Genomic DNA, 70689 nt, shown 5'->3' on the forward strand with positions numbered 1-70689 from the left:
GCAATATGGTGCTTATATTTATTTATATGCTCAATAAATATTTGTTGCCTATTGAATATGTTGTTCTATGAAGAGCAACTGTTAATACAGTCTTAATAACAATAGTGGTAGTGGTTTTTTCTAATCACACCCTCTGGGACTACCACTGCGTCTGTCAGTAGAATTTCCCTCCAAACTCCTAGCAACGAACCACATTTAAGTGCCAGGGAATCTCAGGAACAGAGCCAGTTTCCAAAAAATATAAATCCACATTTAGACCAAGATTAGCTTCTAGTCTAGCAGAATCAATCAACTAATAATAAATTCCTACCTTAGCTGAGAATAGGGTTGGGTCCCTTGGAGGACAAAAGAGAAACATAGTCAAGGCTCTAGCAACTCAACAATTTAAGCCAAAGGGGAATATATTGAGAAGTCCAAGGGTGGTTCCACCTTCAGGCTCCATTTGCTCTTTCCCCTCTCGCTCTAAGACTTGGCTCTGCTTGCTTGTGCTTCTCCTGGAGCAGTGGCCTGACTTTCTCCTTCAGACAAGCTTTTCTCCATGACACAGGAAAGCTGGCCACTGATAGTCCAAGCCAACTTCCCTAGAGCAGATGAGGAGGAGAGAAACCTGCTCTCTTCCAGGTCTGTATAGCAAATCACAGTGAAGAACTGAATGGCTTTGCAAAACCAGCCATCATGGAAGTGGGTGACTGACCAGACCTGGGTGGTGTGCCATCCCTGCAGTGAGGGGCCATGCTGGGCACCAGGAGCCCCTGGGATTGACAGTTTCACCTGAATGACATGGGATGAGGAGGGGCAGTTCCCAAAGGAAAGGGGGTGCAGGGCAGACAAAAACAACAGGTGTCCACTACAATAGCACTTGTTCTCAGGTTGCGTAGAGACATGACTTATCCACCAAAACAATCAGAGAAGGATAAAAACAGTAGTGCATTCACATGCCCAAGCCTTGAGTCAAAGTCCTTCAGGAAAAGGAAGTGATCTGATGGCCTAAAGGAGATTCTTTAGAACAGGAGGAGAAAGACACAAATATTTTGGTCGGCTTCCCTCCCCCTACTTGAGAATTATCATCATAATCACCTTATTCTCCAAATTAAGTTTGGAAACTGTGATTTGATAATTATGCAGACAATTAACCAGAATGTTTGAGATTGGGATCCTTTGGGAAAACCTGGAAGATTTGGTCAACGTAATCATACTCATTGAAAGAATGGGCCTGATGAAGGATTTTTTTCTTTTTCTTACAAATAACTTTTCTTTCTGACTATAAATGGGTGTGTTTATTGCAGAAATTTTGGAAAATACAGGACAGTACACAAATGAAAATAAAAACCACTCTTGTATTTGTTATGACTGGGTGTGACTGCAAGTGAGAGGAACCCCAAGATAACAATGGCTTAAACAGGAGTGAAGTTTATTTTGCTCAAAGCTACACAAAGTCCAAAAGTCCAGGCTGGCATGGGAGTTCTCACGGAGGCCTCAGGATGCCCAGGCTCCTTCCAGCTCACTACTCTGCCATCCCTGCAATGAGGCTTGCATCCTCATAATCTAAGCTAGCAGAGCAGAAAGGCAGTAAGAAGAGAAAAGGATAAAGAGGGCAAGGACCCATGACGGCTATCTCCTAGGGAAGGTTCTCAGAAGTAGCAACACAACACGTCCGTACCATCCCATTGGTAAGAATGTAGTCACATGGCCGCATCTACCTCCTGGGAAGACTGGGAAATGTAGTCTTTTTTCTGCGTGGCTATTTGCCCAGGTAAAACCCTATTACCATAGAACAATGGCTTTTGAGGCAACCAGGGGTCTCTGATAAACCTGTAACCATAACACCCAGAGATAACCACTGTTAACATCTTGGTATACGTCATTTATACACACATACAAAAACACACACACACCTGCATATAGAAAAATAGATATAGGTATATGTAGATATGTAGATAATGATACTTGGTGTATATGTGTGTGTGTGTGTGTGTGTGTGTATATAGGTGTGTGTGTGTGTGTAAGTATATATGTGTGTGTATTTTTATAATTTATATGAATAACATATATAAATATTTTAAATGAAATTGAGATCCCACCGATTATACTATTTTCTCATCCTGCTTTTTTGAAAAATTGCAGACCTTAAATAAATTCTCTTTTATTATCTATTTTAGCACTGAGTCATTTAACAATTACAGTTAGAGTAATGTAATGCTTTACGATTTTCTTTTAAATACATGTTTTTCCTTTATAAATCCTGGTTCATGAAGATTTTGTTTATTTATTTTGAAATCACTGTAGATGCACAGGAGGTTGAAAGCAAGGTACACCAAGGCCCATGCATTCTTCCCCTGCCTCCTCCAATGGTAACATCTTATACAGCAGTGGTACAGTATCAAAACCAAGATATTGACACTGGTACAGTCCATAGAGCTTATTTAGATTTCACTAGTTATACATGGACTCATGTGTAGCCTTACATAACCATCACCACAATCAAGAAACTCAGTTCTACTATCCTTTGTGTCATGCCTTCAGAGCCACACCCATCCCATCCCCCCCTCTCATCCCTAACTCTTGGCAACCATGAATCCATTCTTTATCTCCATAATTATGTTTTATCATTAATGTTACACAAATGGAATTAGGTAGTATGTATACTTTTGAGATTGGCTTTTTCACTCAGTGTAATTGTCTAGAGGTTCATCTAAGTTGTTGCATACACCAATAGTTCCTTTTTACTGCTGAGCTGTATTCCACGGTATGGATGTACGGCAGTTTGTTTAAACATTAACCAATCGGAGAACATTTATTTGGGTAGTTTTCAGTTCGGGGCTATCATGAATAAAGCTGCTATGAACATTCATGTAGAACTTCCTATTTGGACATAAGTGCTCATTTCTCTGGGATAAATGACCAAGAGTGTAAATGCTGGGGTGCATTATAAGTCCATTTTGTTTTGTTTGTTTGTTTTTTTTTTTTTTGCGGTACGCGGGCCTCTCACTGCTGTGGCCTCTCCCGTTGCCGAGGACAGGCTCCGGACGCGCAGGCTCAGCGGCCATGGCTCACGGGCTCAGCCGCTCCGCGGCATGTGGGATCTTCCCGGACCGGGGCACGAACCCGTGTCCCCTGCATTGGCAGGCAGACTCTCAACCACTGCGCCACCAGGGAAGCCCCCATTTTCAGTTTTGAAAGGAACTGCCAAACTATTTCCAGAGTGACTGGAAACTTAACAATATGTTGTCAACAATTCTTATCATTAAGCACTTCCTATGTCATTAAATATTCTTCTAAAACATGATATTCCATTGTATGGCCATACTATAATTTCCAAACAATTTCCTAATTTTGAATTTTAGGAATATTCTTATTTTTGTGTTATAAATAATAAAGTGAAAAATATTGTGGATAAATCTTTGTGCCTATTTCTGATTATTTCCTTAGGATAAATTTTTAGACATAAATATGCTAGTTTAAAGGGTATGAAAAAACATTTTAAAGTCTTTTGCTTTTCTTTTTTTTTTTCAAATTGTCCTATTAAAGGTTTCAACTTACAATCCCACAGCAATATACGAGAATTGGGCAAAGTTTCTAAAAATACTAATATTTCAACATAAATTGCAAACAGTTGGTATCCTTAATATATAAATAGATCTTATAAGTCAAGTAGAAAAAATAAATACCCCAAATCAAGATGCTTTGGGCTGCAAATGACAGAAAATTCCAATTAAAATTATATAAGCAATAGAGAAATTTATCACTTCATATAATAAGAAGTCTAAAGGTAGGGCAACGTCTGAATTTGTCAATTTCACACAACTTTAAAAAAAACGGCACCACGATATACAGACTAATGGTGCAGGCTCTGAAGCTAGATTGTTGGGTTTACATCCCAACCCTTCCATTTACTGAGTGTGTGACACTGAGCAAGTTACTCATCTTATTTATGCCTTAGGTTCCTCTTTTGAAAATGGTTACATTAATAATATCTGTCTCAAAGGATTGTTTTAAGGATGAAGAGTTAATATATGTAAACTATCCATTAAGTACTGACATTATCAAGAGTCTAGGTTCTTTCTGTTTTTCTGTTCTGAAATCCTCAGAACGTTAACATTGTCCTCAGTCTTAAGACCTCATGGTCAGAAGATAGCTGCATTAACTCTAGGAATCTCATCCAAGAAGTCCAGAAATAGAAGAGACTATGTAGTCTTCTCTGTTTCTTTCTTAAGAACAGGGAAATCTTTCCAGGAAGTCCCAAACAGATTTTCCTTACATCTCACTGACTAGAAAATGGGTTATTCTACACCAATCTGTAAAAAAAAAAAAGTAGAATGGAATTACTATGATTGGCTTAGACCAATCAGGATTTATTCATAAGCTAAAACCACCTTCCCTGTGGGTAGAAACAAAACAAAATCAGTTATTTTTAACAAGGAAGAGAAAAATGGATATTGACTGAACAACCAGAATGTCTGCTATACATCATATTAGAAAAATGGGCAAACCACATGCACCAGTAATTCATAAGAGAAGCAATGCAAATGGTAAATAAACATGAAAAAGGCTCATCTTGAGTAATGAGCAAAGGAATGAAAATTAAAAGGAGTTTCTGTATTTTCTCTATCAATTTGGCAATGATGAAAAAGAATGATAATCATCTACAAAAGTGACAAATATATAAGATGCCTAGGAATAAATTTTATACACAAGACATGCAAGACCTAAATGGAGAAAATTATAAAATTTTACTGGACAACATTAAAGAAGACCTAAATAAGAAGAGATATATACCATGTTCATGGATAGTAAGACTCAGTATCTTAAAGATGTCAACTGTCCTCAAATTGAGATAGAGATGTAAAGCAATGTCAATCAAAATCTCAATAGAGTGGATTCTTTTTTGAGAAATAGACAATTTATTTCTAAAATATATATGAAAGAGCAAAGGCCCAAAACTAGTCAGGACACTCTTAAAGAAAGGAATACGGTAAGGGAGTTTTTCTTACCAGAGAGCAAGACTTAAAAAAAAATAAGACAGTAGTAATTAAGATAATGTAATACTGGCTCAGGGATAAGCAAATTTAGCAATGGAACAAAATAGAGGGCCCCAAAACAGACTCACACAATATACAAACTTCACATAGTACAATGGTAGCACTGAAAATCACTGAAGAAAGAATGGAAAAAGAAAATAAAATTGGATCCCAGCTCTTACCCTACATAGAAAGTAATTCAAAATTATGTGTAAAGGCAATTTTTAAAATACAGGAGATTATCTTTATGCCTTTAGATTAGGGAAGGATTTTCTAAATAAAACACAAAAAGCATTAACTATAAAAGACAAGATTGATACATTTAATCACATTAAAATCAAGAACTCTGTTCAAAGACATCTCAAAGTGAGTAAAAAGACAAGCCATAAACTAAGAAAAAAATTAGTATTCAGAATATATAAGGAACTCCTACAAATCTATTAGAAAAAGATTTTTTTTTAATCAAAAGAAAGTAGGTAAAAGACACAAGTAGATATTTCACAAAGGAGAAAAAACACATGGCCAATAAACATATGGAAAAAAAAAGAACAACCTCATTAGTAATCAGGAAAACAAATTAAGATTCCAATGATATATCCTTTTATATCCACCTGATTCCACCCCCACCCCCCCAAAATAGTTGATAATACCAAGTGTTGGTAAGCTAGAACTCTTTAAGCCCTACTGGAGGGAGCATACATTTATTTAACCACTTTGGAATACTAGCACTATTTGTAAAGTTGAATATTCACATAGCCTATGACCCAGCTGTTCCACTTGTAGGTATGCCAAGATATACAAAAGAATATTTATAGTTTATATTCTCTCACCACCCAAAAAGATTGGAAACAACCCAAATATCTGTTGAAGGAAAATGAATACATAAATTGTGGTATAGTCACATGATGGAACATTACACAGCAGTGCAAACAAGAGAACTACAGATACATAAAACAACAGGGATGAATTTTAGCAATGTCATACTAAGTAAAAAAAGCAACTTGTAGAAGATTACATTATAATACCATTTGTAAAAAAACTCCAAATCAAGCAAAATTAATCACTATGTTGTTTAGGGATTGTAAATATAAATTATTTTTTCATAAAGCAAAGGAATATCAATCAAAATTTAGTTTAGTGGTTATCCTTGGGTGTGGTAGAAGGCAGGGAAATGGGTTAGGAGAAGAGCACACACATTGATGTGATGGTCCTGGCAGTATTCTAGGTGTTTTTTTAAAATATCACAAATTATTTATTTTTTAAAATTGTGGTAAAATACACGTAACATAAAATTTACCATTTTAACCCTTAAGTGTGCAGTTCAGTGGCATTAAATGCACTTACATTGTTGTACAATACAAATGCACATCCATCATCAACCATCCATTTCTAGAATTCCTTTCATCTTGTACAACTGAAACTCTGAACATTAAACAATAAATAATCCCTCCCTCGAGCCTCTGACAACCACCATTCTACTTTCTGCTTCTATGAATTTGAGACTTTTAGTTTTCAAGTTGACAGATGGGCCCACCGGTGTTCATTTTGTTGTCAAGTTTCACAACTTGCATATACATACTATATACACATGCACAGATATTCTTTTGTATGTATAAAATAGTACGTACTTTATTTTTTAATGGCTTTATACCTGGAAAAATAATGACAATATCCAAAATTGGCCAGAACATAAGTGCCAGCAAGCATGTAAACTCATAGAATTTTTTGGACATTTTAAACTTAACACACAGTAAAATTGACAAATATTTTATGGCTTTTGGGAGCTACTATGTTTTCAATCTTGGTTTCTGATTATTCATCAATAGTATACAGAAATATGATAAATTTTTGTGTGTTGACCTTGTATCCTTGCTAAATTCATGTAGTAGTTCTAGGAGGCTTTTTCTTATTATTGTTGACTCTTTGGGGATTTCTATGTAGACAATGATGTTTTCTGTTAATAGGGACAGTTTTCTTTCTTTCCAGTCTGTATGTTTTTAAAATTTCTTTTTCTTGCCTAGTTGCACTGGCTAGATCTTTGAGTATAATATTAAATAGGAGTAGTGAGAGTGGGCATCCTTGCCTTGTTTCTGATCTTAGAGAGAAAGCAGTCTTTCACCATAAAGTATGATGTTAGGTATAGGATTTTGTAGATGCCCCTTATCATGCTGAAGAATTTCCTTTCTATTGCTAGTTGTCTGAGAGGTTTTGTGTTTTTTCTAATTCAGTGGTTGTTGATTTTTGTCAAATGCTTCTTGCATCAAGTGATATGATCCTGTGGTTTTACTTTTCAGAATATTAATATGGTTTCTCAAACTGATTTTCGAATATTGAAAAAGCTTTGCATTCCAGGTTTAAATTCTGCTTGATAATTATACATTAATCTTTTATGTATTGATGGATTCGGTTTGCTAATAATTTGTTGCAGATCTTTGCATCTGCATTCATAAGGGACACTGGTCTGTAATTTTCTTTTCTTGTACTATCTTTGTCTGATTTTCGTATTGATATTTTTTTTGGAGGGCAATTTGTCAACTGTAACAACAGTCTTAGAAATGTGTGTGCCCAAGGACTTCACTTCTAAGAATTTATCTTAAGGAAATAATTAGATTCTCATTACACACAGACTTTGGGTTCAGACACACCTGGATTTAAATATAAACGCATCCCCTTACTAACTGCTTAAGTTCTGTGGCTCTGTTTCCTGATCTGTAAAATGAGGATAAGAGGACCTACCTCACAGAGATGCATTAGATGAGACAATTCAGTGTCCAACACCTAGTAAGCTTTAAATGGTAGCTCTTGGTATTATGTTATACTCTTTAGTCTCTGTAGTCTGTCCAGATGGAAGGACATCATCTTTGCTCCCACATTAACTCCCACTTTGAATCTCCTTATTGGTGGGTATTCGATCTCCTCATCCCTGATTCCTCTGTCTTATATTATGCGTGCTAGACGTTTAAAAGGAAAAGGCAAAGGCAAACAAACAAAATATATATATATTGTCCCTGCCTTCAGGGAGCTCAATCTATTAGAGAGACAGAGGCGCAAACGAACCAGTAACACGCAGTGTAACAGCATTATAATGGGGCGTCGGCCCATGGGGTAGCTGACCCTGGACGCACACTCTGTGCGTCTGTGTCTGGAGGCTGCGCCGTCACCGGAGCTGAGGGACCGCGAAGGAGGGCGGCAACTTCTCCAGCGTAGCCTCCGGTAGTGGTGGGGGACGTTCAGACTGGCTGTTTCCACAACAACTGGTCTAGCCACCCCCTCGAGGCCTCACTTGAAAGGTCTTCAGCGTCTGAGTAGGCAGGAAAGGTCACTTCCGGTCCTCCAACCTCGGAGGCGCGCGGGCGCTCGGCCGTAACTGAACAAATCGAGCTCCAAGTCTCTGATTGGCTCTGGCAGGTGGGGGGGGGGCGGGATGTGGCCGCGAGGGGCGTGGCCCTGCCGTCTCCCAAACTGGAGTCTTCCTCGCAGAGCGGAAGTCGACCTCTCCTGCCCCGGAAGTGCAAGCCTGGAGGTCGTGCAGGTGTGGATTCCGCCGGCGAGGCGGCTCCTTTCGAGATGCCGGGGGCTGAGGCCAAGGGCTCGGAGTTGTCCGAGAGGATCGAGAGTTTCGTGGAGGCACTGAAGCGGGGCGGTGGGCGGCACAGCTCCGAGGACATGGCCCGGGAGACCCTGGGGCTGCTGCGCCGGATCATCACGGACCACCGCTGGAGCAATGCAGGTGAGGCAGGCCTAGCTCCATCGCCTTCCTCGCCACTTTCCGTTTCCGATCCCGGGGCGGAAAGTCGCTCAGGCCCCACCGCGCCCTTGCCGCTCTTACCCTCTGTCTTTGGACGACAGGGGAGCTGATGGAATTGATCCGCAGAGAAGGCCGGAGGATGACGGCCGCTCAACCCTCAGAGACCACTGTGGGCAACATGGTGCGGAGAGTGCTCAGGATCATCCGGGAGGAGTATGGCAGGTCAGGCCCACGTCCTGGGCCGGGGGTTGGACCCAGTGACGCTTTTTGCATGGAGCCTTTATTGGAGCTGAGCAGCTGTTGTTACCTTAATGACCGCATCTCTTCCCCACCTCCCTCTTTGGGTTTGTTGCCTCTATAGACTTCACGGACGCAGCGACGAGAGCGATCAGCAGGAGTCCCTGCATAAACTCTTGACATCCGGGGGCCTGAGCGAGGATTTCCGCTCCCATTATGCTCAACTCCAGTCCAACATCATTGAAGCAATTAATGAGCTGCTTGTGGAACTGGGTGAGTCCTGATGCCTAGGTGGACAGGACAGGTGGCAGGCAGATGAGGGAACAGAAGACCCTGGAAGTTGTTCATCAGCAGAGATGGGAGATAACCAGTTCTCTGGTTCTCGGAAGTTTGCCCTCATCCTGATTAGGGAGGGTTGGAATAGGTGGCAGACTAAGATAACGCTCTTTACATTTCCTTACAGACTAACCCCTTATCGACTGCAGATCCACTGTGGCGGAGACTCTATTTGGGAAGAGCTTTATTTTTATTTTAAAGAAGATGAACCCCCGAAAACCACAGTTGATAGACCCTCCTTCACTAAACTTCCTCTTGAATTTTTATACAGACACACATACACATACACATATACATACACATACACATACACACAGGCCACCTCCATCCCCCTTGTCTATGTGACCTGGGATAACTGCAGATACTTATTGCAATCAGCGTTCCCAGGGGAGGAAGAAGCTGGGTCTGTCTGTGCACTGAGCTGCTGCTTCCAAATTCCCCCCCCAATTTTTCTACCGTGGCCTCCCTGTCAGGTGGAGGTGTTGTGGCCACCTTTTGGAGGAGGAGTTCTTTTAGGGGGAAGCTCTGTTTACCCCACGCTTAGCACTTTAGAATTTCCCAAATTGGACCATTTCTTGCCTAAATTCATTGTCTTCAAAGTCAATTGTAAAGAGCTGGTGTTGGGACCCGGCAGGGGCGAGGGGAGTAAGTTGATGAATAGGGGTGCTGCTGGGCAAGAGGGTAGGCTGAGAACTTGGGAGGTGGAAGATCATGGAGGAGCAAGGCTTTTAAGGAAAGGTGACATTCCACATTAAGTCCATTGACCACGTGTTACCAGGGTCTGCTAGGTGGGCAGTCTAGAGAAGGGCGCACATCCCTTTCTGTCTTGTGTAGTGTCTGTCTGTGTTGTAGCATGGCAGTGTCATATTTTCCTTGAAAAACTGGCTTCTTGCAGAAGGGACAACGGAGAACATCGCAGCCCAGGCTCTGGAGCACATCCACTCCAATGAGGTGATCATGACCATTGGCTTCTCCCGAACAGTGGAGGCCTTCCTCAAAGAGGCTGCCCGAAAGAGGAAATTCCATGTCATCGTGGCAGAGTGTGCGCCTTTCTGTCAGGTATGGGGACTGCTGGAGTTGCTAAGAAAAATTTAAAATGAGGAGAGAATAAAGGAGGGGTAGGTGGGCTCCATGCCATCTTTGAATTGATAAGCAAGGCACAGTGAGAAGACAAAGCAAAACACTAACGGAATTTTCAAGTTCATCCTGTTAACATTCTTAAACATTGGTTTAGGAAAGTTGGGTGACATATTTTTCTTACCATATAAAGAATGAAACCTTTGTTTTTAACCTTCAAGACCCAGTTTAGATATCATCTCCTCTGGAAAACTGTTTTTCATGGCTATTCTTCTCCCCCTTCTCCCCAACCCTTCCAATAGAAAATGAATCAATTCTAGCTCTATACTACTTCCTACTTCAGTACCTCTATTATTATATCTATTACTGCATGTTAGAGTTTTATATATATATATATATATATATATATATATATATGCCTCTCCTAAAAACTCCTTGAGAGAGTCAGCGGTATTCACTTCTGTAAAATAAAGGCTCAATAAATGTTTTCATAGAACTGGGTAAAAAAAGAAAAAAAAATAAGAAAGTTGGGTGAGCTGCTAGGTCCAAGAAAAGATAAATATTGGTTGTTTTAGGAAACAAAATAGGGTAAATTACCTTTGAGGATGCTTGGTCTGATGCTTGGTCTAACCTCACTCAATCTTTAGATAAATAATAGGTCTCAAAAAAAGGAAATATGTAAGGATGCAAGGATGTTGTAAAATAATGAGCTAGGATCTGTCTTGTCAGCTCTGCTGGATTATGCAGGCAAGTCATATTTCCAGTTTTGTGGCTGTCCTAGTGCTGCTGGGGAGTAACAAACATTTATTAGAGTCCCCTGGGCTTCCTCCCGCTTCCCAGAGAATACCTACCAGATGAGTTAGTTATCTGTTGGAAATTGCACGTTGGATATGCCCAGTATCACAGAATCCCCCAGAGCTCTTTCATTCTCTCTCACTCTTCCTCCCAGCATCAGCCTTTCTCTCCTACTGCAGGGTCATGAGATGGCAGTCAATTTGTCCAAAACAGGTATTGAGACAACTGTCATGACGGATGCTGCCATTTTTGCTGTTATGTCAAGAGTCAACAAGGTGGGTGTATTTGGGTTATAGTATGTCGAATTCATGAAGATTATACTTCTAAAATGTTGGTTCTCCACCCCCACCCCACCCCCAATATCCATGAGAAGGGAGGAAAGTTTCTAGCACCTTTTAAAAATACATGGGCCTTTTTAATCTATTAACTGATTTTGTTTCCCCCTTTATCTGAATCATTGTTCCTCACTTGGAGGAGCCTCATTTTGGTTAAAGCATTGAAAAGAATTAAGTGGGACTAAGGTAAGTGTGTCAGCGGCTAGGGATTTGGTAAAGGGCTGCTCACTTCTGCTCAGAGAGCTTGGCGGTGGTGGATGGTGGAAGAAAGGCTCCCCGCTTCTCAGGAGGTATGACAGATAGATTTCCAGGAAAGACAGGGCTAAGAACAGTAGATATTGCAGTTTCCTGTCCTGTACTGTGTTCATTCTTCCCTTGCGAACCCACTTTTATGCTAGAACTTGTGGTCTGAGCCTAGACTCCCTTTCCCTTGGGTGCACCAGTGTGTGACCCCCCCCCAGTTTACCAAGACTGAGGCTGAGCATTCAGGCTCTTGTGCCCAATGGCCTGTTTAGGGCTCTGTTCCCAGGATGGCTCACATTTTCTTTCCTGTCCCAAAGGTGATCATTGGTACAAAGACCATCCTGGCCAACGGTGCCCTGAGAGCTGTGACAGGCACTCATACTCTAGCACTGGCAGCAAAACACCATTCCACCCCACTCATCGTCTGTGCACCTATGTTCAAGCTTTCCCCACAGGTATGTCTGTCTGTCTCCAGCTGGTCTCTCATCTGTCTTTAGCCAACAGAAGGAAGTCAAGGTGTAGGTCTGAACTCTGGGCCTTCAACCTTCTCACTCTGGGGCTTCTCTTTGTCTGCATTTACTCAATGGATTAGACCCAGTGGAGGCTGGAAAAAGCCACAGAAGTCTTGATCCAGGAAAAGCCATTGATAGTTACAACCTGTCAGCTTCAGGAAGTCAAAATTGTAAGGTCAGGACAATATGCAGTTGGGGAAGGCCCTTTGTTTACATTGCCACCACTCGCTGACACCATTTCTGAAAATGCCAAGTAAGTTGAAACTAGAAACATAGAATTGGTTTTATTTGTTCCAGGGACTGTCCTCTGTAGCCTGAATACAAGAAGTTACTAAGTGAAGAGCACTTTCACCAGTGATAGAAACTACTTGCTTTGAACATATCAGTCTATCTATAGGTGTCTACTTTTTTAAAAATTGAGGTGAAATTCACATAACATACAATTAACCATTTAAAATTGTATACTTCAGTGGCATTTACTACATTCACAGCATTGTGCAACTACCACTCTCTAGTTTCAAAACTTTTGCATCATCCCAGAAAAACACTCTGTACCTATTGAGTAATCACTCCCTATTCCTCCTTCTCCCCATCTCCTAGTAATTGCTAATCTGCTTTCTGTCTCTATGGATTTGCTTATTTTTGATATTTCACATAAAAGGAGTCATACAATATGGACCCTTTTGTTTCTGATTTCTTTCACTTAGCATAATGTTTTGGGGCTTCATCCAAGTTGTAGCACAGTACTTTTTTCCTTTTTGTGGCTGAATAGTATTCCATTGCATGGATATACCACAATTTACTTATCCATTCATCTGTTGATAAGCATCTGAGTTATTTCTACCTTTTGGCTTTTGTGAATAATGCTGCTGTAAGCCTTTGTAATCAAATGTCTGTGGATGTATGTTTTTTATTTCTCTTGGGTGTATACCTAAAAGTGGAAGTGTCAGATCTCTCTCTCTCTCTTTTTTCTTTTTCCCTAATTCTTTTCCAGTTCCCCAATGAAGAAGATTCATTTCACAAGTTTGTGGCTCCTGAAGAAGTCCTGCCTTTCACAGAAGGTACAGAAGTTGCTTGAATGTATGTGGCACACGCGCTTGTGAGTTTTGGGTTTTTGTGTATGTGTGTTTCGGTCTTTTGGTTTTGGTGGCCAATGGGATTGAATGCCGTCAGGTTGTGCTTTTTTTATCATACTTCTCGTGGGGACTGTTCTCTAGCAGCTTAGAGTGCTTGGGGTCCTGATCTAATCCATATTCATTTTCTTCTAAAACTAATATATTTTAGCTGAGTTATTGGGGCCATGGTGGGTTGGATCACCCAGCACTGACTGGGTTTGGCCTTGAAAGTTGTTTGAGACACAGGCGACAACCCAATGATAAAATGTTCTTGTTTTCGGCTGCTTCAGGGAGTCATTTTGGTAACGTGACTGCCAAAGAAAGCAGGCTCTGAAATGTTACTTCTGAAACTCTCCTGTAGCCTGGACACCTTTGTGTGTTGGGGTCCATTTCTCTCACATATTCTGAAGGCAGCTTTGCTCAGTGAGCCTGCTGCCTCATCAACAGTTCGCATGGGCTTTAACACCCTCTTGGAGCAAAGCATAGTACTCGGGGTGCTGATTCTTCTTGGAAATTGAATAACTTCACCATTTATCCAAACATTCATTCTTTCAAGAAATATTTATGACTATTGAGTACCCACTGTGTATCCAACACTATTTCAGGCACTAGGGATATAACAGTGAATAACATAGATAGGCCCTGCTCCCCCAGAGTTTACATTACGTTGCAAAAGACAGACAGGAATATGTCAGGTCATGGGATGTTTTAGGAAGAAAACAAATACGAAGGATGAGATGGAAAGTGACGAGGGGACTACCTTAGTCTGGGGAAGGGACTTAATGAGATGGCATGTCAGCTGAGTCCTGAAGGAATACAGCCTGCTATGTGAAGATGAAGGAAAGAGTTTTCCAGGTGTTGGTGCAAAGAGCCTGAGTTAGGTACATGCTTAGCCAGTTGGAAAAAGATGGCCATGTGGCTAGAGAGTAATGAGCAAGAGAGAGAGTAATATGAACTATAATTAGTGTAGTACGGTGGCGAGAGGCCAGATCTTGAAGGTTGCAATCCCAAATTTGAATATTATTCTAAGGGTTATCTATGGAAAGGCATTAGAGAGTTATAAGCATAGGGTGTATCATGATCTGAAGTCATCTCTTCTGGTTTGCATGTTGCTGCAGTTTCCCTTCCTTGGGGTGGCGAGTATACTTGCATTACTGAGCCTAGAATCTATAAGATACTTAATTATTAGAACAGGAACCTTGGTTTGGTTTTATCTTTCGCTCGTGTGATTACCTTTCAGGGGACATCTTGGAGAAGGTCAGTGTTCATTGCCCTGTGTTTGACTACGTCCCCCCAGAGCTCATTACCCTCTTTATCTCCAACATTGGTGGGAATGCACCTTCCTACATCTACCGCCTGATGAGTGAACTCTACCACCCTGATGATCATGTCCTATGACCACCACTCGTCCTAAGCAGAAGCTGCTTAGGCAAACACAGAATGGAGTGGAGACTTCAGTGCCACGGCTGAAACACGTCTTCCTTGTAATGGGGGAGTGATCTGGAGTCAGGCTGAGAAAACTTGATACTGATACTGTTCCCTGCCGTTTCAGTCATCCTATAACCAGGACGCCCATCCAGGACTATTTTTTGCCTTTCAGGTCTCAACAGAGCAGCAGGGCTTGACCTATTGATTTTGGAGCCTCTTAGTGACTTGGGGAGTCTGTTTCAGGAACTTAAATTTTCTGGTTCAGTGGTGTGTTAAAACACACCACTGAAGACCTTGCTGGGCTACAGGTTTTTGCTCAGAAATGACTACCATGCCTTTTCTGAGGCTGTGCCAATAAAAGCTGCTCGAAGGTTCCTGAGTCAGTTTATTTATTGTCCTGCTCTGACTGAAGTGCCTGCAATAGCAGCAGCAGAGCCCTTTGGTGTTTTCATAGAGGGCAATAATCAGAGGTAACAGCCTAAAACAGAAATGCAGATGAAAGTATTTATGATTCCTTTATAACTGACTGGAATTCATCCCAAACAACTTGTTAATAATCCAAGACAATGGTTCCAAAATCACTGATCATCAGAATCATCTGGGAGTTTAAGAAAATATACAATCCCAGACCTACTGCATCTGATCTCTGGGATGGCACGTGGGAATCTGCTTAGAGTGCCCCAGAAAAGGACCCCCTCATGTACTGTTAATAGGACTGTAAATTGGTACAACCTTTTCCAGGGCAATTTTGAGTCTTCTAGAATTATTTTTACAAGCACACAAAGACACAGACAAGAATGTCCATTGTAGCAGCTGTAATGTCACAGCCTAAGTGTCCAGCAATATAGCATTTTGTATTCTGTCAGTTAAAAAGAAGACAGGTTTTAAAATAAGTATGATGTACCATGGAACATTATGTATACACTGCAACAGAGGTTTCCAAGGGTGGCTTGAGATCAGTGTCTGGATTAGACATTTTGGCTGGTTCATCTAGTATTTAATTTGAATTATTTACCAGTATTTTAAAATCTGGAGGTTACACATTAAACAAATTCAGATTTCTTGCTTCTCCTGAAGATTTGGCAACTCTGGGCCCACATTCCCAAATGGCAGCATTTGGCTATAGTTGGGTAGCTTCTAATTCCATTAAATGGAAAACCCCCAGTTTTCTGCAGTTCCAAGCCCACTAAACTCATTTATGTTGTCTGCCGAACCCTTGTAGGCATCTGAGTGGTGACCCTTGTGTTAATGAACGGGAAAGATTTGTAAGCAAGTCTATTTTATATTCTGTATAAAACCAAAATCAAGCTGGGAAAACAAGCTGCAGAGCAATCTACATGATATGACCCTAACTAACTTCCTTAAAACAAAATATATGCATGCATAGGATAAAAGTCTGGACGAATAACACCAAATGGCAAGAAGGAGGACAGCTTCTAATTTTATTTAGTGTGTTTGTATATTGTTTCTATTTTTTATGTGTACTACTTTAGTAATTATGTTTTCAAAAAGTCTCCCCAGGTTATCCAGATAATCTGGATGCCATGTTTGGGAAGTTTGGTCCAAAACAGGGGTCCACGGTCCACTGAGTATGCAGGGGGAACCCCCTGGGATGCTTTTCCCAAAGCCGGCCTCCTGCCTGTTGCAGCAGTGTCTATGAGGTACCGGAGGAAGTTCTAGGAATCTGCATGTTTAACAAGCAACCCAAGGGATTTTAACAGGGCATTTGATAACCTTGTTTTGATAAACACTGGCCAGAGGTAGACGATGAGGGAAAGGCCTCTACTGTCTGTTAGCTACTTGACATGGGCAGATCTTTTCCTTAGGACTCTTATCTTCCCTGAGACAGGGAAAAAGCAAGACTGAAGAGGGTCAGTCTAAAGGACTGACCTAAAAGCTCTCTGACACAGAAGAGCCTGGCTCACTTAGGTCTCTGTCAATTATTTCTTAAAGCATCTAAGACCCCTCGCTCTCAGTGAAGTGGCTCATAGCTACCAATTTCGAGCAATTGTCTCCTCTGAAGGCACCAGTTCTTAACGGCAGCTCACTTGGGTACGACCATGTGCTCTGGCGTAAGAGCAGCAGTGAGTCAAGGAACTTAAATCTGCTTCTGGCTCCAAAAGTGCTTTATGATACTTGTCCTTTGTGCATCTTGGTCTCTGGGTCTAAAATTAGCACCAACATCCTGCCCAGGCAGAACTGAGATGGACGAAGTTTACCAGGGTAGAGGCTGTCTCTTTGGTCAACACTTAACAGTGCCTAGAACAGAACTGCACAAATGCGTACTCTTTAGAACCTCAGTCAATTAAATCCCACAAAGCTGTTTATATGCCTAATTTTTCTATTTCTCTCTCTCCCTTTTCCCAGTTGAGGAAGAGTAAATATTGGAAAGGGAGAACCTGATCTGAACAGGGAGAAGCTAAGGCGTTTGTGTCAGCTTCCTACCTTATCAGCCTTTGTTTGGGCTTGCCTCCCACCCCTGCTTTTGCAGCAGAATCCAGAAGCTCATTTAAAAACTGTTGTAGCTTGGAGAATTAATAGAGGATTCCATGGACGTGGAAGTCTTCCTGAATGTGCTAAGTAAACCAAGTTAGATCACTTACTCAATACAGTTGTAAAGACGCTTTTTCCCACGGTTTATGTCTTCCAATTTGGACGGAGGGCAGGAAAGGCACAATTCCTGGAACTCACATAAGGAATAGAAATTCCCAACATAGCCTCTTAAGAGAAGTCTCTGAAAAATACTCTACCAAGAAAAACTGAAGTGTAAAGTGATACCTCAAAGAAAAAAATGCCGGTACTCGTAAGATCGTAAGTTTCACAGATGTGCTTCAAAACCATTTCTCAAAGTAATCTGTTGCAGCAGTCTTTGGGTTTTTGAAGGCTGCCAGGCTCACAGTTCCACCATTGAGCTCCATGACTCTGTAATACCACATATGTAGAACTCAGTACATCAGAATGCTTTGCCATAAAGATAGTACCAGATGGTGATGTAATTATTGTAAAGGCCCTACACTCTCCACCTGTCCTTGCAAAAACTCCCTCTGCAGACATGCATCTAGTTGACACAAAGGAGCTATTTTGAAATGTGGTTTGGAAGTGTTTTTTTATCTCGTCTACTTTGCTTTGGATTATCCTTTCATTCACCAAACAGTTGTTCCAGGATGTTGTGCAATGGCTAAGCGATTACAACCAATAAAGAGCTATAGTCTAAGCTTTCAGTCTTCACAACACACAGCAGAGGGCTGCCTTCAAGCCTAACCACACTTGAAATGACGATCGCCTAATGTTTAAATTAGATATTGTGCTGACGAGAAGGGGCCTTTCAGTAGTGTTTTTGCAGGCATGTTAAGTTACATTATTTATTTATTTTATAAATTTATTTATCTATTATTTTTGGCTGCGTTGGGTCTTCGTTGCTGTGCGTGGGCTTTCTCTAGTTGTGGTGAGCGGGGGCTACTCTTCGTTGTTGTGCACGGGCTTCTCATTGTGGTGGCTTCTCTTGTGGAGCACAGGCTCTAGGCGCGCAGGCTCAGTAGTTGTGGCACACGGGCTTAGTTGCTCCGCGTCATGTGGGATCTTCCCGGACCAGGGCTTGAACCCATGTCCCCTGCATTGGCAGGCAGATTCTTAACCACTGCACCACCAGGGAAGTCCCTAGTTAACATTTAGAATTAAGACCTGCCTAGAGAAGAAGGAAGCTACTTAAAAACTTGACAAGATTCCAAAGATTCATAATTTATATGTAAAATTCTGCAGTTAACTACTATAAAAGAGAGGTCATGAAATACTTAAGTAATGATAAAGTAATAGCAGTAGCTAACTCCAAAGTACCTTTTTTTTTTTTTTTTTTTTTTTTTGATCATGATTGGATGCTCCTTAGAGTAAGTTGTTTAGTCAGGCAAGTTGTACAGGGAAAGTCTGGCCAAATCCAGCTTCTTCACACCGCTACTTGAGTCATGCTAGCTTGCTGGCTCGATAGATTGCAATATGTAAGACACTCAGATTCCCACAGGCTTTGATCAGGTGGCCTGAACTTTATCAGATGTTTCTGGATAAGATTGAGTGCTCTGTGACAAATGGGCATGGGTTAAAAGTGATTCAAGGGCTTGAAAAATCCTAAACCATAAGATAACTTCTTTTTTCTTTATCTCTTCCACAATTTCTGCCTCAATACATTTAGGAGGGACTCACTAAATGTTACTGAATGATAAATAAATGAATAAATGGAGAGATAGAAGGAAGGAAGGGTTTATTTCGTGAAGATTATCCAGATTTTTGGTTTCCCAGGCTTTCTTTTCCTCTCTTCTGAGCCCACCTTTTTGCCATCTCACTGTTGATGGGCAACTTCAGCTGAGAAGGGGTGAAAATTGGCACGATATACAGTGGCAAACATACCAGTCGGTTCTCATTGTTAGCCTGCTTTTGTGAAGGGTTTTGATGGAAGGAGGTGCACTTCAGTGGAAAACAGGTAGGGAGAGGCTGGTTCTTTGTGCCAGAAACTGCTCTTCCCTTCCTTCAGATACGCCGGTACTGGCCCCCACCTGAAGCTCCTGCTGAGCCTGGTTGTCAGTGCCGTCTAGGGACCGATGGGCTGCATCTGTTCTTGCTTGGCATGGCTTCCTCAGCCCCCTGCACATCTCTAGAACTTGGCCTTGGGCCCCTTCCTGCTCTGACCTGTTTTGGTTGCCTTGTTCTTTTTACTATCTGTTAGGCTCAGATCCCAGCTGCTCATTTGTGTCTGACCTTTTGCCTTGCTCTGACGTCTGATTGCTAGACCCTCTCCGTTCTCAACTACTCATGGAGTTCCAGATCCCCAGCTGGGTTCTGGACTTTGCCCTAGCCCCCTCCCCAGACTCTCCTTTTCCTTCTAGCCTACACTCTAAGCTTTGCCTTAAGCTTTTCTGATACTAGCTCCTATTGCCATCTATGTAACCTTAATTCTGACGGTAGAATTGTTAATTTCCATTTATTTCAATAATAAAGACACAGCTGTAACTCAGGGTGAGCCCTACACTTAGAGGGAGTTACCTAGTCTATCATTAGTTTCCTTGTCTCTCTCCCTGACTGAAGCTAAGCTTCTTGAAGGTACGCACCTTTATTTCTCAATACAATTCTGATGAGTGTTACTGACAAAGGAACTCCTTAAGAATGGCTTCCTCACACATCTCATCTCTCAAGGTTTACTCTCAAGTTAACAAAGCCTCCGCTAACCAGAATCAAGTACAGTTAAACCACTAAGTTTAAAAACTGATAAATCCCTAATAAATTAAAAAGATATAGGGCAGTGTGGGTAATAATGGGAATGTGTGCAGGGTGAAGTCCTACAGACGTGGGCTGGAATTCTCCCTCTCAGCAAACCGGTTAACATCTCTGAGGTTTAGTAGTCTCACGGCAAGAGAGAGATACTAGTTTCCTAAGTGGACCGTTGTAAGGATTAGAGATCATGTGTACAAAGCATTTGGTATATAGTGAGCCCTCAGTAAATGGAAGCTAGTATCGGGACTTCCCTGGTGGTCCAGTGGTTAAGAATCCACCTTCCAATGCAGGGGACGCAGGTTCGATCCCTGGTCAGGAAACTAAGATCCCACATGCCGCGGGGCAACTGAGCCCGTGTGCCGTGACCACTGAACCTGCACGTTCTGGAGCCCACATACCACAGCTAGAGGAGCCCGTGACGAAGAGCCCGTGTGCCACAACTGGGACCCGACACAGCCAAATAAATAAACATTAAAAATAAAATAGGGCTTCCCTGGTGGCGCAGTGATTGAGAGTCCGCCTGCCAATGCAGGGGACACGGGTTCGTGCCCCGGGCCGGGAAGATCCGAGCGGCTGGGCCCGTGAGCCATGGCCGCTGAGCCTGCGCGTCCGGAGCCTGTGCTCCGCAACGGGAGAGGCCACAGCGGTGAGAGGCCCGCGTACCACAAAAAAAAATAATAATAATAAAAAAAATAAAATAAAATCTTAAAAAAAAATGGTAGCTAGTATTCTTGTTCTTGGAGCCAGAAAACTTGGATACCACTCTCCGCTTTACTTACTAGCTACGTGATCTTAGAGAATATTTTTCAGACTTACTTTCCCACTCTGTAAAATGGGGAGAATAATACCACCTTATCTCATGGGTTGCCAAGAAATTCAAATAAGTTATGCAAATATTATTTGTAAACCTTAAAACACCATCTAGCTATTAATGATTACCGTCATGTGTTTGAAGATTAAATGTATCTCTGCTCTTATGGCACCTGAGTTAAAAAACAAAACAGAATGAAACAGAACCCTAACAGGCAATAAAAGTAATGTTAGATAATTTTGGCTAATTGGTTGGTTTTATGCTGATACATGCTACTGAGTTCATAAATTATTAAGATAGGATAATTATCTCTTGCATTGCTAGAGTCAGGCTGGGCAGGATGATTGGTTACATGATTTTTGGAGAACTTCTTTTTCTAGTCCTCTGCTCTTCTCAAGAACACAGGGGTTTGAGATTATTAGCAAGACCTTGTGAAATCGCACCCCATCACCCTAATATAAGAGGTATCGTAACGCTTTTTAAAAATCTTACAGATTGGTCTGACCTAAAAAGATTTTTAAAACTCCCAGGACAGCTGACCTCCATGTAGCTCTGGAGAGGGGAGACAGAGGTCCAGAGGCCATGGCACCCCACCGGGCCTGGAGGCTGAGCCCCTGAAAATACCCTCCTTTCTAAGGCTAGACCTCCCAGTCTATGAAACCACTTATACGTATTTAGAAGAATAAAGGCCAGTGGTGCCTATTCTTCAGGGTTCCAATTACATAATTCCACAAGGATCTACGAGGATCCCCTTGAAAACCAGTGAAGGCTTTCCCTAAATCTTCTGTGAATGCACTACTTCATCACTCCCGTAAGATTCACTGCAGGGCTGCTGGCAAACGAATTTTTCTCCCATAAGCACAAATTTGTTTCCTGTATTAAAAAACGAAGAAAATCATTCCATTTGCTACAAAGACCAGTGGGAGCAGGCTGGTCAGGAAATACAAAAGTAGATATTCTCATTGCAACATCTTTCTCATTGTATGGCATCCCAGATGCAAAAAACATTACCAGCTGTTTGTTTGCTTTTTCTTTTTTTCTTTTATAGGACTTTAGTCTTTTGAGTCTTATTAACCAGAAATCAAGTCATCTAAAAAGGTAGGGGGAGGGCTTCCCTGGTGGCGCAGTGGTTGAGAGTCCGCCTGCCGATGCAGGGGACACGGGTTCGTGCCTCGGTGCGGGAAGATCCCACATGCCGTGGAGCGGCTGGGCCCGTGAGCCATGGCCGCTGAGCCTGTGCGTCCGGAGCCTGTGCTCTGCAACGGCAGAGGCCACAACAGCGAGAGGCCCGTGTACCGCAAAAAAAAAAAAAAAAAAAAAAAAAAGGTAGGGGGAGTACGGATTAAGAGTGGCATAACAAGCATCTGCAGAAAGATCAGTCCCGGTCCCAAATGAAATTACGAGGCCATTAGTTAGGCACACTGTAATGAAACCAAGATACAATTGGAAAGGGACCAAAGTAACATTTATCTCCTGAAAAAGCGTAGAGAATATATCTGGCTAGGTTGAAAGAATAAATGCTGCATTTTTTTTTAAAGTAACTGAACCCGTGTCCCCTGCATTAGCAGGCAGATTCTCAACCACTGCGCCACCAGGGAAGCCCCAATGCTGCATTTTTGATATGAAGATTGCTTTCACATAGAGATACTTAAGTACAAAAAAATGTTTTCTAAAACAAGTGCATAGTACTTTCACCATTTTACTGGTTTGGGATATGAACAATATCAGTCTCTGAAAGGGGGTTTATTTATTTTTTTGTCTTACATTCTTTTATTTTTTATATATATGCAAATATGTTTTATGTACAATAATTGGTTCTATCAAATGATCAGACCAAGACATTCTATTGGTAATCTTCCCCAAAATAGATTCAGGTGAAATCAGATGTTTGTGCACTTCGTGGACTACCAGAACTTGAGACTTCATTATTGATTTCAGTTTTGAGATCAGATACATAATTCAAAATATACATGAACTGGGTTAAGGTGATAAATGTGGGTTGAAAGAAACCACAGGATTCAGAACAATTAAACTGTGTATTTTGCTGGCATTTGAGCCACACTGTGAACAGCACATGTGTGTATCCCATAGCTCTTTTACTGTGGGAGAGGGGAAGCAAACAGCTGATACGACCTGGCAGAGGCTTCTTCGCCAAGGGCTCCTTTCTTCTCCACCTCTGCCCACTTGGGTTCTGGTTTCCCTGTGTCATCCGCCAGGGCGGCCTGGGCTGCACCTTCAGCCAGCAGGGAACAACAGTGCAGCCACAGGAGGAAGGAGAGTTCCTTGGCTATGCCCGTGGTTTTTTTTTTTTTTTTTTTTAATTAATTAATTAATCTTATTTATTTATTTTTGGCTGTGTTGGGTCTTCGTTGCTGCGCCCGGGCTTTCTCTAGTTGCGGCGAGTGGGGGCTACTCTTTGTTGCGGTGCGCGGGCTTCTCATTAAGGTGGCTTCTCTTGTTGCGGAGCACGGGCTCTAGGCGCACAGGCTTCAGCAGTTGTGGCTCGCGGGCTCTAGAGCGCAGGCTCAGTAGTTGTGGCGCACGGGCTTAGTTGCTCCGCGGCATGTGGGATCTTCCTGGACCAGGGCTTGAACCCGTGTCCCCTGCATTGGCAGGTGGATTCTCAACCACTGCGCCACCAGGGAAGTCCCTATGTCCGTGTTTTGATGGTCGTCTTCCTCCGCCGGTTCCCTTTTACCCATGGGGTGGCTCACCGACTGGAGGCAATCGGAACCACAGCCAAATCTTAAACCTGGCGTCCACGGTCGTCCCCTTTTCATCCACTTGAATCTGGAATTTCATTACGTCACCACGTGTACAGCCCCCACAAATCCAGTCCCAACACGTTTAGATGTCTTTTCAAGGGACCTGTTTCTAGAATTTTCATATGATCAACAAGCTTGTGACAGAGCCGGGCTGGAGCTGACAGCTCCCCACGTGGGCAGGCGGAGGCTCCGGAGCTGTGGGCCGGAGCTGTGGGCCGCCTGGGGCGCCAGCTCCAGCCACCGCCCCTTGTGGTCTTGCGCCTGCCTGAAGGGTTTTTGTTTAACATCTTTATTAGAGTATAATTGCTTTACAATGGTGTGTTAGTTTCTGCTTTATAATAAAGTGCATCAGGTATACATATACATATGTTCCCATATTTTTTTTCCTTAGATTCCATATATATGTGTTAGCATACGATATTTTTTTGGTCCTCTTGACTTACTTCACTCTGTATGACAGACTCCAGTTCTATCCACCTCATTACAAATAACTCCGTTTCATTTCTTTTTGTGGCTGAGTAATATTCCATCGTATATATGTGCCACATCTTCTTTATCCATTCATCTGTTGATGGACACTTAACATGCTTCCATGTCCTGGCTATCGTAAATAGAGCTGCAATGAACATTTTGGTACATGACTCTTTTTGAATTATGGTTTTCTCAGGGTATATGCCAGGTAGTGGGATTGCGGGTTCGTATGGTAGTTCTATTTGTAGTTTTTTAGGGAAACTCCATAGTGTTCTCCATTGTGGCTGTATCAATTGACATTCCCAGCAGCAGTGCAAGAGTGTTCCCTTTTCTGCACACCCTCTACAGCATTTATTGTTTCTAGAGTTTTTGATGATGGCCATTCTGACCGGTGTGAGATGATACCTCATTGTAGTTTGGGTTGGCATTTCTCTAATGATTAATGATGTTGAGCATTTCTCTCATGTGTTTGTTGGCAATCTGTGTCTCTTCTTTGGAGATATGTCTATTTAGTTCTGCTGGCCATTTTTGGATTGGGTTGTCTGTTTTTTGGTATTGAGCTGCATGTGTGGCTTCTAAATTTTGGATATGAATCCTTTGTCAGTTGCTTCATTTGCAAATATTTTCTCTCGTTCTGAGGGTTGTCTTTTGGTCTTGTTTATGGTATCCTTTGCTGTGCAAAAGCTTTTAAGTTTCATTAGGTCCCATTTGTTTTTTTTTGTTTTTATTTGCATTTCTCTAGGAGATGGGTCCAAAAGGATCCTGCTGTGATTTATGCCATAGAGTGTTCTGCCTATGTTTTCCTCTAAGAGTTTGATAGTGTCTGGCCTTACATTTAGGTCTTTAACCCATTTTGAGTTTATTCTTGTGTGTGGTGTTAGGGATTGTTCTAATTTCATACTTTTACATGTAGCTGTCCAGTTTTCCCAGCACCACTTATTGAAGAGGCTGTCTTTTCTCCACTGTATATCCTTCCCTCCTTTATCAAAGATAAGGTGACCATATGTGTGTGGGTTTATCTCTGGGCTTTCTATCCTGTTCCATTGATCTATATTTCTGTTTTTGTGCCAGTACCATACTGTCTTGATTACTGTAGGTTTGTAGTATAGTCTGAAGTCAGGGAGCCTGATTCCTCCAGCTCCATTTTTCGTTCTCAAGATTGCTTTGGCTATTCGGGGTCTTTTGTGTTTCCATACAAATTGTGAAATTTTTTGTTCTAGTTCTGTGAAAAATGCCAGTGGTAGTTTAATAGGGATTGCATTGAACCTGTACATTGCTTTCCAAAGCTGAAGGGTTTTAAGGAGGCAATAAAACAAAGAACGAGGAGCAGTGCTTTACAGTTGCTCTAGTCCATCCTGGTCCTTGCTTCTTCTCTTTATCAGTCGTTTTTATCCTTAAAATAATCCAACTATAGGCCTGGTGGAAGACTACCCAGCACGTTTTTAATGAGCATGGAGAAACTCTTTAAGGCTGAGATACAGAATGTAAAGCAGCAGCAGAGGGAAGTGGAGGAGGCTGGGGGGGAAGGAGGGGCTGAGGGAGCAGGCTCTGGGAGGTCTAGGGAAGGCAGGCTTGACCCCTGGGAGTTCAGCATCAGGTAGATCACATCAGCGCAAACTATGAGGCTGGAAAAAAATTGCAAAACAAAACCAAAAACCCCCATCCCACCACTCAAAAATCCCACAAACAACCAGACAATCAGACAATTAATCATTAGATTTTATCCCCAAATAAATTACAAAAAGTAGATATTATAGGGCAACCTCCAGTGTCCATGGATGCCAATGAATGAACTGTCTTTAGGCTTGATTCCACCTGGCTACTTAACTGGAGGGATCATCTGCTCAGGGAAGATGGAGATGCTGATTGGTGCCCGGGGCCCATTCAGTCAAGACCTTGCCAGTGCTTGCTGCTCACACTCTCTGCCCAGAGGCCTACAGTCAGCATCCCTCTGGTTCCTTCGAGACAATAATTCTGTTCTCATGGCAGCTCACAAGGAGGCGCAGATGCCTGCAGGCTTTGCCCTGGATCACATCCTTCTGCTTTTCCAAAGAGATGCCAGGCCTGAGCCATTCTGCGAAGTTTAGCAAGATTGGGTTTAATCTATGGGAAGAAAGAGAATAACTCCAATTAGCTGTATGAAAAGCCAAGGAGCATATAAGTATTTCCTAATTATGGCTACTCAAATCAGTTTTGATTTCTAATTTCTGGATTCGGAAAAGATTATAGATTTCCTTAGGATAAGTGGGACTGAAAACTCAGTCTAGAGGCACATCTGTTCGGGAATGGATACAAAACTTTTTTCATTTTTTTCACTGTTGTATGAAACAAAAAGTTCTTAATGGAGTAAAATGTACTAGATGAGTCAGAAAACATTAGTACTTGAAAACTCCATGCAAGAAAAGACGTTATAGCCCTTGACAGGAAGGGTAAGCAAAATAAAAGATTTTGGAAGGCGGCAACATAGACATTCCTATTATGCTCTCACGTTCTGTTTCATTTAAGATTATAACAAGGACAGAAAATGCTCTTTAGTTTAAACCACTCGGTGCCTTTCTTGCATTATCCACATCATTGTTCCTGGACTGCTGAGAATCAGGGCCAAAGCATAATGTGAAAATGTCCTAAGCTTGGTTTCCTGCCTGAAGGTCCTCAAATCATTACTCTAGAGATCCCTGGAGATGGCTACCATTTCCAGTAAGTACTATCAAGCAACTGGCTGTTTTGGCTACATTTGCCAGCAGTGAACTTGCTGTGTTTCTACCAACCTTCTGTGGCCCCAGAGAGAATTTCTGCATCTTATCAAACCTAGAGCCCGTAGACAACAAATGTTCAGGATACATCAGTCTGTACATGTGGTAAACTTAAAAAATACAAAGGCATCATATGTATAATGAGATAGTTCAGCCTAAACTCCATTTTGAATTTGAGCTAGAAGATGAAATGGTGAGACTTCCAAGAAAACTTCCAATGCATATTTTTCAAAACTCTCGTAATTGGGAAAGGATTAAGACAGATTCCATTTGGTTAATAGGAACTAGTCTCCTGTTAGTCATTGCTCTACCTGTTTTTCCTGCTCCAAGTGGTCAATGTCAGCTAACGGCAGCATGGAGGGCCTGCCATGAGCACACTGGAAAGGCAGCTGGCACCAGGACAGAGCTTCAATAAGGCGACAGCTCTCCTCTAGGCTCAGGTCGTCATTAAACTTAATGGCCCCTAAACAAAAGACAGAAACAAGAGGATATGGTGTGTATGGTGGGAAACCGGTGTTGGCCCTGGGTCAGAGCCAAATATCTGGGAAGAGCAACGTGGTTCTGAGGCTCCTTTCATGTGACTTTAATACTGCTTGAAATTGGCTTCAGGACTGACCTGCGCTCAGCTTTTCCTTATGGAGTCACTGTCTGTCTAATCCCTGTAGCAGGCATCCCTTAACGTGTTAGGATTTTGCCTTCCGAGTTTTTTCAAAGAGGCAAGAGCAATGTTTTTGTCTACTCCTTAGGTTTGTGAAATCAAGGTCATCTTTCATCCAGAGCCAATCTATCACCAAGATTTCTAATTGTAGGGCTTCCCTGGTGGCACAGTGGTTGAGAATCCGCCTGCTGATGCAGGGGACACGGGTTCATGCCCCGGTCCGGGAAGATCCCACATGCCACGGAGCGGCTGGGCCCGTGAGCCATGGCCGCTGAGCCTGCGCCTCCGGAGCCTGAGCTCCGCAACGGGAGAGGCCGCAACAGTGAGAGGCCCGCGTACCGCAAAAAAAAAAAAAAAAAAAGATTTCTAACTGTTTCCCTACAGTGTCCATTTTATTTGCTGCTTTTTTCTATTTCTAGCATAATCTTCTTACTCTAAACTCTCATATTGTCAGAAACTGCCTTTATGCATACATTAATTCACTCAGTCAACAAATATTTATTAAGTATATACTCTGTGTTGGAGCTATGCCAGGCAGTGAATGAGATAGATGCCCTCCACCCTCATGATGCTTACAATCTAATAGGTGAGACAAACATTAAACAAATAGTTACACAGTAGTTTAAATTATAAGTACTATAAAATATAGAATATCAAAGAATATATAACCGGAAGACCAAACCCAGTTTAGGAGGGTCAGGGAAGGCTTTCTTGACAAAATGGTATTTAATCTGAGATCTTAGGTTAAGAAAAACATGGCTAATTGAAGAATGAGCAGAAGGGCATTTCAGACAGAGGAGAAAGGCAAGCGCAGAATTTAGCACACAAGACCAAGACCAAGGAAGCAGGCTGGAATGTGAAGGGCAAGGTGGAGAGTGATGTGAGAAGAAACTGGAGAGTCAGGCAGAGGCTGGACCATGAAGACCCCTGCAGGCCATGGTAAAGAATAAAATGTTCATCCTAAGAGCAATGGGTAGTCATTGTCAGGTTTTTGGTAGAAGAATGACATGCTCAGAGGAATGTTTCAAAAAGAAAGATTCCTCTGGGTGTTGAGGGAAGAATGGCTTGAAGGGCAGCCAGAATAGATGTGGGGAGACTAAGTCAGAGGACTCAACAGTGGCAAGAACTAGGGAGGCGGCAGTAGAAACCGATCACATCGGAGACATTTAAGATACACTTTGAAGGCAGAGATGATGAAATTGGGGATGGAGTAATACGAGGAGTAAAGATAGGATAAAGGGGGGAAGGAGTTTGTGATATTTACAGGAGACAAACTAATGAGGGACTGAGGTTACAAAGCCAGAAAAGACAGGAAGTGAAGAGAGGAGAAGGTGGATGGGGAGAGATCAGATGGAGGGAGGGTGTCTGGAGTGGACACCCCACCATGGTCAAATGATAGTTGCAGGGGATTCTGTGGCTGTCATGATCCCTACAGTAAGTTCCTCCAATACCGTTTTCTATATTTTATCATATTGCGCTACTCAAGAACCCTCAATGATTCTTGCCCTCTGTATAAAGTTTAAAGGTTTTGCTGTGACCTTCTAGGTTTCTATGCTTCCTCACCAGCTTAATTTCCTGATATTCTTTGCTGCTCCTCATATAACTAATTTGTTTCTGCCTTTGGATCTCTGCACAGGCTATTTCCTCCCCTGTAGTAAACTCTCCCTTCCTCTGAATCCATGTCCCTCAGCTCATTCAAAACTTGACTCAAAATGCAGTTACTCCTCCACTCATATAAGTCAGTCTGCATTATGGTCCAATATATATGGTGGTATTTTGCTTTGTAAAAGGAATTTTTTAGGGTTCATTTTTAGCGTATTGCTTCCTGATCTAAACTGAACCCTCCAAGAGGCAGGTGATAATCGTGTCTTCTACTTCTTTCATAACTGCTGAACCCCGCCAGCGCGCAGCATGCAAAGGCGCTCAATAGCTAGTGTGTCAAGAGTCTTACCATGGCAGGCTTGGGATGCCAACACCTTCTGGACAGTCAGTGGCAAAGTCCCTTGGATGCCTCCTGTGGTCTGGAGTAGCTAATGCATAAACACATCCTTTGTTAATGGAAAAGCAAATGGGACAATGGAGCTTTCTGTGTGCGGTGTCTCTGTGTGAAACCCCAAAATAAGAGAAAAGCTTACCTCCACTTGTTCTTGAATAAATTCCTACAAGGAGAAAAAGGAAAGCAGGCCTTAATCGATTGCTATGTTATAATTGCCCTTTGATAATTTACAAAATATTCCAATTTTCTTCTTTAAAATATGCCTCTTGAAGAAAAGAGTTCCAGCAATATAGCACTTAGGTGCAAATAATTTATTTGTTGTAAGGCACTTTGAATACGAAATACCAAGACAACTGAAAGAACTCTTACTGAATGGAGAATGTATTTAGCTACTGAAGCTTTCTCCAGAGATAGCTCATCAACTCATGAGGTTATATAACTGGTAGCCTAATGACTCAACTGAATATCAGGGAGGTTTCTCGCTAAGAGGCTGTCTGTTTGCATTTATAATCTTAGCTAGAACATGTTTAATACTGCACATAAACAGAATAAATACACAAGAATCGTCAATACAACTATGCACTCAGTATAACACTTGTTTAAATATCATAAAAATAAGTAGTCACTTAGTTCTCACAGGCATTTTTTGAGTGTGACAATTCCCTTCAGGTCAAAGAGCTTACTCTCCGAGGCATTTTGTTGAGAAACTTCTCCTCCTTTGCATATCTCTGTCCCTAGGGTAGCCTTTTCAATAGCAACATCCCTGCAGATGTTAATATTTACAAAAGGACTAAAGAAATTTAAAGCAGACACTATTTCATCCTACTAATTTGTTTACCCTCTGGAGGTTAAAAACTGTTTTGAGATATGGCACATTTAATAATTTCTTTATAAGAAAACACAGGGTTTCTTTACTCCTAGAAATGGCTATGGATAAATTAGCTTCCTGGGAATTCCCTCGTGGTCCAGTGGTTAGGACTCAGAGCTTTCACTGCTGGGACCCGGGTTCAATCCCTGGTTGGGGAACTAAGATCCCACAAACCAAGCGGTGCGGCAATAAAAAAAAAAAAAAATTAGCTTCCTAAGATTACAACATGATAGACTTCTTTTTAAACCAGACTCAGAAAGTTCTCTTCCCGAAAACTTAGGAAAAACACTCTAACATAAACCACAGCAAGATCTCTTTTGACCCACCTCCTAGAGTGATGAAAATAAAAACAAAAATAAACAAATGAGACCTAATTAAACGTAAAAGCTTTTGTACAGCAAAGGAAACCACGAACAAGATGAAAAGACAACCCTCAGAATGGGAGAAAATATTTGCAAATGAAGCAACACACAAAGGAATAATCTCCAAAATACACAGACAGCTCATGGAGCTCAATATCAAAAAAACAACCCAATCAAAAAATGGGCAGAAGACCTAAATAGACATGTCACCAAAGAAGACATACAGATGGCCAAGAGGCACATGAAAAGCTGCTCAACATCACTAATCATTAGAGAAATGCAAATCAAAACTACAATGAGGGACTTCCCCGGTGGCACAGTGGTTAAGAATCCACCTGCCAATGCAGGGGACACGGGTTGGAGCCCTGGTCTGGGAAGAGCCCACATGCCGTGGAGCAACTGAGCCCGTGCGCCACAACTACTGAGCCTGTGCTCTAGCGCCCACAAGCCACAACTACTGAAGCCCGCATGCCTAGAGCCCGTGCTCCACAACTAAAGAAGCCACTGCAATGAGAAGCCTGCACACCGCAACGAAGAGTATCCCCTGCTCGCTGCAATTAGAGGAGGCCTGCACACAGCAACAAAGACCCAACGCGGCCAAAAATTAATAAATAAAAGTAAATTTAAAAAACTACAATGAGGTATCACTTCACACCAGTCAGAATGGCCATCATCAAAAAATCTACAAACAATAAATGCTGGAGAGGGTGTGGAGAAAAGGGAATCCTCTTGCACTGTTGGTGGGAATGTAAATTGATACAGCCACTATGGAGAACACTATGGAGGTTCCTTAAAAAACTAAAAATAGAGCTACCATATGACCCAGCAATCCCACTGCTGGGCATGTACCCTGAGAAACATGATTCAAAATGGGCAGGGTGGGATAGGGAGGGTGGGAGGGAGGCTCAAGAGGGAGGAGTTATGAAGATATGGGGATATATGTATACATACAGCTGATTCACTTTGTTATTCAGCAGAAACTAACACAACATTGTAAAGCTATTATACTCCAATAAAGATGTTTAAAAAAAAAAAAAAAAAAGGACACATGTACCCCGAAGTTCATTGCAGCACTATTTACCGTAGCCAGGACATGGAAACAACCAGAATGTCCAACAACAGATGAATGGATAAGGAAGATGTGGTATATATATACAATGGAATATTACTCAGGCATAGAAAGGAACGAAACTGGGTGATTTGTAGAGATGTGGATGGACCTAAAGTCTGTCATACAGAGTGAAGTAAGCCAGAAAGAGAAAAACAAATATCGTATATTAACACATATATGTGGAATCTAGAAAAATGGTACAGATGAATCTATCTGCAGGGCAGGAATCGAGACACAGATGTAGAGAACGGACATATGGACACGGGGGGTGGGAAGGGGAGGGTGGGACAAACTGGGAGATTAGGATTGACATATATACACTGCCATGCGTAAAACAGATAGCTAGTGGGAACATGCTATAAAGCACAGGAAGCTCAGCTTGGTGCTCTGTGACGACCTAGATGGGGGAGGGGAGTGGGAGGGAGGTCCGAGAGGGAGGGGATATAGGTATATATATATATAGCTGATTCATTTCATTGTACAGCAGAATACAACACTGTAAAGCAGTTATACTCCAATAAAAGAAATAAAAAATAAAAAGAATTTAAAAGTTTAAAACTTCAAAAAAAAAAAGAAAATTCTCTTCCCTGCCTCATTTACAGACTAGTCCACCATACTTATAAATGAGCACAGTTACCAAGAGCTAGTTGGTAGATACTATCTGTGTATTTTTTAAAAGCCACATATTTTCCCAAACAAACCTAAATAGAAAGATGTCTCATAATACCTGACCACTAACAAAGTTTAGTGTGGATACAGATCAAACCTAACTTCTTTGCTATTCTCTCTTGTGCTTATATATCTGGGACTTGTAAAACATCAGTCTGTAAGCATGGAGAAGGGGAAACGGATCTTATTCTCTATTCGTTTCATATTTCAAATGTTCAATTTCAAATTGAACATTAATGCTAGATAATTTAATATTTAAAAGGCTCATTCATTAGGCTAGAGGATAGAACTTTATAGAAAGATGTCTTAGTGATCTTTCAACTGCTAGATCCAAGTAACTACCTCTTCTTCAAGATACCAGAACTGTTCCAGCTTCTTTCAGAATCAACAAAATCTCTCCTGATCAGCCTGACTTAACATAATCAAGACTTGCTGAAACCATAAGCCTTGTTTCAGTTTGAGGTAAACTTTCTGCCAGTACTCTTTGAAGTCACTTTAGGAAAAGTTTTCATTATAATTTTCTCGTTAAATACTTAAGGATTGAATTACTATAAAAGATTCTAACAGATCCTATCTCTTGGATTTAAGACAATTTGGAAGAGAAGCCTTGGAGAAAATAAGCTCTGTTGGGAGAAAAGAGCACTGCTGAAAGCCAAACAGAGGTGGTCTGATCAAAGGGCAGTTCTGGGAAGGGTAAAGTCAAGATGATCCCAAAGCTGGCATGTTAGCTGCCTCTTCCTCTCAAATGTCTTCTCACACTTAGACTACAAACATGCTCAAGTCTCTCCCATCTGAAAGGAAACAAAAACCCTTCCTTCACCTGTGTCCTGCCCCATACTTCCTGACACCCTTAACCTTTAGCTGTCGCCCCCATCTCTTCGGTATGTAGCCGAGGTCCTGGAAAGAGAGGGCTCCTTAGCTCCCCTTTCTCCCTTCCCTCACTCCTGACCCCCTGCCCACCCCTAGGAACAGATTCCACAAGGCAGGCAGTGTCCCCTGACAGCCAAATCCAACTCCTCAGGCTTTAGTACTCTCCGGCCACTGTTGACCATTCCCTTCTTGCTTAAAACTTCCCTTGGCTGTGGCAATATTACTTTTCCCTGGTTTTCCTCCTCCTTCTCTGACCAAATATTTTCAATCATCCTTTATAGTCTCTTCTTTTCAGCAGTAGCTTTCCAGACCTTTGCCAAAACATATACACACTGAATGCTGGTGTTCCACAGCCTCCATGCTTGGCTCTCTTTTTTTCTTCATGTTCTCCCTGAACAAACGCACGTCTGTTAGACCCTTCTCCAGCTTCTGGTATTATCAAAATATATACAGTTGACCCTTGAACAACACAGGAGTTAGGGGCACCAACCCTCTGTGCGGTAGAAAATCCTTGTATAACCTTACAGTCAGCCCTCCGTAGACGCAGTTCCACATCTGGGAATTCAACCAACTGCAGATCCTGTAGTAGTGTAGTGTGTACTTTGTGAAAAAAATTCGAGTATGAGTGGACCCGCACAGTTCAAACCCATGTTGTTCAAGGGCCAACTGTATACTGTTAACCCCCAAATACATACTCCAGCCCTGACTTCTTTCCCAAGTGCTAGATCTCAAAGTCTGTCCATCCACTGGACATCTCCATTTGAAGGCACATTCAATGTGTCTAAACTAAGGCTCATAATCTAACTCCCTAGCCAGGTGTACTTCTCCTCCTCTGTTTCCTTTTTCTGTCAACGGCACCATCCCTCTAGTCGTCTGAGTGAGAACCCTCAGAATCATTACTTATCTCTTCTCCTTTATCTCTTTTATATTCTCTTGCTCACCAGGTCCTCTTGATTCTACCTTTCAAATATGTCCCTCCTCTCCATTCCCATTGCTACTGACTTAGTCAAATTTTCATCCTGTCTTACTTGCACCAGTGCACTAGCCTCTCAACTGCTCTCTACCTCAAATCTTTCCTATATCCATGTATCCCACACTTTATCCACTAAATCTATCTTCTACTTTTTATTTTTAAATATTACTAAAGTAATTCAGATTTCTGGAAAAAATGATAGACTGAGTTGATGTGGATTTTCCCATGCTCCAAACAGAAAGAGCTAAAGAAGGAGTTAAGAAACCACAATGAATAAAAAAGGACACCATGAAAAAAGAAAAGATAGATCTGAGAAAGAGCCAAATAAAACTTCTGGAAAAAAATAATAGTCACTGAAATAAAAAACCCAGTGGACAAGTTAAACATCTAATTAAATAGTAGATGAAGAGTGAACTTAGTTTACTGGAAGATAAATGAGGAAATTTCCCAGAATACATCACAGAGAGGTAAAAACATGGGAAATATGAAAGAGAAGGCAAAAGACATGGAGAATAGAATGATAAGGTCCAGTAGACATCTGATAGCATTTCTAGGAGGCAAGAGAGAGAAGAGGGGAAGAAGCAATGTTTGAAGTGATAATAACTATATTTTCCAAATTGAATATGTAAGATGAATCTCAAGAAGGACATCAAAATAAATCCACACAAAGATATGTCATAGGGAAATGGCAGAACACCAAAGACAGAGAAATCTTAAAAGCAACCAGAGACAAAATCAGGTTACCTACAAAGTAATGATAATAAAATTGACAATGGACTTCAGTAGCAAAAATAGAATGTCAGAAGTAACAGAATATTTTTGAAATGCTTGAGGGATAAATAAGAATATGGAATTCTATTTTTAGCTAGACAATCATGCAAATGTGAAGGTGGAATAAAGATGTTTTCAAAAATATTTTATTCCTGGACTCTTAACAAAAGAACTTTTAAGAGATTTACTTCAGTGAAAAGAAAACTGAACACAAAGAATAAGTAGGATGCAAGAAGCAATAGTGAACAAAGAATGGAAAACATTTTGGTTAAGCTAAATAAACATTTACTCTAAAATTAAGGTCTACCAGGGGGATTAAAGACAAGGTGGAATTAAAATAGGCAACAAAATGGAAGATGGGAGAAAAGTGGTACAAGAGAAAGGTTGGTAAGGTTTGTGTACAGTTTATGAAGAGAACAGAAGAACAAATTACCTTTAAACTGTGTTATATATGCAAGCTAAAATTCCCCTTCTAAACCAGTAGAGGGGAAAAAAAGAGAAATAAAGAAAACTCTAATAGAAAACAGGAAAGGAGGAAAGAAAAGACAACAAATACAAAATAAATTGTTTTAAAAAAAACGAAACACGTAAGTATTTAAAATGCAGTGTTAAAGTGTATTTTGCTCTTCTTCATTGGCTGCCTACATGATGAAATGCAAACTATTCAGCTGAATATGCTAAATCCCTTTATGAGCTGGCCTTGACAACCCATCTAGCCTCATCTAGGCCCACCACTACCTTGTGTGTATCTTAATTTGAGCCATGTGTATTGGTAGTTCCCTAAGCACGGGATCTGCTTCAAGTCTCTGATATCTGTTATTCTGTCTAGAATGACCTTATCCCCTCTTCTGTACTTGGCAGGCTCCTACTGTTCTACAAGACTTTTCCTGAAACAAACAAACAAAAAACCAAATGCTTTTCTGTGATAGTTTCCTTGACCTCCACCCTCCTGGGCACAGTAAATATTCTGTATTTCCATAGCACTTTTGAACACACCTCTGCTGGCCAAATTTCATTATAGTATAATTATTTAAATGTCCTTCTCCCTCACCGTGAGCTAATTCATCTTTGAATCTCTGGCACCTGGCACACAGCAGGTTATTTCATAAATGCTTGTTGAATAAAAGATGAATATAGAGAATTTCTAAACAAAGTAGGAGGTTATTAGCACTCAGCAGTTTTCTCGGTTTTTGCAGCTGTGTCTTACCTCCACAATGCTCTTGGTCACAGTAGATCTCCCTCTTCGAAGTTCACTGGCTTCTCTTTCCACAAAACAGAGTGGTACTTTTCCTACAAGGACCAGAGAATCACTAGTGTCTGGAAATATAATTTCAAGGCCCAGATCTTCCAGATTTTTGTGGTAACACCTAAAGAGATAACCTCAAATGTAAAAGGATGACTTCATTCACATTTCAGTATCAGTTCCAAATGCTTGATAGTTTCTCAAAAGCTGCCACAAGCTTTAAAACTTACACTATTTTTCTCACACTTATGGTTGTTTATTTAGATTTTATTATCAAATTTCCTTTTTGAATTACAGTAACCTTTTTTTTTTTTTTCCCTCTTTTCCATTGAGAGAATCAATTTGTTTCTATGTCTTGTTCCTAGATTTTTTATTCTTCACTGAGGAATTGCTAACTTCTCCTTGCTGGCACTTAAAGAAGTTTGGCACAAATAAAAGGGCTAAGAATGTTTTGAATCAGCATTAAAAGCAGGGAGATAATTAACAGCCGGATGAACTGAGAAGTCCTGATTAACGGGATGTAAATAAATGGATCTGCCTCTACTATAAATTATACCCCAGGGAAAAAGATTTATTGGCAGTGGCATATTTCCAAACCTCACATGAATTTAGAGACAATTCTCTCTTCTTTATTTCCGATAATTTGTGCCACCCCGAAGTAGGAAAATGTCCTATCTTGTGACTCATTATATGATTTGTCCCCTCTTTGCGGCCCAGTGTTTTACTTTCTTCCCAGTATGATTATGGTAACAAAAACCAAGAATCTAGAATGTACCAAGGCAAAGCAGAATGGAAGCAATTACTGCAGTAACTTCACTTTCAGAAACAGCACAGCATAAATATTGACCATTCCAAGAAATGGTAAGAGGACTCTAAGCCAACTGCTGGAAAAAATTATCAGGGAAACTCTATCCTATACTCAATAGCTGTGATATAGTGGAAAGAACAGCATTTGGAGTCAGGCGACCTGCATCTGAGCGCCTGCTCCACCACTTAAAACTTGTTACGACCTTGAACAAGTCATGTAACCTCTCTTGGTCTCAGTGCCTCAACTGAGATAAGGAACAATAGTTATGCTTATACCCTGGCCAGAGAATGCACATTAGCAACATCGCAACCTCATGGTGGTACTAACGATAAGAGTCGCCTTTGTTCCTCTGTCACTGTTATCTCTAGTGGAGGACTTATAGTGGAAGACAGCAATTTTTTTCGACCAGAGCCTTGTGGCTGTTGCTTCTCATAGGAACCTATTGAGAGAAAGATGAATGGGTTAAGAGCAGGAAGTGAAGTCTTCCAGATTCAGATAAAAATGAAGACACAGTCATGGAATTATTATAATGCTTAGCAGCATGTTCAATGTTCGGTTTTAGGCTTTGAATTTCCATTATTAAAGTCAAACTAGTAAATATCTAGTTTGTTTATTCACTTTAGCAGTATTTTCTTAAATAAGAAATATAAGACTTAATCTTACATTCAAATGAACAATGCTATGTTCCTGTAGATAGTCAACAAATGTGGTTTCAGTAACAGAGGCTGACTAATACGGATTACTGGGGAGATAAAAGGGGTTTCCTTCACAACCCAGTGGCTCAAGAAGGCTCCCTCATTCTTCCAGAAGGATTTCCCAGGCTCTGAAGAGAATCAGTCAGTACTATTCTCAAATGGTCCAGGGCCTAGAGCAAGAAAGTTTTTCTAACACTTTTTCTTATATCTTTCCCAACTCTTAGGTCTTCATTTTATAAGGAAAAGTGAACGTGGAAGTAACATCACTGCCATTCTAGTCCATGAAATACCTCCCTAGGTCCTCACCTGACTCTACAACATTTGGGTTTTTTATCACTTGACCACAGGAGTAAAGATTTTCCTGGTATTTTACACCTTGGGGAACAGACTGCCTCATATGAGAAAAATGGGTAGCAAAGATTAAAAAGCACATATTGACTTTGGAAGAATCCATAACAAATTAGTGATACACGTTGCCTCTGGGGAGAGAAACGAGGTTGGATGAAGGGCAAGGGTAGAAAAGAGACCTTATTTTATTCCCTTTTGTACCTTTCAGACTTGAGCCTATTGGATTATACTACCTATTCAAAAACAAATTAGATTTAAAAATAAAAACAATATATTGGGCCTTCTGAGCCACTTGGTAGTCTCTGCCTGATGAACTGTGAAGGTAAACCAAGATCACATGGGCTTGTGGAGGGGCATATCTTTGTGCTGAAAGTTGTAATAAAGGAGCCTAATCTTTAGGGTTGATGATAAGGATACAGCAAATATGCCTTTGACCATGTGTTAAGACCCACATGTTTGAATTAGTAAAGTGAGCTACTATATTCTTTCAATTGTAAGAGAAGCCATACCAGCAGGCTTCAGCTTCATTTTTTTTTTAATAGTTTTTTTTTTTTCAGCTTCATTTTTTAAAACGTACAGTTCATCTTTTTTCACAACAGTCACAGTTAGAAAAAGTCTTTCAGGTACATTAATTCTGCTGGGGAGTCTCGAATCTTTCCTAGTCCTCAGCAGATCCTTACCAACGGTCAGCTGCTCCAGTCGGATGCGCTCGTGGGCAGCGTGCTGGTCCACCAAGACTAGCAGGTTTCCACCTAGAAGACCAGCAAGCACCACGGGGTTTCAGATTCTCAGGTCAAGATTAAAATAATCATGTTGTGTTGAGGGAGAAAAAGCTTAATTCAAACTATTTAACAACATGAGCATAAGAGAAGCATACAAACTGAGCAGTAACAACTGTATCTTTTATTTCCTAAAAAGTTAAAGTTATGGGAAAAACTACAACAAATGTATCCCTGATGAAAAACTCTTTAGTTCATTAGTATTTCATTTCTAAAACACGGTGGAAGCCCTACATTCTTAATGTTTAAATACTGATTTTGCTTTATTAATTCAAATTTGATACAGTGAAGGAGCATTAAACCACACATTTTATAATCAGCTGACCTTGATTCGCAAGCTGCCCCAGAACCCATGAAGCATTCTACTACACTTTAGATCAGAGGTCAGCAATATTTTTCTGTGAAAGGCCGGACAGTAAATAGTTTAGGCTTTTGGGACACATGGTTTCTGTCACAACTACTCAAATATTCATTCTGAACCAAAGCCGCCATAGACATGTGAATATTGTAGCTATGTTCCAATAAACTTTTTACAGACACTGAAATATTAATTTCATATAATTTTAATGTGTCGAAAAATAGAACTCTTCCTTTGCTTTTTTTTTTACTATTTAAAAATGTAGTATACCTGAAACTAATGTAACACGGTAAATTAACTACACGTCAATTAAAAAAAAAAGTAAAAACCATTCTTATCTCCCTAGCTGTACAAAAACAGGTTATGGCTGGATCTGGCCCCCAGGCCACAGTTTGCCTTGCTTTAGACTCGGGCTTTGCAAACTTTGAACAGCAGACAAATCACCTGGGGATAGTATTAAGATGCAGATTCTGATTCAGTAGGTTAGGGGTGGGACACAAGATTGTGCAAGTCTAACAAACTCCCAGGTGATGTTATTTACAGACCTTGCTTTTGAGTAGCAAGGCTTTACACTCTCAGGTGCAAGAGAGAAGCAGAATGTCCTGACCCCAAAGCCAAACCTACAGGGAAATAAATCCCTTTCTTACTGACAGGAGGACTGATTCTCAATTACATTAGTCCATCTTTTTAGCTTGTAATTTTATTACTTTTGGCCAAAGGGTTGAGGTTTATTGTTACTGATTATATTGAAATAAAAAGTTCTCCTCTTGAGTTTGATCAAACTAGATAATGCCTGTTTTTCCTATTTCTACTAAAGGTTAAAAAAAATTGTTTGTATGACACCATCAAATTCATGGCGTAAGAGCTACTGACTTGAAAAATAAAAAGATTCTAATTTTTTTGACAGCATGTTCAACCACATAAAAGGCCCCAAAATGTTGAATTTTAAACTCCTTTGAGGATAGGAGGAGTTGCAGCTGGTTGTGATGAATACTGAACATCCTGTATTGGGCAGAACAATGGAATAAATAATAAATTATGAGGGAGTAACCTCAAGCTCAAAACCTGAGCCAATGTGAATTACCAAGAGTCAGGGACCCTACGAAATCAATCCTGCACTTGACTCTGGAGGAATGATTTATAGTTTACAAAATGTTCATGACATTTTCCATTCCTTGAATGAAGCAGAATATATGAAGGTAATTTACTCATGTCAGAGCTGTATTTTTGATATTCCAAAATAACAGAATAGAAGCTTCATCAGGGCAAGGATTTTTGTCTGTTATATTCCTGGCATGTATAAGAGCACCAGGCACATAACAAGCACTCAATAAATATTTACAGAATAAATGAATGAATCATTATTCTTTAGAGGATCATAACTGAAAAACTGAATTTTATTATAGGTGGAAACATGCAATAAAAAATGCCATTATATGGCATTAATTTCACAATAATATATTTATCCAGTAAAAAATATGTGCAAATATTAAAATAAAAGTCAGTCAATTATAGGAATAGGTTGCTTTTGGTATTTGTGAGCAACAATAAAAATACTTATATTTTGATTTAGAAAAATTTTTTATATAAAAGTACTCCTTGGTGGCAGCTAACCAATATAGTGACAATCCAAAATCTCAAGAGAAATTTAAATATCTGGAGATTTTGTGGCTACACCCATCTCAGGTGCCATTAGTAGAGATTTTGGTATTAAACAACAAAGAATTCCAGGCAATCAAAACTTTAGAAAACAACCTATTCACTTTCTAGAAGTAGTAAGACTACTAGAATTTGACCTTCGCTAATTCTATATTTATGATATAATTACAACAAAACTTTTGGTTACTGTACCTTTGATCTGTGATGACATTTACTAAATAAATGTATACTGTAAACAAGATAAAAAAGAATATTTTGAAATACAAAGAGAATGAACTGCTTTCAAACTTTAGAAGCTCTCGCCTGCAGGTCTACCCATCGGGAGCCAACTCCTCCAGTGGTGCTCAGGACTCAGCCACTCAGGCCTTTTCCAGAACCTGACAGGATCAAGCATTCCTTGTAAATGGCTGGAAAAGATTTTGGAGTCTCTCCTGTCCTATGTCTTCTCTGAAACAGCTCTCATTTGAAGTCCCTGACCTCCACACTCTGGAAATCTAACAGATATTTTTGGTCCTCATCTTAACCTCCCGGCAGCACTTAGTACAAAGTCTTGGCTTTGCAACACAACCTTTGCTTGTTTTCTTCCTATTTCTGTTCTTTCATAATCTCTCTTGCTGGTTCACCCTTTTCTACCCAGCTATTAAATGGCGGAATTACTCTAGATTCAGAATCTCTCTTCTGCTCCTCACTCTTCACTCTTCTTCTAGGTGATAAAATTTAGACACATGACTTCAGCGACCGACTTTATGCTGACAACTCAGATTCAGATCTCCATGTCAGAATGCTTCTCGCATCCTAGACCTGTAATATTCCTGACACATTCTTGAACATTTCAAAGGGATTTCAGACTGAACTCATGGTTTTCACCCTTCTTGCCTGCTTCTTCTCCAACCTCGTCCTGCAACATCATCCACTCAGTCACATAGGTCAGAAAACCAGGAGTCATCTTTGATATACCTTCCCCATATCCAATCCATCACCAAGTCCTGCTGACTTTATCTCCTAAATATCTTTCTCTCTAGGTCACCCTGATCCCAGCTAACCATCATTTCTGAGATATTGCAACATCCTCCTAACAGTCTCTCTGCAGTTACTGGGACTCCATCTCCACACCCGCTCCAGGCTCCACACTGAAGCCAGAGCAGTATTTTCAAAATGCAAATGTGATGTGACATGTGCCGCTGCGAAAACAAACAATAAAAAAGAAAACAAAAAGCCTTCAGTAGTTTCCAATTGGTGTTGGGATGAAGACAAAGCTTGTAATTGGTCTTTAAGATCTGGCTGCAACCCACTTGTCTAGTCTGTCTCCTGCTCTCACACAAGGAAGGGCTTGCCCTGCTTCCTAACACTGAAGGAGAGGAAAGCACAGATTGCCTATTATTCCCTCGGCCCAGAATACTCCTCCCTCCTTTCCTTACCTAGTTAACTTACACTTCAGATCTCACTTTACCCACAAAACCTTCCCTGACTTCCCTACTAAATCGAATCTCCCAATACAGATTCTTACAGCATCTTGTTTCTCTCCTCCATAACACCAGAGTTAAAATTTTAATTGTTTGTGTAACTATCTGTTTCTCTTGCATGTATATTTTCTCCCACCATTGTATCCCTAGCACAGTCCCTGGCATGCAACAGGCACTCCATCAATATTTGTTGAATGAGTTAATGTTATTATTTACAAATTGTTGTTGTTTTATTAAAGCAGGTCACCAAGAGATTATATGTAACTCTTGATAAATCGATCAGAGTTCATCATATAAACTTTCTATTATTATAAAGGGAACACATTAAAACATTATGAAAAAGTCAAAGACTATAAAATATTTTAAAGAGTAGATGAAATTTCCCCTCTGCCCATTTCCATTCTCACTCCCAAGGTAACCACTCTTAATAGTTTAACATGTATATACATGTCTATGTGTATGTATATAAAACTAAATGTACTTTAAAACTGTTGTTTCATAATATTAATTTAGATTGGTTTTCCCTAATCTGTCCAAATCATTGAAACTGTATCGTATATAAAAAAAAATAACCTTAAAAGGAGGCTGTCAGAAGACCAGCTGGGGCTTCCCTGGTGGCGCAGTGGTTAAGAACCTGCCTGCCAATGCAAGGAACACGGGTTCGAGCCCTGGCCTGGGAAGATCCCACATGCCGCGGAGCAACTAAGCCCGTGCGCCACAACTACTGAGCCTGCGCTCAAGAGACCGCAAGCCACAACTATTGAGCCCACGTGCCACAACTACTGAAGTCCGTGCGCCTAAAGCCTGTGCTCCACTACAAGGGAAGCCACCACAATGAGAAGCCCACGCACCACAACGAAGAGTAGCACCTGCTCACCACAACTAGAGAAAGCCCGTGCACAGCAACGAAGACCCAATGCAGCCAAAAATTTAAAAAGCAAACAAATAGGGCTTCCCTGGTGGCGCAGTGGTTGAGAGTCCGCCTGCCGATGCAGGGGACGCGGGTTCGTGCCCCGGTCCGGGAAGATCCCACATGCCGCGGAGCGGCTGGGCCCGTGAGCCGTGGCCGCTGAGCCTGCGTGTCCGGAGCCTGTGCTCCGCAACGGGAGAGGCCACGGTAGTGGGAGGCCCACGTACCGCAAAAAACAAACAAACAAATTAATTAATTAAAAAAAAAAAAAGAAGACCAGCTGGTTACTGAGGCTAAACCTCATTCTTACCTGCCTCACCATCCTCTTCGGTCTTAGTGCTCATTACACAGGCAATAAACTTGTTATCCACTTGCTGGAGAACCTGCCATACATGCAAATAAGTGTTACAATACTAAATAAAGATTAACAAAGGCTTATCTGCATAGAGAGAGACAAAACTGTACTTAATTTAAAGTTGTTTGCATTATAACATTCATATCTAAGACTGAGGACAGGTGCTGATGAACCTGAGGGAGTCATTAGGAAGGAAAAAAGAATAGGCAAGTAGAGTGATCAGAAGACAAAAGGAGAGACTACAAGGAAACAGACTGAGGCATCTAAGAGGGTTATGCTAATAAAACTTCAGAGTAGACTTGAAATGTTCCCAACAGAATGGCTCTTATTAACGGGTGATATGACCAGAGATTTATTAACATGACCAGAGACTGCTAACAGATAGGTCTGAAAAAAATTTGGAAAATGTATGCAAAAGCAAGGAAACCCATCTTGTAGGAGCTAGTCCATTAAAGCAGTAAGTTAAAAGCCACCGGTGGCTTCAGACCTTGGTGGCTCTGCTCTGCCTAGATCGGTCTAACCTCCTAATTTGTTTCCATACTGAAAATAAGGAGATGAAGACAGCCTGAGTGGTGTAGAGAGAGGGCAAACTAGAAAAGCGGATGAGAGAAGGGGTTCCTTCTGTTAACGAACTCCTCAATCTGGGGTCTCCTAAGCCATATCATTTGTAGCCTCATACAATAGAGGGTCATCTGAAAAGGGGCATTGTTGCACAGTTAAGGACAATGTCTTTACATGACTTAGTTGATTTACAAATTACTGTCAATATAGAAAGTCAATATGTAATCCTTGAAACTGTGAGCCTGAATCCATAATTCACTCCTCCAAACCTGCTCACACTACAAAGGACACTTTTGTCTTTGTAATTATAATTACTCCTTCGCTTTTTCTTCTGATGATAAAAGTTTCAGTAAGATTAAAAAGAACACATGTGCCTTGACCAGGATGGTCTATATCATCAAATAAATCCAATTTCACAAGAGTTAGTCTAGCTTAGGTCTTATATATATATTTTTTTTTTTTTTTTTTTTTTAATGAGATTTTAAAGTCAATCTTTTACCTGCATCGAGTGAATCATTTCTTTGGTGAAACGATAAGGATACAAGATGTTGTGAATTTTAACTGCTAGGCTCTCAGCCTGGCCGCTGCTAACGTCAACAGCAACCTAGAAAGACCCAGAACAAATGTCATTTACATTGTAATCTTTTATGTCTGCAGAACTGTTTTACCAAAGATCTCAAAGTGCTTTATAAACATTCATTTTCATAGAACCTATTAGAGGTGGGTTGAATTCAGGGAACTTATAAAAATTCAAAAGGCTTTATGAATTATTACTCTTAAATAATAATTTTTGTTTATACACAAAATTACTGACAAGCACCAATACTTTCAGAATAACAATTTGCCTGTGCTTCAAGACATCTGAACTGATGAATCAGTAACAAATGCTCATATACTCTACACCCGTATTACAACACACAAAGCACATCGTGCCATAACCCACTGAGGAGAGGACGCACACTCAGGTCCAATGGTGAACGGTTCCTCTAGCAGAAGATTCACTGCTGTATCTAATGATAACAGTTTTTATTACCACCACCCTAAATACCTGCCAAAGCTGCAAGTCAGGGTTTCTGAGAGTGGTAAACACATTCACCACTCACACAGTGGTTACACATGTCTAATCCAAAATGTCCGAGCTTCCAAACTGCTACGAATTCTGATTCCTCCTCTCTACAGTAAATATTAATTTCCAAATAAATTATTTGGAAACATGCTCACTTGCCATTCATAATTACAAATGAATACAGTCATTCATGCCCATACCCAATTTAAATGAAATTCTAATTTTTAAATAACAAGCAAAGAAAAATTGCCGCAGACCTACCTCTGGATAACGGGCAAATACTGGGTTGTCCCATTCTGAGAACAAAGACTGAAGCGATTCGGGACCAACAGCACCATCCCCAGTAGCTACAGCAAAAGGGGACAAGTAAAGTTGGCATCAAGAGCCTCAGGGAAGAGGGTGAATGGTGAATGGTGTCTCATGCTTGGTGTGGTGCAGCCTCAAGACCAAAGATCAGACACATTGTTCCCACATTCCGCAAATGCACAGTGTTTGCTGTATCTCTAAATTGTTTTGATCTGTTACTTTTTAAACTAAACTTGATGACTGTATCTTCTGGCATTATAGCTTTTTCTCCAAACTATTTTCACCAGATATTTCAGAATACAAGTCCAGAAGAAACACCAGTTCAAATTAGTAGCCTCACTTCTTTTAGGTAAAAATATACCTTCTCTATTTTTAGAAATGAAGAAAAGAAAAATGATAAATGTCTGTAGCTGTTTTTGCAGATAAGAATTTTGCTTATATAAAACTAATGCAATATGGACTCAGCTCCAATCTTTGAAAATAAGAAACATTTTCTCAATCACAAGACACCACAGACTGCATGATCACACAGTATTGACCTCGTCTGGAAAAGTAATTTCTGATCTAAATGCATGCACTGAATTATTTAGTTCTGCTGTTAAATAGGACCATGGGGAATTCCTGGTTCCAGGAAGGCACAGCTGGCACTGATCAAGCTCAATAACACAACCCTGCTTTGTTTTCTTTAAGCTAGGTGGCACAGTATGTACTAGGTGTTCTGGCAATCTCTGTTAATGCCCCTACCTCTGTTATTCTGTCTCATCACAGTCCTCTCTTCACGAGCTCTAGGAAGGAAAGGAAGAACAAGGTCGCTTCTAAAAGGATGACACCTGTACTGAGATCCTAAATATAAAAAAGAAAAATCTAGACATTTGAACTAAAAAAATAAACTATTAAAAAATTATGTTACGTAAAATCTCTTTCTGCACAAACTGAATTAAGACATAAGGCAGACTACTAAACAACAGATTGAGTCAGAAGTTCTTTAATGAAATTATTCTGCTAACTTAGGAATCTGCATTAATGCTTAGTCCTATTAGCCATCTGTATCAGACAGAATGAGGAAGAATAGATCCCCAATTTACATGCCTCTTACTCCCAATATGTGTCTCTCTATATGTGTGTGTGCCCCGTATGTGTCTAACGTTTATCTCATCATATTATAATTGTTTAGATGGCTGTCCTCCCTAATAGACTGTGGACTCTTGAAAGCAAAGCCAGTTAATCTGCAATGTGGCAGCTCCAAGCACAGTGTGAATGACCAGCAAATGAGTGAATAAATGAATAGATGAATGAATGAAAGGTTCTTAACTTAAATTCCAAAGTCCAGTAAGATCTGGCCCAAATTCTACCCTCCTCTCTGAAGGATGATAAGATTTGAGTTTTAGGAACAATGCTGAATTTGACAGTTTTGAACAGGGGCAAAACATGATGAAACTATTATTTCAAAAAGATAAATCTGTTGGACAAAAACTGGAGAGAGAGAAATTCAGAATGATAAAAGTAAAGTGTGAGGCGAAATAAGGTTGTGTCACTATTAACAGAAAGGACAGTGTTAAAGACATTTTAAAGAAAAAAACTACAGGGTTTGGAGACTTGACACTGTTCCTTAAAATTACCTTTATAGATCCTCTCTTCTGTGCAATTAAATTTACCTCTTAACAGTTCATCTCATGTGATGTTTTGTGTGTGGTTCAGCAAGTCCTACTGTTCTGCTACGCACCAGCCATTCCCAGAAAGGTAACCCTCCCTGTGAATGGAGGGTGCTCAGAAGCCATCTTTTCTTCAAACTAGTTTCTAGACCCTAACTACTTAATTCTTCATTATGAATCTCTGACTTAACATGACTCTCAAAAGTTCACCACAAGACTTGCTAATGCAGACGTTAAGCAGGTTGAAGTGTTTTACACATCTAGATTTGTTTAACAGGAGTAGATGTTTAGGTTGAGTATGGCAGCCAAGTTGCCCCCCTTTGTTTTAGCAGCAACCATCTCAGTTTAATGTGATCCAGTTATTTTTTGTCACCATATCAGAAGCAGTTGCGTTTCAGGAAGATGAGGTGCCAGTGCCTTAGATTTACCTCTGATAAGCATTCACTATAAATCAGGACACAAAACTACATACGTTGAAAAACACGTGTGTCTTTACGAGCCGCCTGCTAGTCTCAGGAGCAGTACTGAAGAAAACGGTATTCTTCTATTTGATACTTTGAAAGTTACTACAGTGATTATTTTTTTCACAAGGAAAAAAACTGGAAACCATTGAAAAATAAAAGTCTTATTTAACCTTAAATAAATCAGAGCCTCCTGTTAGAGATACTTATCCTAGGGAGAAATTATAAGTTAATTTGCAATTACCTTCATACTATTTATATTCTTTTGCAACATTCAAGACTTTTAATACAGATGAACATTTAATGCTTATCAGCCTGATGCAAAACCAAGATTATTGCCAGATGGAAATCAGTTTTGCCATCACCCAACATCTGGCTCTCAACACACTGCCAAAACAATGTCACTTTTAATGCTGACTGAGACCTGGAAACTCAGAGTCCTAGCCTAGGCTCCAATGTGGCCTTGTGGTCTCATCTAAAAGCCACATTATTGTCTTTCTGAATAACAGCCACTTATACAGATCAAGATTATTAGCATATGTATTATAATAAAGTACATTTGAAAAGTATGGTTATAAAAATACATACTTAAACTATATTCCCCAAAATTTATGGTCAAGTTTTTTTCTTAAAAAAAAAAAAGTTTATAAATATACTACTGTACTGAGCCATAGATTTTCCTGGGAAACCTAGGATGATTACAGGATCATTCTGGCCCTTTACCTGGGAGCTGCAGAGAGCAACTTCCAGAAAAATACCACGCTGGCATTGCAGGTGCCTTTAAAGACAAATTTCTGGGGCTTCCCTGGTGGCGCAGTGGTTGCGCGTCCGCCTGCCGATGCAGGGGAACCGGGTTCGCGCCCCGGTATGGGAGGATCCAACATGCCGCGGAGCGGCTGGGCCCGTGAGCCATGGCCGCTGAGCCTGCGCGTCCGGAGCCTGTGCTCCGCAACGGGAGAGGCCACAGCAGAGGAAGGCCCGCATACCACAAAAAAAAAAAAAAAAAAAAAAAAAAGACAAATTTCTTAGAGGGTTGTGTGTTTGGGAGAGAGGGGAAAGAGGGGTAGGGAAACCCTGTAGATCTTCTCAACTATCAATAGCACCATTTTCATTAAAAACTGTCTCACCCTCTTGCACATACCTACACCCATAGACACACATACATACACTTCCATTCTGTTTCATTCTTTCACTGTATTTTTATGTTTAAATAATAATGGACCCGGAGAATTTTCACATACATTTTATAATTAAGCTTCAAAATGTTCTATCTGCTGAGATAATCTCTTTGAACATGATTATCTTACTCCTCGGCCATTAGTCCCACCTTCCAAAGCATTCATGCCAGTGAACACCATATACTTACCATTCTCAAGTAGAACATCCACAGCCATAGTTGTCAGGTCTTTAGTACAAGCAGCCCGAACGTCCTCAGTAGGAGCAGTGAATGTGCTAAGTCCTGTTAGCTTGTTGATGTAAACCATTCTTCCCAGGGCTACATCAAAATGCTGCTGCCAATCCAAAGAACATGTGTTGGACTCTTCATTATCAGAACAAGTTCTTGCTATAGATTCCTCACTCTGACAACAAGGTCCATTTTGGCCAGCTGTGGAATCTTCTCCGTGACTCACTAACATTCTACTTGGAGAGTCAGGACTTCCAATCTGTTGTTCTGAAGCTATAAGAACATCTGAATCCTTACCGATAACTGTAGAATGATCACAGGGCAGTACTAAAGGAGTTTCTGACATCACAGAGTTCTCAGTTGTATTGTTGTTAGAATATGTTTCACTGTCTTTATTGAAGAGGTTACCCTGTGTGATAGAGTCCGACATTGGGATGTTGCCACTTTCTGGTTTTTTATGCTCATTTTTAAATAACTTACAAGAATCTAGGGTTAACCCATTGGACAAGTCACCATCTTTCCTACTGGAATCTGATTGTGGAAGTTCATTAAAATGACTCGTCATCTCCATTGTTTGAGTCTCTCTTTTGGAGCCTTTGAATCTGGATAATTTAGAGGCTAGTGATTCAGGTGACTTCTCAACATCCAAAGGCTTTCTGTTAAAATGAGATAATTCCTGTAGAGTTATAGGGCTTTCTCTTAAGCAAGGCATCTGTTCTTCCAAACAACTGTCTTCCTTGGAGAATGGTAACTTTTCTGAATAAAACATGTGACTTACTGGTTGACAACTACTATTTGAATCATCATGTTTCAGAGTAGTGATTTTACAAATACCAGAGTTGTCTAAGTGGTTTTTGTCTTTCCACAGAATGTCAGGTTCAACCTGAGGACTGAGATTGGTAGTGATTTCTAAAGTGATATTTTCCTCCACTTCTGTATTCAGAGGATTTTTAACCTTCCCATATTGCCTCTTAAACTTCTCTAAAGATCCTAGTTGTGAACTTAAGCTTAGCTTCTTATGAGCTATGGGTCTGGCAGAACAAATCAACTTACCTGTTTTCTCACTACCATTTGAAACATGTCTACCCCAAGAGAAAGAGGATGCGTCAGGTAGTAAGCAACCTGTGTGTGATTTTTTACTACTTTCCTGAAAAACAGCAAAATTTTTATAAGTTGCTATAGGTTTGTTCTCTGGCCCATAACTTATATTTGTTCTGCACAATCTTTTGTTGGGCAGTTGAGCAAATTCTTTACTTAAAGTGGTGGTTAAATCTTTGGTGTTTGGAGTCTCAAATGAATGGCGTGTTCTATTTCCAAATGTTTCTTTGGCACTCACAGGACCAGGTTGAACATAATTTTTAAATAAATGTTCTGTTTCAGTTGATTTAGTTTGCTCATTTTGTACCACATGAGTTATGAAGCCAGTGGAACATAATTTAACTTGCCCATAACTAAAAACATTTATTCTTCCACAATTACTAGGTTCATTTTTTCTTTTCTCTTCTTCTCTCTGAGCACCATGTGCTCCTGATAATGTTGTCTCAACAGGCAGAGGTTGGCATCCCATTTCAGTAGCATCTTTAAATCTCTCTGGTTGATTCTGAATTCTATTATTTTTCAGGATGTTGGCAGCCGTGCCATTAGCAGTAGTACTTACTTTCTGTATTTCTAGACCTTCTCTACTCCCCTCAAAGTGATAAAGTGTCTGAAAAGGGCTTGCAAACATTTCTGAACTGGTTCCACATGGATTTTCTGAAGAGTTAAGTTCCAAGCAAGATTTTTTATGTTTCTCATTTGCTCCTGATTCTGATGCTTCAGCTGTCTCTTGTTCTAAGATCCTTGACTCTGAGCAAGCGCTATCTTCGTTTTGTAAAGATGACTCCATTTTACTATGGGCTGGCCCATCGGATTTGTAAGTGTACAAAAATGAATCATCTGTCTTTTTTCCGATAGCTTCCGAATCCCTAGAATTCTGTGTGTTTATGTTTTCTACAGGAGCTTTTCTTTTCACAGCTTTTGATTGCAAATTAAACATTTCACAGGAATCCAAAATATCATTACATGCTTCTTGGAAATTGCCCTGGTCACACTTCTCATCAGAGGACACTTGCTTCTGAAGAGTGGCACTAAACAAACTAAAATCATTTTCTTCACTAAATTCCTTAAGGTCTTCACTTGATAATTCCACAAATAATTTTTCTTTCTTTAAAAACATTTTTACTCCTTCCTGAATGCAAACCAAAACAGTATCCCAGTTCTGAAACTCAATCAGAGTTTTTGCTGGCTCCAGGCACACGTCATACTCACAGAAGTGGCACCGCACGTTGATTACATATATACCATGGAGTTCTGGGTTAGACCGATGCCGAGGACTTGAATTCGTTTGCCTACTGGCAGAGCCGTTCTTTGGCTTGCATATAATGCTTTCTTTCCTTAATAAAAAGTCAATGAGTTTATGCAACTTTGTCCTTAAAACTAGCCTCTTGTTCACAAACAAAAACTGCATATTCTTATTATAATGTGCTTCAGAGCTGATATAGCCACTAAGCTCAAACTCCTTATATTTAAAATCTATTTCTCTTAACTTTTGGGACTTACCCAGTCCATAAATTTGACAAAATCGGGAACATATGTCTTTGGTTTTAGGGAGCTGAAGAACCATGGAACCAGAAACATCATTTCTCAAAGAGAAAGAAATGGAAGGGTGCATGAGTGAGAGAGCTTCTATCCTCTGCCTAACCTTCTCAAACTCCAGTCTAGGATCCATGCATTTCCTCCTTACAGGTAACTGATAAAATAGGTTATATACGGTGACTGTTGTCCCAGCACTTGGTCGAGTCAGGTCAGCTTCACAAGCTTTCAGGACTTTTCCATTCTGAAACAACTTCACAAAAGTTTTCATTGACTTGTTTTTCTTGGATAAAATTTCCACAGCACTGGCCATGTCAGCTATACTGGCCAAGGCCTCCCCTCGGAAACCATAAAACCTTGGATTCTCCAAGTCCTGTAGAGAGTCGCATTTACTAGTGAAATAACGATTTCCCACCTTGTCTACATCATCACTCCCCATCCCAAATCCATTGTCTATCACCTGAATTTGGAAGGTTTCCATGTTTACCCTGACAGCCACACATTTTGCTTCAGCATCAATACTATTGAGGGCAAGCTCCTCAGCACATTGGCCTAAGGAGCATATAGCCAAACCAGAACGCAACCTGGCTTGTACTTCAACTGACAAGCACTTGATCATGGCAGGTCGAAAGCTGGTGAGAAAGCCAGGCACTGGTTCCCTTTTCTGACTGGAAATAATCGCCTATGGGAGGAAAAACAAAACAAGACACACACACACACATTTAAAGCTTCGGAGTTACACGGCATCAACCATTTCTCTCAAGCTTTATAAAGAAATATTTGAGGTAAATGAAATCTCTTACTAAACCACATTGTAAAACAAAACAAAACAAATTATAGCTCTGATCTCTAGGCAGATCACACAGCTCTTGTTTGGTGCAGTGGATTTAACATCCAAAACAGCATTCATAATTTCATAATTTTTACTGCTCCTCTCTAAATCCCATATGCCCTAAAGTGAAATCATAATCACACTTGAAGTTGACCTGCAAAGACATGTTCAAAATGCTAATCACTTCACCAAAAACAGATGCCTAAATTCCGCTAAGAAACATTAGCTAGAAATTATTCATGAAAAAAAAGTCCAAGCTAGTTTCATAACATTTATACATTACACAATAACCATGACTTTTAGAAAAAACTTATAATGAAGTGTTAAGACACTGTAATAACTAGGGTGAAGGAACAAGAGGAAATTAAATCAAATTATGTCAAGAAGAGATTAAGATTAATAATAATTATTATTATTATTGGCTAAATGTAGTTATCTCAGGGGAAACAGACTAAGAATGGGAAAGGATAGAGCAGGAAAATTCCTTGTCATCATAAGCTGTTCTGTATTTGATTTTTAAATCTCGTTCATGTATTACTTTGATAAGTTTTCAGAAGGCCCTTACTATTATTTTGTATTTTGGTCTTTACAAATGGCTTCAAACTACCTTGGCAATAATCATGATGGCAAAGGGCTGTTTAAACTTGATTTTAGGTTTTCTGGCAGGTTAAAAAATAATAAGATTATAGTGCAATTAAAGGTCCCCTCCCTTCACAGCTGAGAGCAGCATTGGGGGGACCTCTCGCAAGTGGTAGGGCTAGTTTTTCAAACCCGGTAAAATCAGAGCGATAATTGCAGATCTGATGATTTCTAACATCATGAACTTTGCAGCCGGCAAAAAATGAGAGGTAAACGTTTAATAAGTATTCCGACTGCTACCCAACTCAACGATTTCCTGATTATATCCCCGTCCTTTCAGGGCTCCTGGGACAAATGGGACGACTCCATCCGGGTTCTGAGCTAATGAGAAAGCTTCGGGGAGCAGGGCGGAGGCCGCCTACCCCGCCAGACCCAAGCTCCACCCCCATCCCCTCCCCCAGCTGGCAACCAGAAACCCCAGCCTGCCCAGGCTCGCGGCGCCCCGCTGAAGGCAGGCCAGGGGGCCTCCCGGAGCCCCTGCGCAGCGGGTCCGTAAAGCTGGCCCGCAGCGGTCGCCAGGGCCCTTCTAGTGGTAGAAGAGCTCCCGGAATCATCCTTTCGTCGCGTGCTTTTCCCCAAGTCACCTCGTATCGCGCCTCAGCAACTCCCTGACACCAACCGCCTCGGATGCCGGACGCGCGCACGTTGGCTTGCAAGGCTCGTGCACGCGAGGCTCATGCATGCGCGAGCCCGCGAGCATGCGCTTCTCAGCTGCCCCGCCGAGAACACCCTCTCGTCCCTGACACCCCAATGCGCATGCGCACCAGGTGTTCCCGGCTTCGGTACTCGTGTGTCCCAATGTCTCTTCTCACTAGTACCCCGAATTCGCAATCCTTATCCCGTTTTAGCATGGCGTGAAAAGCTGTTTCTAGCAATTTTTACTTGTTTTTTCTTCTTTCCCCTTCTCTCATCTCTCCTTTGCACGTACTACCATTTAATTGAATATATATTTTATTTGCTTATCGTTTATCTTCTCTCACTAGAATGTAAGCTATATGAAGGTATGGATTTTGTCTATTTTTGTTTGCTGCTGTATGCCCATGGCAAGAACAGTGCCTGGCTTATGTTAGGTACTCAATTAATTAATAAATCCAAAGCCTTCCATCTTAGAGATCTATAGTATTATTTCAGAGCTGGAAAAGACCGAGAAACTATATAGCTCTATTCTTAATTTACAGATGAGGACAACAGACTCCCTTCAATGACTTTTTTGGTATCTTCCCAATACCACCGCAGCTTTCTTTTCTAATGGAATGAGAGTGGAACTCTAAGGGCATTGTGAGAATAGGTGTTTGGGGACTCGTTAACCAACCTTCAGTTTTTGCTTTGTCCTGTTTTCATTGAAACCTTGTATTTAAAAAAATTGGAATTTATGACAAACTTGTCAAACCCAATAAGCATTTGACATATACTTTTTTAAATGGCTGACTAAACCAAATCAGGAGATTATCTAAGTCTGATGAAGCAAAATGCTTATTGCCTGTATTAGTTTGCTAAGGCTGCCACATCAAAGTACCAAACTGGGTGGCTTAAACAACAGAAATTTATTTTGTCACAGTTCTGGAGGCTAGAAATCTGAGATCAAAGTGTTGAAATGATTTCTTCTGGGGCCTCTTTCCTTGGCTGGTAAAATTGCTGTCTTCTCCCTCTGTCTTCACATGTTCTTTCCTCTGTGCACACAGGGCTATGTCCAAATTTCCTCTTCTTATAAGAACACTGAGGCATACTGGATTAGGGCCCACCCTAATGACCTCATTTAACCTTAATTACCTCTATAAAAGCCCTGTCTCCAAGTGTAGTCCCATACTGAGGTATCCAGAGTTAGGACTCAACATATGAATTTGGGGGGGGGGATAATTTAGCCCATAACATCAATTTATGTGAATTCCTTACGCAGAGGACAGGAATGACAGCAGAAACTCCAGAAAATGAAAACATTTCGTCCAAAATATCATTTGAACAGCTAACAAATTGAACTTGTGGTATTTGTTCTTATTAGGTGCAATTTCCTGAAGAAAAGTTCATGGAAACTATTAAAAAGAAATGATTACAAGTAACTGCTTTTTCTTTCAAACTTCTTTAAATTACCTCAAAATTCTCTTCCCAAAGATGTTTATTAAGTAAATACCTCTTATTTTGCCCAAATGAAGTTTACCAAAAAGAAAATAAGTATCCTACACAGAAGGTTCTGTGTTTTTATTGATTAGAATTGTGTACAGTTGTAATCCTTCCATCATACACATAATATACAGTAACCATCAAATATCTGATACTAAAATAACTTACTGACAAATTCTAATATTGAACACAGAATAATTCTATCACTATTAAAAATAAAAAAACAAAACCACTGAGTATCTTGGAAAATTTAAATTCAGACCGTTATTTCACAATTTGGAAATCTGAGTAATCCAACTTTAAGATGACTTTCTCATTGTTGAAGCTTGCTTTGTCAATGTGTGATTTGGGACTTCCTCTTGTCTCAAGCCATTCCTGCATATGACGTACTTTGGAGGTGGGACCTTGCAATTGTCCTTGCACTGTGCCCTGGTCAGTGTTCTGGACCCAGCCTACTAATCCGAGCTTTTTACCCTCAGCCTAAGGGAGAGAAAAAGGCAAGAGGGAGAAATCCAGTGAGATTGAACAAAACAAAATTAGACTACAATCTCTTGCCAGAATCTTGGCCTAGAATCAAGCCACTGAAACTAATTTGATATTGTCCAGAACAGTCAAAACAGAACTACAGCAAGGAGAATCTCATTGCTGATCTTAACATGCAGTGTTGACCACTTGACTCCATTTCCTTCTTCCACCCTATAAAACCAGGCACCAGAATTTTTCACTATGTCGTCAATTTGGTTAAGTACTAAAGATTTAAGATCAAATCAGATGCTTTCAAAATGATTCCCTTAGGCTGATTGTTGTTAGGATACTGGAATATATCTTGTCTCCTAATCAAGAATCTACTGGGTATATTAACTAGAAAAAGCATGAAGCTATTTGATCCTTCTTTTTTTCTTTAACCAAGACCACACCTAAACAAATCCAGATGATTAAGTGTCCAATATCTCTTTAAAGATCATTAGAGAGTATTTTACAATTTCCTGGGCAATGCAATCCATTGTTCTCACTGTAAAGAAACTGTCTAACCCAAGGTCTTTATGTTGCATCCAAAGCCCACTTTCTCTCATCCTCCTAGAGAAGGAAAAAGCAGCTGATGATCAGCCTCTAAACACCAAAGTTTCATGAGACTACATTAACTATTGTTTTCACTTGACTTTCTTCTGTCTAAATAATCACAATGTCTTTAATGTTGCATAAGCTTACAAAAATCATCTAATCACTGTAGTTGCTCTTTTCTTAGACTTTCCAATGCTCTTTCCTTTAAATCATTAACTGTGGAATGACTGAAAATTGGGGAAAGGTAGCAATGCTTTAGAGGCAATTTTATTTTTGTAAATTTTCCAATTAAGGATATTATAAAAGTTATTGATTGTTACATTCTATCTAAATAGAAGGGGTTAGATTACAATCGAAAACGGGAGTTAACTTGATTCCACGTCCAAATGACAGACTAGAGACCTAGTAAATATGGGAAATTACTGGAGTTGGCCAAAGAAAATGTTATGCATAGCAAAACTATGTTTGATGAGGAACTGAAGTAGTCATCAAATCAGTTATGTTCAAAGCAAAGACATGTTTGCATAATGAACAAAAGAGACTTTGGTCAAATAAATAACAGTTTAAAGGATACAGAGGAAATTAAGGAATGAAGAAAAATAAGAGATACCTACAGCATGATTGAGTGTTGTAGACTGTGGCATTAAAAAAGAATGCAGAGAATGGATTTGAATAAGACTCCACATCCAGCTGACTTTGTGTAACAACTGCACTCTTCTACTTCATATTAACCTAGGGGAATGGGCTATCCCTAGTTCTTAGTTATCTTATATGGTAATTAGCTATAGGAATGATTGTGTTGAGTTTTGAGCAGGAGGTTATAATAGTACTGCTCAAAACATTTATTTAAATTTTAAATTGCAATATGATTTATCTGAACTCTGAGAGTGAACAAAACACTCCCAACTTTGACTGGTGTTGAGAATGGGGATTTCCTATGGGTTTTATTTGTGCACTCGATTCTGTTATTATATATATATATATATATACACACACACATGCACATATATATATATATATATATGTATATTTATTTATTTATTTATTTGGTTGCGCCGGGTCTTAGTTGCGGCAGGTGGGCTCCTTAGTTGTAGCTCACCAGCTCCTTAGTTGTGGCATGTGAACTCTTAGTTGTAGCATTAATGTGGGATCTAGTTTCCTGACCAGGGATCGAACCCAGGCCCCTTGTATTGGGAGCACGGAGTCTTTTCCACTGTGCCATCAGGAAGTCCCTGTTTTTATTTTTAAATGATAACATAATGTTGCTGAGTCATGTTCAGTTTTGAATATATATCTAAACAAGTAAGCAGTGTTTTCTGCTAAGAAAATTCCAAAAAGCTAATTCTCCCTCATAATAATATTTCTGCTTGGATGGTCATCTGGAAACATTTTAACGAATATAATCACCAACTCTAGTCTCAATGTAAGAAGAAAGTACCCTCAAACCAATAACCTAGACTTCCACCTTAGGAAAATAGAAAGAGAAGAGCAAACCGAATCCAAAACAAGCAGAAAAAAGGAAATAATAAAGATTAGAGCAGGAGTTAATAGAGATAGAAAAAAGAAAGGAAGGAAGGAAGGAAAGCAGGAAGAAAGAAAAAAATAAATGAAACCAAAAGTTGATTCTTTAAGAAGACCAACAAAGTTGTCAAACCTTAAGCTAGCCTGATCAATTAAAAAAAGAGAGAAGGCTCAAAGTACTAAAATCAGAAATGAAAGAGGGGACATTACCACCAACCCTTACAAAAAAAAAAGGATAATAAGGGAATAATATGAACAGTTGTATTCTAACAAATTAGATAACTTAGATTAAAAGAGCAGATACCTAAAAAGACTCAAAAACTACAGAAACTGAATTAAGAAGAACTAGAAAATCTGAATAGACCTATAACAAGAGATTGAATTAGTAATCAAAAACTGCGCATGATATATCAATGGACATTTAGGTTGGTTCCATGTCCTGGCTATTGTAAATAGTGCTGCAATGAACACTGTGGTGCACGTCTCTTTTTCAATTATGGTTTTCTCAGGGTATATGCCCAGTAGTGGGATTGCTGGGTCATATGGTAGTTCTATTTTTAGTTTTTTAAGGAACCTCCATACTGTTTTCCATAGATGTGGCACATATATACAATGGAATATTACTCAGCCATAAATGAAATGAAATTGAGTTATTTGTAGTGAGGTGGATGGACCTAGAGTCTGTCATACAGAGTGAAGTAAATCAGAATGAAAAAAACAAATACCGTATGCTAACGCATACAGATGGAATCTAAAAAAAAAAATGGTACTGATGAACCTAGTTGCAGGGCAGGAATAAAGAGGTAGACATAGAGAATGGACTTGATGACATGGGGTGGGAGGGCAAAGCTGGGGTGAAGTGAGAGTAGCATCGACGTATATACACTACGGAATGTTAAATAGTTGGCTGGTGGGAAGCAGCAGCATAGCACAGGGAGATCAGCTCGGTGCTTTGCGATGACCTAGAGTGTCGGGATAAGGAGGATGGGAGGGAGGCTCAAGAGGGCAGGGATGTGGGGACGTGTGTGTATGGGTGTGGCTGATTCGCTTTGTTGTGCAAATGAAACTAACAAGGTATTGTGAAGCAATTACACTCCAATAAAGATGTATTAAAAGGCTTCCCTAGTGGCGCACTGGTTAAGAATCCGCCTGCCAATGCAGGGGACACGGGTTCGAGCCCTGGTCTGAGAAGATCCCACATGCTGCGGAGCCTGTGTGCCACAACTACTGAGCCTGTGCTCTAGAGCCCGCGAGCCACAACTACTGAGCCCACGTGCCACAACTACTGAAGCCCACGCGCCTACACATGCTCTGCAACAAGAAAAGCCACTGCAATGAGAAGCCCGCGCACCACAACAGAGAGTAGCCCCTGCTCACCACAACTAGAGAAAGCCCGCGTGCAGCAACTAAGACCCAAAGCAGCCAAAAATAAATAAATAAATTTTTATTTTTAAAAAATGGGCAAAGGGTTTGGAGACATTTCTCCAAAGAAGAAATATCTTCTTTCATGTGCCAATAAGCACATGAAAAGATGTTCAACATCATTAATCATGAGATGGCAAACAAAACCACAATGAGGGTATACACATACACCAGAATATTGCAGAGCCTTAAAAAGGAAGGAAATTTGAACAGATGCTACAACATGGATGACTCTTAAGGATGTTATGCTAGTGAAATAAGCAAGTCAGGAAAAAAACCAAATCCTATATGATTCTACTTATATGAGTTACCTAGAGTAGTCAAATTCATAGAGACAGAAAGTAGAACTGTAACTGCCAGGGGCTAGGGAAGGGGGAATCAGGAGTTACTGTTTAATGAGCACAGAGTTTCAGCTTTGCAAGATGAAAAGAGTTCTGTGGATGGATGATGGTGATGGTACCACAACAATATGAATGTACTTAAGGTCACCGAACTGTACACTCAAAATGGTTAAAATGGCAAATTTTACATTATATATATTTTACCACAATTAAAAAAATGTGTTCTATAGTTTCAAAATATTTGGGAATTTTCCAGTTTTCTGTTATTGATGGCAGTTTAGTTTCATTATGGTCATAGGAGAACATGCTTTATATGACTTAAATCCTTTTAAATTCATTGATACCTCAAAACAAAAAACAACAGAAAACCACAATGAGATACCACTTCACACTCACCAGGATGGCTATAATAAAGAAGACAGACAACAACAATTGTTGACAATTCGGAGAAATTGGAATTCTCATGCATTGATAGTGGGACTGTAAACTGGTGCAGCTGCTTTGGAAAACTGCTTTGGCAGTTCCTCAAAAAGTTATACATGGAGTTATCATGTGACCCAACAATCTACTCCTAGGTATATATACCCAAGGGAATTGAAAACAATGTTTACATAAAAACAGGTACATAAATGTTCACAGCATCATTATTTATAATAGCTAAAAAGTAGAAACAACCTAAATGTCCATGAATTGATGATTGGATATATACAATGTGTTATATCCATACAGTGGAATATTTTTGTAAACAATTATTTTATTATTTATTTATTTGGCCACACCGCGAGGCTTGTGGGATCTTAGTTCCCCAACCAGGGATTGAACCCAGGCCCTGGCAGTGAAAGCGCCGAGTCCTAACCACTGGACTGTCAGGGAATTCCCCATACAATGGAATATTACCCAGCCATAAAAAGAAATGAAGTTAAAAAAAAAAAGAAATGAAGTACTGATATAAGCTACAACATGGATAAATCTTGAAAACATGTCAAGTGAAAGAAGCCAAACACAAAAGGCCACATATTGTATGATTCCATTTACATTAAATGTCCAGAATAGGCAAATCCATAGAGATAGAAATGAGGTTAGTGGTTGCAAGGGGCTGAGGGGATGAAGAGTGAGTGCTAATGGATGTGGGGTTTCTTTTTGGGGTGATAAAATGTTCTGGAATTAGTGTACATCTTTATGAATACTAAAAAACCACTGTATTATACACTTAAAATAATAAATTTATTTATTATTTATTTAATTATTATTATTTTTTGGCTGCGTTGGGTCTTCAGTGCTGCGTGTGAGCTTTCTCTAGTTGCAGCGAGCGGGGGCTACTCTTTGTTGTGGTGCGCAGGCTTCTCATTGCAGTGGCTTCTCCTGTTGTGGAGCACGGGCTCTAGGCACGCGGGCTTTGGTAGTTGTGGCTCGCAGGCTCTAGAGCACAGCCTCAGTAGTTGCAGCGCACGGGCTTAGTGCTCTGCGGCATGTGGGATCTTCCCGGACCAGGGCTCGAACCTGTGTCCCCTGCATTGGCAGGCGGATTCTTAACCACTGCACCACCAGGGAAGACCTGTATTATACACTTTAAAAGGGTGAATTTTTAAAATTAATTAATTTATTTATTTTTGGCTGCGTTGGGTCTTAGTTGCCTTAGGCGGGATCTTCGTTGCAGCGCAGGGGCTCTTCGTTGTGGTGCGCGGGCTTCTCTCTAGTTGTGGCGTGCGGGCTCCAGAGCATGTGGGCTCTGTAGTTGTGGTGCACGGGCTCCGTAGTTGCGGCGAGTGGGCTTAGTTGCCCCGCGGCATGTGGGATCTTAGTTCCCCGACCAGGGATGGAACCCATGTCTCCTGCATTGGAAGGTGGATTCTTAACCACTGGACCACCAGGGAAGTCCCAAAAGGGTGAATTTTATGGAATGTGAATTATATTCCAACTTAAAAAAAAAAATCCCTTCAAGTATTCTCATCACTCATTGTAGGAGTGATGGAATTTAATTAAGAGGCTAGATGATATCAACACATAAAAAGACTGTAGCAAAACAAAATAATTGTTAAAATTAACATATATAATAAAATGATTATAAGTAGTCAAAAATAAGCTACAAGTCTAATTAAGGGGAAAAAAAGGATGACATTTTCCTTGCAGTTTTCCAAATCAATATTTGTTTTTCTGCATTCTTCTATTTTCTCTTTAAATTGAGGGGTGGGAGGCGCAGTAGAGAAAGATGGAGTATACTGCCATCTGGTCCTTTTCGCTCAACAACTTTAATTAATCTTTGAGGCTGCCACCTCCATTTACTAAATCACAGGAACTTACCATACATAATTGGTAGCAAAGCTAATTGGAACATAGCTCTTGCTATGACTTTCAGTAATTCTTTTTTTCCAATAGGCACTTCATATAGGAGCATGAAAAAGGAGGAAATGATTTTCAAGTAATTGGAAAAAGAGGTAGTGATATTTAACATTCATATTCCAAAGATTCAGGTTTGAATTTTAAGTACCACAGTCCCAGGAATGTGACACTTGGCAAGTTCTGCAGTCTTAACTCAGTATCTTTGGGGTTGGAGATACATTGGGAAGGCAATAGCCTGATACCCCTCTATAGAAGACAGAAGGCAAACTGAGATTGCATCTGTGTGTGCCCATTGAGGGAGGATTAGTGATACTAAGACAGAGGCTGTCAATAGTTTGTTCATCCCCTCGACTACTCCCTAATATCAAATAGGAATACCAGCCTCCATGTTCAATGTTACCATTACTTACCCTGGAATGGATAAAGTATTTTCATTAGAAAAGCTTCACCTGGAAAAGGTAATTGTTCTCTAAAAGCTAAAATGAGCGGAAAGGAATTACATAGGGGAATGGGAGAGGTTGAAAAAGGAAAGAGGTCTGAAGAAAATGCAGCAGCTGCAGAGGAAGCATTCAATGTCACAAGTTCACTTAAATGCCATCTCTTTGATCAATGTTAACTTTCCTACAAGAATTGTAACTTGGTTTGATGATGCCACAACAGGGAGAACTGGTGAAGCCCTCTATTCCCCTTTGGAAAAGAGAAGCTCATCCATATGTGTCTAGGTACTCAAGTACTACTGTTAGCAAAGACCAATAATAACAGTAGACAAATTTTCCATTTGCATTGTGTTTTACCCACTGCAAAGCATTTTCATACCCATTGTTTTACAAACCACCTCTTTGCCATCCAGCTACCAAATAGAAAGCTTCTCCAATGCATATTTTTCAGGAACATGTCTCTTGTTCCCATGCTCATAACCTAGGTATGTCCCCAAAGCCTGTAAGCCACATACCTGAGTGTACTTGCGGAAAAACACACCTTGCACTTTCCCAAAAACTTCATAATCCACTGATATCAGGGTGTCCCCTTCTGCCATACTCACGCTCAGACCTGTCAGAGACCATGAAAGCAGAAAAGTAAAGGACTCATTATCCTATTCCCGGACCCCCAATCCTGAGGCAGAATGGGTCACACACACAGCTCTCCATCGTTGACCACTATGACCTCTCCCTGACCTTAAGGTGCCAGTACTTCGGAGTAAGTAAGCGGTCACGTGTAAGCGCGGGTGTGTGAAGTTAACAGGAAGACACCCGGGCAAGGGAGCCCACAGAGGCCTCTTTTGGGGCAATTACCTGCTTATCCAGTTACCTCCCTACACCCATCCCCGGTCCCGCTCCCTCTCCATCCCTCCCTCTTCCCACGCGAACCTGGCTTCCGCGCCCCCACCAGAATGCCCTCCTATTAATATTTTAGGGCTAATCAAACTGATGGGCACGCCCCGGGGCCCTGTCCCAGACTCACTCTCCTCGTCCTCCCCTCGGGTTGACTACCCCGGAGACCACCAGGCCAACGATTCCCCCGGTTGCGTAACCGCCGCGCCGGTAGCTTAGAACGCGGCTCCTCCTTCGCTGTCTCTCATGCCCATCACCTCCTCCGGCCAATCACGCACGGCACGCTCGGCCCAGAGCCCGCCTAGAGGGTGGGATTTCGGGACGCCACAGTGTCTAGTAGCTCCAGAGCCTCCGATTGGCGGGGCGGGGCGGGATCTGTCCAGGGTCTCGGCTACAATTCTACAGACCGAGCCCTCACCCCACCTCGGTCACTAAGCGCACGCCTTTTTTCATTTTCTCGAGGGGATAAAGACAAAGACGAAGAAACACTTGAGATAAATCCAATCATTCTGTAAATATTTACTGAGAGCCTCTGTGTGCCAGGCACAGTTCTAGGTGGTTGACATACGTTAATGAACAAAAGGATCCCTGGACCGGAGAAGATTAAATTCTGGAGACAGATGATAAACACTAAACATCATAAACAAACAAACAAACAAATTAAATAGAAGACATACAACTTTTCTGCCCTTTTTCTCAGTTCTCCTCCAATTCTGAGTCATACCTAAGTCTGGAATTGGTAGCAGCGGAGATAAGTGTATAGGAGGTCCCAGGGGAGGTTATTTCTCCCTCTGTGATTCTGGAAGCGGCCCACCAGAGTCTACCTTACTAAGAAAACTACAAACAATGCTTATCTAAAGCAATCAATCCATCAACCACAAGCACAAGCAAAATAACCCATCATCACAACTGAATCAGTCCATCTAAGCCAAGTGACCAAGTTGCATGAATTTCTTTTGGGAGAAGGGAATTGTCAAGGGGAGTTGTGGGTGATGATTGTTAAAAATAGGGTCACCTTATAGATAACTAATGAGAACATACTGTATAGCACAGGGAACTCTACTTAATGCACTGTGGTGACCTAAATGGGAAGGAAAACGAAAAAAGAGGGGACATATGTATATGTATAGCTGATTCATTTTGCTGTACAGTAGAAACTAACACAACACTGTAAAGCAACTATACTCCAATAAAAATTAATTTAAAAAAAAGTAGGGTCACCTTGAAGGCATTTGAGTACAGATACCCTTAAGATTAAGAATGTGTATGAAGGAAAACTGTGGTGTTTATTGTTGTTCTTTGGAGTGCTTGTGTACCTTACATCCCTTCATAACATAAGATTCCATCTGTGAATATGCCAGGATGGCAGACTTGGCAAGGTGAGATGGATTTGCAATGGAAGCCATGGAGATTCATTATTCCATTAGTTCCCCACTACAAAGTGAGGATCCAGATCCTGGAGCATCATATAACCTCAGTGCTGGCGTTGGGGTGGGAGTGGGGTGGGAAGCTGAACTGAATTGTTATGCTTGGTAATATTTGAATATAATGCTGAACAGAGTAACTGGCTGATGTTATTTAAAATTTATTTTTTAAAAACTAGTTTCTCTGTAGAATTAACCTATTGAGTATCTACTATGTATATACACTGCAGGATATACAAAGATGGATGGTATATAATCTTGCCCTCAAAGAGTTTTTTATTTAGTGTAAGGGACAAATACGCGTGCAAATGATGACAATACAATGCACAACATGCTAATTCAATTCCACAAGCATCCATTGAGAGCTTATCATGAGCCAGCCCTGTGCTATAACAAGGACAGAAAATATTATGAGAACACAAAGGAGCAAAGAGATTCATTCTGGCTGGGAAGACTGGGAAAGCATTCTTGGAGGAACCAGCATATTACCCGAGGTTACACAACCACAAACAGTAAGTGATGGAGCTGGGATTTAGTTCCAAGCAGTCTGAGTACAGAACCTACTCCCATGAACGCTATGCTCCGCCACCTCGCAGTACGTGGAGCTTGGAGTAAGGCCACTGAGGTAAGAAAGCGCAAGTAGTCAGGTGTGGCTGGACCAGGGTTTCTCAACCCTGGCTGCACATTAGGACCTTGGGGAAAGCTTTGTAAAATACTGATACCCAGGCCTCACTCCCAGAAATTGCTTTCCAGGTAGTCCTAAAGCACAGCCAAGGTTCAGATGCCATGGGCTAGCCTCTGGGGAGGCAAGACTGGAAAGGCAGGCTGGACCTAATCTGGCAAGCTGAAATACCATGCTAAGTTACACGTTTCAACTTTATCCTATAGGTAAAGAAGAAGCCACTGGGTAGGAGAATTACGGGGTCAGAAGTATTCAGGATAATTATTCTGGCAGCAGCCAGAAGGATAGGTTTGGGGAGCAGATGAATAGCAGTTAGGAGAGTGGTGCCATCCCAGTGAGAAGTGAGGAAGACACTCACCTAGTAGACATGTAAAGGAGGGGACATATATAAGAGACATTGCAGAGTAACTTCAACAGAGCCTGCTGACCAGTTAGGGAGAGGGGGTGACAAAGTAGGAGGAGTAGAAGATGACTGATGCTTTCAGCATGAGAGGGAACACTGGAGAAGTAGACTGGGGAATTCGGAGGTGATCACAACTTCGTTTTCTGTCATATTGAGTTTGTGGTTCCTAAGGAACATTCATGTGCAAGTGCTATACGGGAATTTGGAAATTTGAGTCCGTAATTAAGGAGAGAGAACTAAGCAAGATATCATTTAAACATAGGTGAGACCTGAAATTTCAGCATTTGGCTGAAATCATTAAGGAAGAGAATGTCTGAAACTACATTTATATGAGAAATACGAGGGCCTTGGAGAACACCTACATTTGGGGGGCAGGTGAGGAAAAGACATAAATGCAAGGACATGAAAGAAGAAACCAAGAAGGCACACAGGAGCAAGTGAGAAGAGAGTTCCAACGGAGAGAAAAATCATTGTCAAATGAGTAGGCTGAAGAAATAGCAGCTTTGGTCTTTAGGGTCATTGGAAGGTCACTGGTAGCCTAGCAGTTAAATAAAGCGGACAGAGGGGAACCAGACCACAATGGACTGGACAATGAGGGGGAGTCGAGGAAGTAGGGGCAGGAAATGTAAAGTTTTCTATTAAGAAGTGGAGAAGAGGAGAAAGGAATGGGACCCTAAGGTGAAAGGTGCGGTCAAGGGAAATGAGGCTTTTTGTGCAGGGCAAAGTTAAGCATATTTTAAAACCACAGAAGAGTGTGTGGATAGATATAACTTGAAGTTAACAAGATGCAGGGGTAAAGTGAGTCAATTCCTGGAGGGTACTGAAAGGGACTAAGTCAAGAGAACTCAAGGAAAGACAAAGATTCTTCTTCCCATAAACAAGAGGGAAAGTAGTCAAGATGGAGGGAGGCACCCTGGGAAATTCTGCCAGGCTGGAGGGGAGCTTCTGGAGTTGATGACAGGCAAGCCCCATGCTGAGATAATTGGGACCTTGAGAAGAGTGGGAAATGTCTGGAAATGCATACATAGAGAAGGCAGTGGAGAGTCAACTAGGAAAGAAAACAAGGCATAAAAGGACTGCCTTGGAGCACCACCAAGGCATTTCTTTATAACATGTAAAAGCTGTATTATGACATGTTGAAGTATTAACACCAACCACTGCTGTCTATATTATTTTCCATGTGCATGAATCTTTTAAGTAGTTACAGGGAAAAAAGTAAGCTGCCTGTTCCAAACAGCTTACACAAATGAACTGAAGTATGAAGACAAATAAACTCTCTTCTGACGTTAGCAAGTTATGGAGTATCTTTAGTGTTGAAACCAGGTTATACTGAGCATTTTCGATCTGATAGTTAACTTTATTATCATTACACTTGTCTGAGTCATTCTTGGGCCCTAAGAAGACAGGGCCAGAGTTACCACGTGAGAGTAAAACATTATATCATAATAATTAGATTGGCTACAAGAACTTCCCCCTTCTGCGTAGCAAAACCTAGCCGAGCTGCTAAAATTTGACGCAAGCTTCAAACTATTTGCGAGGAAAAGCATGGAGAGATAGTATACAGCCGTACCTGGGGCCCGTACAAGGCAGCCGAACGTGCTAAGAAAGGTTATCAGCAGGCCCACTCCCGCTAAGGGGGCAGACACCGGAATCCTGCGGCAGAATGACTTGAGGGCACATCTAGGCGCTCCGTCTTTTGCCAGAGAAGGGCACACCCCAGGATCTGAGACCATCGCTCTGAGAAAAATCCAAGCTCCTTGATGGAGCCCCAGAAAAGCCTCTCCCACCCCATTCCCCCGTCCCCTAAGGGCAGAGCTGGACGGAGCTGCAGAGTTGGCGGGACACCGGGTCAGGCGACACCCTGGTCGACCGCGCCCGCGCCCGCGCCCCCGCCCGGGGCGGCGCCCGGTGGTGTGCGGACTGCGCTTGCGCACGCCTCACCCACCCACCCACAGCGGAATTCGCGGCGAGGAGGGGCTGGGCGCCCACGCTCTCCCGTCTCCAGGCAACGGGGAAAACAGAGGCCAGCTAAGAGCGCCTGCGCGGCCGTCGGTGGAGGGAGGTTGCGTGGTCGGGAAAACTAAGTCCTGGGGTTTCCACTGAGCAGGAGCTGTCCCCGGGAGCCTCAGGTACGCGGAAGGGCGGGAAGACATGGGGTCAGCACCTCGACCTCCCAAGGGCCCGACAGACTGAAGAGCTAGGGCTTGTCCCCAAAGCGGAGTCTCCAGTAGAGGCTTCCCGGCTGAGCCCTCCAGGACAGAATGCGATTTAGGCGTTCCGGATCTAAACCCCGCGGCGGCCAGATCAGGTGGTCCCCGCCTCTCAGATTACAGAGCTGCCGTCTGTGCCGCGGGGACTCCTTGGGTGAGGGTTTGCCAGCCAGGCACCTGCTGCAGGCCCTCAGCTGCAGCAGCTGTGCTCTTTAGGGTCAAGCATTGCTCCAGCAGGAGGGAAGCCCCGAGAGCTCTTTGTGCCAGTCACTTAGCAATGGGCCGCAGTTTTCTCACCTATAAAATGATGGGGCTAGACTCGGGGTCCTAAGGTCCCTAAATTCGAGTCCTGTAACTCTGAGAGAACCCCTCAGTTTACGGGTGAAGAAACTGGAGCCAGCGAGGGGAAGCTGCTTGTCCTGTGTCACAGGGCCTAAAAACTGACTTTCAGTCCAATAGCTCTTTCCACCTGCTACAGAGTATGCTGTGTATGGCAGAGGCTGGTACTGATACAAAGGAAAGCCAGGTGACAGGAACACCTGTATCACATTACTTTTTCTATCCTCAGGACCTAATAAGCACCCTCAAGACATAATAAGTGTTCACCAAATGCTTATTGAATGAAAGCTCTGGCAGACCCAGCACCACTGTCCCTAAGAAGTCTAAGGGAAAATGTGGGTAGGACAAACGTAGAAACAATTTACTTTAGCAGCCGAGGTGAACCTCAGACAAACTCCTCACATATGTCTGGTTTAAATCTCCCCTAGGCTTCAGTCCACGCCCTGAATGGCTGGTCTCCAGTTGGCACTGCCTCTGCCTGTGGGCATTATGCTCCCACATAATAAAACGGAAGCTCCAGAGCTCCACTCGGCTAAGCAAGACCCCTCTGAAAAAGGTGACTCTTCCCAGTGGTCCTCTATGGGGCACCCGAGGAACAATTTCCAGCAGAAGCTTTTGAGCAACCAAGAGGTGACACTGGATAATCTCTACACTCACCCCAAATGGAACACCTGCACGAAAGCCCGGAGCTACTCCTATCTCCGCTGTGCTGGAATCAGCCAGCAAGATTCAAGAAGCAATCCCCAGGGCCAAGCAAAGTGTTTGTTTTACTCACCAGGCCCTCAATCCCAGTATCCCAAAGCAAATAACCAGGAATTCATCCCCTTTGCAAAGAAGCGAGTTGGGGTGGACCGGGCATACCCACTGAAACCTGTGTTTCATCGGAAGCCCCATAGTACAGGTGAGGCTGGCACTGATGGGGACCAGAATGTCTCTCCAAGACCCCCTGAGCCAAGAAAGTTTTCATACAGTAGCTTTGGTTCAAGGAACTGGGTGAATTCATCTGTGGTTGGTACAGTTGCTGCCAGTCAGGAGGACAGGGTCATGGCAAACCCCAACAGGATGGAGTGGATGCAGATCCAAAGACTAGAAGCTGCAGGGGAGAGTTTAGAGGAGGAAATCTGCAGAAAAGAGACTCTTCTGAGGGAAAAGCTGAAGAAGACAGAGGAGGAACTCAGAAGGATCCAGAAGGAAAAAGAACAGGCTGAGGAAAATGAAAAAAGAGAGCTACAGAGAATGGTACTCCCCGGGAGAAGAGTTAAAGGCAATGGCAATACCACATACAGACCTATCTTCTCCCCAGAATTCATGTCTGAGGAGGTCTTCAGTAGAGACACAGGAGAGGATGAAACTTGGGGACAGTCTCAAGAAAGTTCTAGTCCATTCCATTTCTCTGATTATGGAATTCAGAAGCTCAAAAGGGAAAGACTGGTGGCAAGCAATAACAACATCCAAGACCGAGTCTCAGGGCGATTGAAGGAGACGTTTTCTCAAGCTTCAGAAGCGCCACTCAGTGCTTTGCGGAGGTCCACCAGCAATTCTAGCTCGTCTAGGGCACCACACTCCTCGGGCTCCAGCTGTTCCACTGAAGAGCCAGAACTGGGCGAGTGCAGCCACTGTGGCCGAAAGTTTCTCTTGCTCAGGCTGGAGAAACACTCCAACGTCTGCCGCAGGATGCAAAGTTCCAAGAGGAAAGTGTTTGATTCCTCCAGGGCCCGGGCCAAGGGCACAGAGCTAGAGCAGTACTTGAACTGGAAGGGACCAGCCTCAGTCAAGGTAACAAGGGCCTTATGGATTTGCCTTGAGTGGGGATCATTTTAAGAGCCTGTTATATCCTCATCCATTTTCTTTAAAAAAATTTCATGTGTCATATGGGGAGAAAGTGAGAATTAACGTTTGATTTATTGATTACTACTGTGTGCCAGTCACAGTGATGGGAGCTTTTCATATGATCCTCACCACAACCCTGTGAAGATTTCATTATCTTTTATCAGTTCAAAAATCAAGTGTCAGAGAGGTTAACTTGCTTGAGATCACAAACAGTCTTAAATGACAGCATATAAATCTGGGTCAGAATGACTCCAAAAATCTAGACTTAAAAAATATATGTCCAGGGCTTCTCTGGTGGCGCAGTGGTTGAGAGT

General features: G+C 41.2%; 4 protein-coding genes across 11 annotated transcripts in view; 2 read left to right on the forward strand and 2 right to left on the reverse strand.

Moving 5' to 3' along the window:
* Positions 1-8511: 8511 nt before the first annotated feature.
* Positions 8512-42769, forward strand: EIF2B2 (eukaryotic translation initiation factor 2B subunit beta). 4 transcript variants are annotated; one of them, XM_028496205.2, is made up of 9 exons: positions 8515-8748; positions 8868-8988; positions 9128-9276; positions 10235-10398; positions 11391-11486; positions 12107-12244; positions 12382-12554; positions 13296-13362; positions 42094-42769. In XM_028496205.2, exons 1-9 carry the CDS (start codon positions 8586-8588, stop codon positions 42124-42126), a joined length of 1104 nt encoding a protein of 367 aa, XP_028352006.1. In that variant the 5' UTR covers positions 8515-8585; the 3' UTR covers positions 42127-42769. The 4 variants fall into 4 exon arrangements, with proteins under 4 accessions (XP_007117179.1, XP_028352006.1, XP_028352005.1 ...); XM_028496204.2 differs by lacking the exon at positions 42094-42769 and adding an exon at positions 14657-15216; XM_007117117.3 differs by lacking the exons at positions 12382-12554; positions 42094-42769 and adding an exon at positions 14657-15216 and having other exon boundaries at positions 8512-8748.
* MLH3 (mutL homolog 3) lies at positions 25120-53990 on the reverse strand. Of its 3 annotated transcripts, none has more exons than XM_007117121.4 (13): positions 53937-53990; positions 49212-52563; positions 46477-46575; positions 45688-45773; positions 44860-44964; positions 43755-43827; positions 38956-39027; positions 37560-37671; positions 36389-36548; positions 29697-29720; positions 29513-29591; positions 27215-27366; positions 25120-26253 (listed from the first exon to the last, which is right to left on the reverse strand). In XM_007117121.4, the coding sequence occupies exons 2-13, from the start codon at positions 52498-52500 to the stop codon at positions 26131-26133; spliced, it is 4374 nt and encodes a 1457-aa protein (XP_007117183.2). In that variant the 5' UTR covers positions 52501-52563; positions 53937-53990; the 3' UTR covers positions 25120-26130. The 3 variants fall into 3 exon arrangements, with proteins under 3 accessions (XP_007117183.2, XP_028352004.1, XP_054944598.1); XM_028496203.2 differs by lacking the exon at positions 53937-53990 and having other exon boundaries at positions 49212-49659; positions 51558-51634; XM_055088623.1 differs by lacking the exons at positions 46477-46575; positions 53937-53990 and having other exon boundaries at positions 49212-53874.
* Positions 53991-55518: 1528 nt separating this feature from the next.
* ACYP1 (acylphosphatase 1) lies at positions 55519-67885 on the reverse strand. Of its 3 annotated transcripts, XM_028496208.1 has the most exons (4): positions 67567-67636; positions 63618-63788; positions 63109-63206; positions 55519-55950 (listed from the first exon to the last, which is right to left on the reverse strand). In XM_028496208.1, exons 3-4 carry the CDS (start codon positions 63190-63192, stop codon positions 55735-55737), a joined length of 300 nt encoding a protein of 99 aa, XP_028352009.1. In that variant the 5' UTR covers positions 63193-63206; positions 63618-63788; positions 67567-67636; the 3' UTR covers positions 55519-55734. The 3 variants fall into 3 exon arrangements, with proteins under 3 accessions (XP_028352009.1, XP_007117184.1, XP_054944599.1); XM_007117122.2 differs by lacking the exon at positions 63618-63788 and having other exon boundaries at positions 67567-67875; XM_055088624.1 differs by lacking the exons at positions 55519-55950; positions 63618-63788 and adding an exon at positions 60753-61648 and having other exon boundaries at positions 63135-63206; positions 67567-67885.
* Positions 67886-67982: 97 nt separating this feature from the next.
* ZC2HC1C (zinc finger C2HC-type containing 1C) overlaps positions 67983-70689 on the forward strand; it is a 12335-nt gene continuing 9628 nt past the window's right edge. The window contains exons 1-2 of the mRNA XM_007117123.4: positions 67983-68125; positions 68974-70321. Of these exons, the coding sequence (XP_007117185.2) occupies positions 68993-70321 (1329 nt within the window). The 5' untranslated portion in view covers positions 67983-68125; positions 68974-68992. The remainder of the gene's footprint in view (positions 68126-68973; positions 70322-70689) is intronic.

This window comes from Physeter macrocephalus, chromosome 11 (genome assembly GCF_002837175.3).
Source record: "Physeter macrocephalus isolate SW-GA chromosome 11, ASM283717v5, whole genome shotgun sequence".
Taxonomy (NCBI): domain Eukaryota; kingdom Metazoa; phylum Chordata; class Mammalia; order Artiodactyla; family Physeteridae; genus Physeter; species Physeter macrocephalus.

Coding starts and splice junctions, on each gene's coding strand:
- EIF2B2 (XM_028496204.2), top strand. CDS start 8,586: ATGCCGGGGGCTGAGGCCAAGGGCTCGGAGTTGTCCGAGAGGATCGAG. Junction 8,749..8,867: donor CCACCGCTGGAGCAATGCAG/GTGAGGCAGGCC, acceptor TTTGGACGACAG/GGGAGCTGATGGAATTGATC. Junction 13,363..14,656: donor AGTCCTGCCTTTCACAGAAG/GTACAGAAGTTG, acceptor ATTACCTTTCAG/GGGACATCTTGGAGAAGGTC.
- MLH3 (XM_007117121.4), bottom strand. CDS start 52,500: ATGATCAAGTGCTTGTCAGTTGAAGTACAAGCCAGGTTGCGTTCTGGT. Junction 46,576..49,211: donor GGATGTTCTACTTGAGAATG/GTAAGTATATGG, acceptor TTTTATATTTAG/GATCTCAGTACAGGTGTCAT. Junction 29,721..36,388: donor TGACCAAGAGCATTGTGGAG/GTAAGACACAGC, acceptor TTCTCCTTGTAG/GAATTTATTCAAGAACAAGT.
- ACYP1 (XM_007117122.2), bottom strand. CDS start 67,729: ATGGTCTCAGATCCTGGGGTGTGCCCTTCTCTGGCAAAAGACGGAGCG. Junction 63,207..67,566: donor CTGCCTTGTACGGGCCCCAG/GTACGGCTGTAT, acceptor GGTCTCTGACAG/GTCTGAGCGTGAGTATGGCA. Junction 55,951..63,108: donor TTTTCCGCAAGTACACTCAG/GTATGTGGCTTA, acceptor TCTCTCCCTTAG/GCTGAGGGTAAAAAGCTCGG.